This window comes from Argentina anserina, chromosome 6 (genome assembly GCF_933775445.1).
Source record: "Argentina anserina chromosome 6, drPotAnse1.1, whole genome shotgun sequence".
In the NCBI taxonomy this organism is placed as follows: domain Eukaryota; kingdom Viridiplantae; phylum Streptophyta; class Magnoliopsida; order Rosales; family Rosaceae; genus Argentina; species Argentina anserina.
Window position 1 is genome coordinate 23,577,037 of NC_065877.1, and position 71,173 is coordinate 23,648,209.

General features: G+C 37.5%; 6 protein-coding genes across 7 annotated transcripts; 1 reads left to right on the plus strand and 5 right to left on the minus strand.

The window, feature by feature from the left end:
- Positions 1–16,730: 16,730 nt before the first annotated feature.
- LOC126799091 (chaperone protein dnaJ A6, chloroplastic-like) lies at positions 16,731–22,624 on the plus strand. 2 transcript variants are annotated; one of them, XM_050526209.1, is made up of 9 exons: positions 16,731–16,855; positions 16,965–17,008; positions 18,172–18,298; positions 18,551–18,692; positions 18,804–18,861; positions 19,879–19,921; positions 21,177–21,225; positions 21,319–21,399; positions 21,484–22,624. In XM_050526209.1, the coding sequence occupies exons 3-9, from the start codon at positions 18,192–18,194 to the stop codon at positions 22,324–22,326; spliced, it is 1,323 nt and encodes a 440-aa protein (XP_050382166.1). In that variant the 5' UTR covers positions 16,731–16,855; positions 16,965–17,008; positions 18,172–18,191; the 3' UTR covers positions 22,327–22,624. The 2 variants fall into 2 exon arrangements, with proteins under 2 accessions (XP_050382166.1, XP_050382167.1); XM_050526210.1 differs by having other exon boundaries at positions 18,179–18,298.
- A 440-nt stretch (positions 22,625–23,064) lies between these two features.
- Positions 23,065–26,594, minus strand: LOC126799095 (translocase of chloroplast 34). Its single transcript, XM_050526214.1, has 8 exons — positions 26,522–26,594; positions 25,888–26,009; positions 25,688–25,795; positions 25,459–25,583; positions 25,091–25,355; positions 23,749–23,817; positions 23,505–23,666; positions 23,065–23,422 (listed from the first exon to the last, which is right to left on the minus strand). The coding sequence occupies exons 2-8, from the start codon at positions 25,984–25,986 to the stop codon at positions 23,318–23,320; spliced, it is 933 nt and encodes a 310-aa protein (XP_050382171.1). The 5' UTR covers positions 25,987–26,009; positions 26,522–26,594; the 3' UTR covers positions 23,065–23,317.
- A 1,261-nt stretch (positions 26,595–27,855) lies between these two features.
- LOC126799088 (boron transporter 4-like) lies at positions 27,856–31,641 on the minus strand. Its single transcript, XM_050526204.1, has 13 exons — positions 31,538–31,641; positions 31,355–31,437; positions 30,976–31,168; positions 30,729–30,867; positions 30,469–30,634; positions 30,208–30,377; positions 29,895–30,068; positions 29,704–29,799; positions 29,492–29,608; positions 29,010–29,332; positions 28,453–28,732; positions 28,215–28,340; positions 27,856–28,070 (listed from the first exon to the last, which is right to left on the minus strand). Exons 1-13 carry the CDS (start codon positions 31,639–31,641, stop codon positions 28,038–28,040), a joined length of 2,004 nt encoding a protein of 667 aa, XP_050382161.1. The 3' UTR covers positions 27,856–28,037.
- Positions 31,642–34,381: 2,740 nt separating this feature from the next.
- LOC126800214 (protein ANTI-SILENCING 1-like) lies at positions 34,382–37,234 on the minus strand. Its single transcript, XM_050527529.1, has 7 exons — positions 37,102–37,234; positions 36,850–36,928; positions 36,650–36,740; positions 36,108–36,222; positions 34,965–35,090; positions 34,541–34,624; positions 34,382–34,433 (listed from the first exon to the last, which is right to left on the minus strand). The coding sequence occupies exons 2-6, from the start codon at positions 36,884–36,886 to the stop codon at positions 34,550–34,552; spliced, it is 444 nt and encodes a 147-aa protein (XP_050383486.1). The 5' UTR covers positions 36,887–36,928; positions 37,102–37,234; the 3' UTR covers positions 34,382–34,433; positions 34,541–34,549.
- An 8,680-nt stretch (positions 37,235–45,914) lies between these two features.
- On the minus strand, positions 45,915–50,548 carry LOC126798608 (potassium transporter 5-like). The gene is made up of 8 exons (XM_050525618.1): positions 50,334–50,548; positions 49,612–49,837; positions 49,019–49,267; positions 48,421–48,471; positions 47,819–48,079; positions 47,527–47,694; positions 47,151–47,405; positions 45,915–47,040 (listed from the first exon to the last, which is right to left on the minus strand). The coding sequence occupies exons 1-8, from the start codon at positions 50,496–50,498 to the stop codon at positions 46,091–46,093; spliced, it is 2,325 nt and encodes a 774-aa protein (XP_050381575.1). The 5' UTR covers positions 50,499–50,548; the 3' UTR covers positions 45,915–46,090.
- A 3,165-nt stretch (positions 50,549–53,713) lies between these two features.
- On the minus strand, positions 53,714–58,821 carry LOC126796812 (uncharacterized). Its single transcript, XM_050523536.1, has 7 exons — positions 58,305–58,821; positions 57,240–57,547; positions 56,115–56,849; positions 55,627–55,755; positions 54,835–55,038; positions 54,396–54,596; positions 53,714–54,201 (listed from the first exon to the last, which is right to left on the minus strand). The coding sequence occupies exons 1-7, from the start codon at positions 58,567–58,569 to the stop codon at positions 54,079–54,081; spliced, it is 1,965 nt and encodes a 654-aa protein (XP_050379493.1). The 5' UTR covers positions 58,570–58,821; the 3' UTR covers positions 53,714–54,078.
- Positions 58,822–71,173: the final 12,352 nt, after the last annotated feature.

Genomic DNA, 71,173 nt, shown 5'->3' on the forward strand with positions numbered 1-71,173 from the left:
TACCTGAACAAGATTCTTCTCCGCCTCCTAGAAATTCTCTAACGGATCCTCACTGTGTTGAAGAGCGGGCCCATGTCACCTATGAACCATATACTCCACCATTCGGTGTAAATGGGGTGTCAACCCCAGCCAGCTCAGCCATAACATTAGACAGGATTCCCTACTGGAGGACTTTGACTTTTTAGCCCTCTTGGACCCTTGCGTTGACACCTCACCCCGACTCCTCAGGTAATCTCCTAATCACATTGACTCAAGAATTAACTGACGATAAATTATTAGTCCTTGTAAACGATACCATAACCATGACACACCAAGCGACACAACCCTCGACACTAAGCCTATGCTTACAAAACAAATAAAAAATAACTAAAAAACCAAAATTAGCCCAGGCCCAAAAAGAGCCGAAGCCCCTCCAAAATAAATGAAGCCTAAAAAGAGCCCAAGCCCCCTCCACTAGATCTCGAGAAACTGAGCAACCGAATATGACCAATAACGCCTTCGACCTACAATCATAGGTGCCACACACCATCAGCGACGCCGACCGCCGCCAGGGAGTCACCGCCTGTGGTCGTAGCAGAGATGCAACCCAACACCTTTTGATAATCGATCCCTCCAGAGAGCCACGACTTAGTGACACCATTTACAACATTTTTGGAGTCACCACGTCACCAACAAAAAGTGACTACATGTTCATTTTTCGGACATCAATCCTTACAGACATAGTTGCAACATGTATCTCTAATCTCGTCACTTCCATTTGTAGGACTATTAGGAACATGATGAGGCACAATGAGACAAACCATGACAAAACCAAGTCGTTTAACTTGAACAAACTTGTTCTTCTCTCCCCCTAACGACGGGGAGACTAGCTCATCAAAAGTGACTAAATGAGATCGTTTGTTAAGGTCTTTATAAGTGGACATAGATGGAAGTTCATGTCTTATTCAAAGACAAAATTCACCATCAAATAACCCATCATTATGCGCTTATAGAGACACAATTTGACACATAAAATATGTGGAAGATAAACCGTTAACATAATCCGTTAACAAACATACATATTGTTAGACATGAAACACTAACATGCGAATCGTTACAACCGTAACGTCAATGATGGTGGTATAGATGGATACCGTAAAACAAGACATGCTACAAGCGGTAGCTTGTGGTTCGAATTGTTGGTTCGTTGGAAGCCTAGGCACATCAATAACCAATATTGAACCTCTGTTTTACACTTCCTTGAATGGTTCATTGACTTTCTAGAATCTTGAATGCTACGAAATTTTAGGAGCAAGTAAACATGGGTGTTAGGACTCCAATGCCACCAGCCTCACTATTGGAGCTAGTCGGAAAGGCACCGAACCATCCAGAAATCTCACCGGCGGTCAGTGACCAATTGTGTCGAGCGGTTCACCATATTCTAGGTCTTCAAATGGGCTCAAATTTTGTAAGTAGGTAGCCTTGGATGTTAGGAGTCAGTGGCCACAAGTAGCACCTCAATACCCACCGAACGATAGGTGAACCGGTCCTCACAATGACAAGTCTGCAATCTGTAAATCCTGAAACTTGAGGCTTTTCAACTTTGTCATTGTTTTGGGTGCTCCATAACATCTAAGTGTTATGGTTTGAGTTTAACCGTGATATATGTATCACCACAATATATTTTATCCTCAAAATTAATCATGATAAGCCAATTGCAGCTTCCATCTTATGACTCATTCTCTTTAGCGTAGGATGGTGTATGTCACTCCTAAATTTTGCTAAAGAATAGGCTTGGAGATTGATCATAGTCAATGAAGGATCATAGAGAGGGCTTATGCATGATAATGCATAGATTACATCTCCATTACTTTGGAGGAATTTTATTGATCCATTTAACTATTTGCTCAAAACAATAGCCTAAACGAGTCATCGATTCATTATTTTGAATCATAGTATCGTGAAATAATACAATTCACATTATTTCAACTCATGAGATGCGCTACGTGATAGGAGCACAAAGTGTGACGTTCTTAATGTTTATACGCCTTATTCTTATGCTTTGTTACTTCTTATTTAGTTGTTTTAGGTTCATAATTGTCATTTGTATGTTTTAAGGAGAGCTATTTCGAATTTTGAATGAATTGATGATGAAATTGTGCTAAATGTTAGAACTCCTTATTGAGCTAGGATTCCTTACTCGACTATAATTCTACTTTCCTATTTTCATCATTTCCTATTCCTTAATCGACGATTTCTTTTCAGGAAAGACAAATCATATTTGGAAAGGAAGTAGAGTTGCCGAGATGCATTCCTAGTTGAACAAGGAAATCATGTTCAAGTTGAAGAAGGAGAAGAGGAGGCCGGCATAGCTACTCCTAGTTGGACCAAGAATGTTGTCGTGCAGCCCTTAAGTGATCTCCCTATTGGACTTGGTTTCCTACATCAAGTTGGATATGGAGTACATGAATCAAAATCCATAACAAAGAGGATTTTAGTTTCCCAATTGGTTTCTATCTCCTAAATGAGACGGCAAGAGGCTTCCTAGACTCCTATATATAGAGGCTCGGCCTCTCCATTCAGATCATCATCAACCTTACACACAAACACAAGCCATAGCTCTGCCGAATTCATCCCTCACCCTTCCAAGAAATCCTAAAACCGATTCTATCATTCTCCACCAATCAATAGCCTTCAAGCACGCTTGTGAAGAAGGTTTCATCTCATAGAAGTCACGGCTATACACTTGTGGATTGCGTGATTTATAAAGTGTAACCATGATTCACTCTTTATTTCAATTCGGTTTTGGTTTTATTCTTGTTCTTGGATGAGCTTGCGATTTGTGTAGTGTAATCTTGTTTCAATTTTGTCTATGAAATAGCTACTTGATTCAATTCATATAAAGGATTCGAAAGTATATTTTGGTTTTATGAAGTTTCTGTTTTGGTTTCTGCCGAGTATTGTTCTTGATTAATTTCGATTTCGAAGTGTTATGACTATGCTTGTAGCATGATATTTAGGTTGTTGGATTAAAGACTTATGCTAAGAACATGTTTATCCTTTATATGTGATTTTCGAATTGCATGGTTGTTGGTTAAGTAAGTGACATACTTGATGAATTCAATGTGCATGGCTTTGGAATTACATGATGAAGATGAACATGTTAGATTTCGATTATGGCTGTTTGGTAGTAATCGAATGTGTTAAGTGTCTATGTGTTTAGGTTACTGCTTAGAACCCTAAATGCATGATCCATCCTTAGTTGTTCAATATATGGTCTCGGCATGATTCAAAAGGAAGTCATGAAGCTTGTTCGATTTCTTTTATATGAGTTGTTGTGGTGATTGCTTATGTGTTGGTTGGTTGATCACATGTATATATTAGCTTAGGTTTTATCTACTGTTTTTATGTCTCAATCCGAAATTTATATCTCAACCCTTTTTATATCTTTATGAATTCGTGTTAAGTACTTGTGATCCTAAGCCCTAGCTGGATCCCCGGTTTGTGAACGATACCCTCTTGCTTTATACTACTAATGATGTGTTCAGGGTTAAATATTGATGTCGAGTAATCGAGCATTCATCACTACGTCATTAGAAGCGATACATAAGAACTTGTTCACAATGAGTTTGTAAGTGATAAATAATGTTGGCACAAGGATTCTCTTCAAGTATCTTATCGTCTCACCAATTTTTTATATATGGTATCGTTGTGAATTCATCAATGTAGACAACTATTATGACAAAAATCATGTCATAGGTTCAATTGCTTTCTTAACGCATAAAAGCATGTGACTTGAATCATAATGCCGTAAAACATTTAAACTTGAGCACCTAAACGGCTCTTGATTCTATGTGTGATTATCTCGTCATCATAGTCACAACGGATTAAAACTAAATCCATTTATAGCTTTCATTTAGCTATGCACTCAACGTCTCTTTAACATATTCTAAACAAGAATATATAGACAAGTAGTCTTATGTTAAGACATAAACATCACAAAATAAAGCTCGGCAAATGTACTGATATAGTCCTGAATGGCCTCTTAACGTTACTTAAGGGTTTAAAACCCTCAAGCGTCATTCATGAGTGATTTTGACATTAAAATATCATGCATATAGATCATAGATCCAAATACAAGGATCAGTGTTGCCTAGACATACCAAAAAGGATTTTCGGCGTAAAAAAATAGAGCCAAAAAGACTAGGAGTTCGTGAGGAGGCCATGCGGGGATGCTGTGGAGGCCGTGCGGGGGTTGTGCAGGGTTTATGGGGGGCCTGCAGTGGGGTTGCAGGGGGCCTTGCATGGCAGATGTAGGGGGCTGCCAATGGCCCTTGGCTCCGCCAATTTTGATTCCATTAGCGGTAAAACCGAGCGATGGACGAAGTATCTTGGCGATACTGCCAAGGTCGTAGCTCGCGAACCTGTTATAATTTGCCACTCCCCTAATCTTGTACGAGCATTAGTTCAATTCAAGATTTGTGAAAACATCACCATATTTTGAAACGGTGGAATATAGAGTGTATTACATGGCGTGTAACACTACAAAACATCACCAAAACAAGGTGGAAACATGTCATAACAAGACATCAATCAAGGCTTCATCATGCCAATGAGGCATAAATATGATACAACAAGCATTGTTGGTTCGAAATAAAGCCGAGAGAAAATGCTCATGGCTCATAGACCTTCGGCGTTTTGCAATGCTAGTTTGCAAAATATTGGTCAAAATCAATAGAGGATGACCTAATCTGCCAAAGACTATGGAGAACCGAAATAGATATATAATAAAAACATCAAAGATCATATAAGTGTGCATTGCGCCACTCAAAGATCGTGTAAGCCTGACTTATGTCACAATTAAAACCGTGGGTTTATGTAGGTAGTGTCATGTAGTATGTAATGTGTTATATTGGATTAACATATTGCTTTTGGTTATGAAACCATAAATGCATCGAGACATTCTCGTATGTTCGTTTACTTGAACTACATGAGAATTTTATAGCCAACAATTAAATTGAGGTCTTGACCATGAACCAATTTAAAAATGCATCGACTGAGTAACATTAGTCACAAAAATTTGGGAATAAACGGATATGTAGTCATTCAAACTATTAATTGAAGTTTTATACTTCATTCTTTTCATTTTATAGCCGCAATGTATAATTGCTTTATAATCCGTAATAGTGAGAAGATATTCTCATGTTCTTCCATATAATGAGTGTCTTGTTTCAACAACTTCTCATATCTAGCTCTTGTATATTTTGACCATTATGTTTATGTCTTTCAATGAAACGATGTTGCACCAAAGGAAATTATTCCTTACTAGGTGCATAAACACATCCAACATGAAAATGTCAAATTTAAGGCGCATGTTGCGGTCAACAAAAGAGAAGATTAATTATGTATCAATATACGACACAACTTCCAAATACTGAATTGGAGGTCAAGTCCCAAATTATGGTAACTCAGATCAATAAACCGTAAAAAATTCCGTCACAATGGTATAAGTGACAATTTCAATCACAAACTGGTAGTATAAACGACAATTTCCGTCGCAAACCAATGTTCGTCCCATTTTTTTTCAAACTTATAGCTACACACAACGGCTACAGATGGTAACATCGGCACTCACAACCGCTCTTAAAACTTGGTACCAGGGGAATCATATCCCTGTATACCACCCGAGAAGTGAAAGAATCGGTTTGCAAAGGAAAGGGATGTTGAAAGTCCCTGATGAAAGACACAATTCATAAGAATTTAAATTGCATGAAAGCAACAACGCTAATTAAAACATACTTGGTTGTCTGCCAAATAAACAGCGTAATAGTTACTCTTGCTTAATTTTCACGATCATGCTTGATTCCATGAATGCGTCGCGAAGTGACTCTCGCCATTTGATTTTGTATTGTCATGTGATAAATTTCACCAAAATGAAAACACATGGTTAGTTTAAATTCATCACATAAAAAAAACAGTAATATGAAAATAAAATTACTGGAACTGTTGTGGTAAAAACAGTTTTTACCTAGGGAAAAATTACCATGTCTCTATTTACCATTTTACCCGAGGGGTAAGAAATACCCCAAAACCAGTATGGTCAAACCCTTCAGATCCGGGTCGAGGCTACAAACCGGGTCGACGAATCCGGACTTGAGGCTGAGATGACAAGCGACGACGGCACTAGAGAGCACTGGTTTGGTGTCGTAGAAGTTCGACGCAAGGCGTCGTCGACGCGCTAGCTGGAAGAGAGGGACGTCATAATTACGTCGATGCCACAAATCGCCGGGTTCTTGTCGGGTTTGCAAGGAGTAGCGGCGGTGCTGATTCGGTGAAGCCGGTGGGATGGGGTTAATGAGGCCGAGTCAGGACTAGGGTTGTCTTCGCAAGGACGGGCGCCGGCGTGCATAGCGACAAAGGGTTGCCGAAGCCGGGTCGTAGAAGAAAGTGGGGGTGTCCAAAAAAGATTTATGGATGCCCTCGGTGAAACCCAATTTCTGTTTTTTCTTTCTTTTCAGCATAAGAAATTTCTCAGAGTTTTTTATCTTCTTCTGTCGAATATTTCGTGACAGAAGGAATTTACAACTTCTTTTGTCGAATTATTTGCATGACAGAAGGAATTTGTTTTCCTTAAATTAGGGTTCTAGACCTAGGAACTCATGGTTAGAACTACGTGCTAATAATGTGTTACAAAAGAATGTAATACGCATCAAATAGGGAGAAACATCATCTTTATTCATTGATAAAAAGACCTTATATATATGCATTACATTGAGTATTTCGTTAAATAAGGGATTATGTATCTTTCATTATCTATACTAACCTATACTAATTAGGACAAGATACACCGGAAGATTACAAAGAGTAATTCTCATACAACAATTGTAATATATTTGAATGACATATAACAAGGTTATTTTAGGAATTTTAAAGGAGGTCTAGTGAGCAAATGTTTCAAGTTTGAAAAACAATGTGGACGTGTAGAGAGATTGGAATTCAATTGAGCAAATTTAGAGGTTCCAGTAACAACTCAAAAAAAAAAACAAAAACAAAAAACAAAGAGCGTGCGATCTTCAAATACAAATAACGGGGTGTATGTAGGATGATGAGGATCAAGTGGATCTCGGACGTGTCCGGTTTAGTGATATCAATAATTAGCATCGTCCTGTTTGTAATTTTTTTTTTCCAAAAACCTATTGCTCTGCCTATTACATTTTCCGTTTGTTTCACTATCTGTCTGTTGTGTGAGAAATGTTTGGTTGTACAGTTGTACAGTTGAGATCTGAGACCTATGCCGCAGTTAGATCTCAAATCAGATTGGTCAAACAAAAGAAGAGTTCTTGTCTTCTTGATGTTTGAATCCTCCAGAAGAAGACAAACTAAAAAAAGAAAGAAAAGAAAACGAATTTCGCATCCATTAAACGAAATTCGAATTAGAGAAAGATGGAGCAAACAAAAGAAAGGTCAAACCGCAGAACATCATGAACTGAATGTTTCAGTCCAGATGAAGAAAACCAAAAAAAAAAAAAACCAAATCAAAATTGTTCAAATTTGGAATTCAATTGAAACCATAGAGCAAACTTAAAATACAAAATCTAACAACAAAGGAAGACTAGTAAAGGATAATGATATGTCTTTTTTTTTTGAACTATGAATTGTTAGATTTTCTTCAGCCACAAGTCAATGTTGGGTGGACAAGCTTTTGTGTCATGTAACTAAACAAAGTTTTGAAATTTTTGGTTGATTAGCTAGTTTGTACTCGAAATTAATATGTTACGAAAACGTTGCATTTATCTTCTTTTATCATCAGTTGCATTGGTACAATTGTATCATAAAAAAAATGTAGTCTGATGATTTTATTTTCTATTATCAAATGATAATTCTATATATGAAGTGCTTTGACTCCTATTTTCTTTCACTCTTTGGTCAGTTTTATATTGCCATGATTGTTTCACACTTGATCGACTTCATACACAATAAAATAAAATTGTGATGTTTAAAGTAGTTGTTATTGGACTTCTTAAACTGCAATTCAACGATTTATATATTGGTTGCAAAATGATTACAAATAGACTGATCATGTCTTTCATGAAAATTTATGCGTTTTTTAAGCATGTTGATTGATGCAGGGACATCAACCTAAAGGTCAAAGAGAAAGACTCAAGCTCCTTTTTACCTTAAGGACCATGTAAGAAAGTGAGAAGAAGCTATCATATCTTGCCATGATTGCTTCCATCAATGGAAGGTTAATCGTTTCAAGTCCCCTGCTATATCAGTTCCCTATTTTAATGTAGTCTTTGTTTTTATTTATTTATTTATTTCTTAAAGTCTTAGTGGATTTTAGAGGCTATTTAAGCCTGACTTTATATTTTTTTCGGTAGTTTCTTTCTTTTTGAGGATCATGAATGTATCCAGAAAACGTAGCAAACTTTGCTGCACAAAGTGAGTTTTGAGTTCTTTGATTTCTGGTGTGGTGTTGTAAGTGCAGGAAGACCTCTGTCTAAATTGATTCCCCATCATTGAATTGAGAAAAATAAAATTTGTAACCGGCTAAACAAGGTTTTATTATTAATTGTACGTGCGTTGAGACGAACACCCTTTCTTTTCTCTAGCTTCGCCGAGACGAACACCCCTTGACTGTCTCAGATCTGGTGGTTATGGAAAGCCTTAAGAAGATGGCTCAATCATTAGAACCAAAAAAATGCGACTGCAATTATCGGCATCGTGGTAGGATATAGGGTGGGGTGTAACAACTCGGCTAATAAGAAGTCGAGGATTGAACGAGAGAGAGAGAGAGAGAGAGAGAGAGAGAGAGAGAGAGAGAGAGAGAGAGAGAGAGAGAGAGAGAGAGAGAGAGAGATTGGAAAAGCCCAAGTTTGAACATGAACAAAAGTTGGTGGATGCGGAAAAATCAAGGGACGCGGAAAAGTGTTCATGGGAGAAAGCCAAATTTAGGGGGCCCAAAGACTACTTGAGCTTATAGAAATGGGAAGTGTGGAACTATAGAGTTGAAATTTGCTATTTGGAGTTTATGTAACCTTAATAATAATTATTAACTCTATTTGAACTTTGAAGTTGCTATTGGAACTTTGCAATTGTTACTTGAACTTTGCATTCTAGAACTTTAATTTGCAATGTTGCTATATATACTTATATAATGGATTATTGTTAATTTGTAAAAATAAAATAAAAAAGTCACCATTATAGATATCCATTAAATCTGACGATCTTGAATTTTCAAATGCATAAATTCATGCTAGAATTTCTCTTTTACAAAATATGGAAATGTTTGTTGACCTATTTAATAATATAGTGGACTGTATTGCAAAGTTTTTAAATGATATGATGAAGACATCTAATGTGGAAATTGAATTTAGATGCAACAGACTATATTGAAACCATTGTCAAGGAATGGTTGGTAAAATATTTTTACTCGATTTATGTAATGAAATGATCAAACGTACGAATAATGAACTTATATTGCACTATCTTGCTTGAATTACATACAACAATCATCTCTATATATACATGTATAAAGATTGCTCCATTCCTCATGGTGCTCCACTATCATGGTGCTCCAATACCCGTTATTGCTCATACTCTCCCTCAAGTTGGCGCATACATATCAACCATGCCCAACTTGCCAAGTGAGTCATAAAAACGTTTTTTAGATATTCCTTTTGTGAGCATATCGGCAAGTTGTTCTTCTGTAGGAACAAAAGGAAAACTAATAATCTTCGCATCTATTTTTTCCTTTATAAAGTGACGATCAACCTCCACATGTTTTGTACGATCATGTTGCACAGGATTCTGTGAAATATCAATAGCTGCTTTGTTGTCACAGTACAGCTGCATCGCACATTTAGGCTTAATACCTAAATCTTGTAGCAAGTTTCTAAGCCATAACAATTCACATACCCCCTAAGCCATACCTCTGTACTCTGCTTCAGCACTAGATCGAGCTACCACCTTTTGTTTCTTACTCTTCCATGTAACAAGATTACCCCCAACAAAGGTAAAGTACCCTGATGTGGATCTCTGATCTGTAATATTTCCAGCCCAGTCTGCATCTGTGAAGCCATAAACCTCAAAGATATTTTTGTGTTTAGAAAACATTACTCCTCTTCCTGGGGCTGACTTCAAGTACCTCAAAATCCTTACAACAGCATCCATGTGGTCCACGCTGGGATTATTCATGAACTGACTCACTACACTTACTGCATATGTAACATCTGGTATGGTATGTGATAAATAAATCAGACGTCCAACTAGCCTATGGTACCGAGTTTTTTCAGTCGGTACTTGATCTGGATACTCTGCTAACCGATGGTTTTGCTCAATAGGAGTATTAATGGGAGTGCAATCCAGCATACCGGTCTCTGTTAGAAGATCAAGGATGTACTTCCTCTGACACAGATAAATACCATTACTTCCCCGGGCTACCTCAATGCCCAAGAAGTACTTGAGTGTACCTAAGTCTTTCATCTCAAATTCTGTGGCTAGCTGTTTCTGTAATCTATCCACCTCAACAGTATCATTTCCAGTAACTACCATATCATCAACATATATAATTAGGGCTGTTACCTTCCCTTGCTGATGTCTGAGAAATAGTGTGTGGTCTGAATTACTCTGTATGTAGCCAATTCTCCTCATGAATTGTGAGAATCTTCCAAACCAGGCATGAGGTGACTGTTTAAGACCATACAAAGATTTTCTCAATCTGCATACATAGTTACTTGGAGAAGCGGCCGCATATCCCGGCGGAAGATCCATGTACACTTCTTCTGTAAGTTCTCCATGAAGGAACGCATTTTTAACATCAAACTGTCTGAGTGGCCAGTTTAAGTTAGCAGCACAAGAGAGCAATACCCGAATAATGTTCATCTTTGCAACAGGTGCAAATGTCTCATCATAGTCTATGCCATATGTCTAGGTGAACCCTTTTGCTACTAGGCGTGCTTTATACCGGCTCACCGACCCATCTGGATTATGCTTTACTGTAAATACCCAACGACATCCCACAGTCTTCTTGCCATGTGGTGGTGATACAAGCTCCCAAGTATTGTTCTTTTGTAATGCTTCCATCTCTTCTTCCATTGCTTTTCTCCATTTTGGATCTCTCAATACATTCTGCACTTTATTAGGTACTGATACAGTAGATATTTGATTCACAAATAATTCATATGACTTAGACAATCTTTTGGTAGACATAAAGTTTGCCACATGATACTTAGCTTTTGCCTGAAGAGTAGGTTCATATTTTTTTGTTGGCTGACCCCGAGTAGACCTATTTGGCAAGGCATATTGTCTACTATTAGCATCACTAGTATTAGTCCCAATAGAATGACTAACCTCGTATGAGTGATCTTCCGTACCAGGAGAGTTTTGGTCAGTAGTATGAGGGGCAGTTGTGTTGTCATCTTCTAGTGCTTGAATCGCTGGAGTGACTATATCGAAATCACTCGGTGGTGCTTGTATAACGGACATATCGGTAATCTCAATTGGTCTGGTCATCATATCTACTGGCTTATTTGTCTCCCCCTCTCCATGATACAGCTCTTCGAAGTAAGAATTCTCCCCCTGAAGAGTAGTATCGGAAGAGGGAAAATAACTCATATCCTCAAAGAAAGTGACATCCATAGTGACATAGTACTTCTTGGTAGGTGGATGATAGCACCGGTACCCTTTCTGATGTCCTCCATACCCAACAAACACACATTTAACTGCCCGAGCATCTAACTTAGATCTCTGATGTTTTGGAAGATGGACAAAAAACAACACAACCGAAAACACGGGCAGGAAGATTATGAAAATAAGGTAAGGAGACATGAGATGCAAGTACCTCATATGGAACTTTTCCCTGAAGAACACGAGAGGGAAGACGATTAATGAGGTGGGCAGAAGTGAGGACAACATCACCCCAAAGGTATTTGGGCATATGGGCACTAAAAAGAATACACCGAGCCATGTCAAGTAAATGACGATTTTTCCTTTCAGAAACTCCATTCTGCTCAGGTGTATAAGGACACGCTGTTTGATGAACAATCCCATGTGTGTTAAGGAACTCCCGAAAAACATGATTCACATATTCCCCCCCCCCATTTCAGAACGAAGAATTCGAACTGTGGCATTATATTGTGTTTTAACAGTGGCATAGAAAGTTTGGAAAGCGGAAAAAACTTCATTTTTTGTTTTGAGGAGAACAATCCATGAAAGACGGGTTCAATCATCAATAAATGACACATAATATCGCATCCCGGACACAGTAGATTCTTGGGAGGGTCCCCAAACATCAGAATGAATTAATTCGAAAGGAAGAAGATGTTTATTAGAAGTACTACGGGAATAAGTAGATCGATGACTCTTACCCAAAACACATGTCTCACAATGTAAAAGGGACTCATCCACACTAAGAAACAAAGTAGGCATAGCTGATTTCATAACACTAAAGGATGGATGCCCTAAGCGACGATGCCATAACCAAACTTCACTTAGCTTGTCAGAAGTGGAGATTAAAGCAGTCCGAGATGGTGCCCCTGGTTTCGCCCCCGCATATGTCTGATCCAGATGAAACAACCGGCCCCTCAAATACCTCCGACCAATTAACTCTCCGGTGAGAAGATCCTGAAAAATCACATACATAGGAAAAAATGTCACAGAGCACTTAGCGTCAGAGTTTAATTGGGGGACATAGATCAAATGATGAGATAAGGCAGGAACATATAGCACATTTTGAAGCTCTATTGTGGGAGTAATACGAACCGACCCTTTTTCTAATACGAGAAATGCCTCACCATTAGCATTAGTAACATAGGGTACTGGTGGAGGAGACAATACGGTAAAATAAGATTTGTCATAAGTCATATGATCAGACGCACCCGAATCAATAATCCAAGTATCAAAACCAACAAAGTGAGAAATATTTAAAGCCATACCAATTTTTCCACGACCAGCTATGGAGGCATTAGGGTTTGCTCCGCCTGCGGTATAATGATCGTGTCCAACCACACCATAGATATCGGGTTCCTGGACTAGTTGAATAGCTGCTTTCGCCTTGGGATGATGATGGGGCCTCTTAGGCCGAAGATGTGGATACAGCTTCCAACAGGTTGCGCGAGCATAGTTAGTATCATGACAATAAGAACAAGAAGGGCGTGGCTGATTCCCGAAACCTGGTGGTGGTCCTCGTTGAAGTGGAGATGAAGTGGCCTGCTGTAGAGGTGGTGCGGAAGATCTAGCACGGATAGTAAGGCTGGAAACGTCAACTTGTGCCTGAAGAAGGCTTTCCTGGTGAGATTCATCCTTACAGATATATGTGAAAGCTGTAATTAAGCTAGGAGGTTCGGTTTGGCGGAGCAATTCCCCTTTCGCACTGTTATGTTTAGTATCAAGACCTTTCAGGAAATGGTGCACTCGCTCAAGCTCCTTCTCACGTTAGTACCAAACAATATCCTCCTGATGTTTGATCAGGCAAGGACGTTTCATATCAATCTCAGCCCAAATATTTCTTAGTTTGGTGAAATATTGCGCCACCGGTTGCCCATCCTGTTGTATCGCCAAGGCGGTGCACATTAACTCATGAACTTGTATGAAATCAGATCAGAGTCATTAGTATATAAGCCTTCAAGTGTCAGCCATATTGCCTGTGCAGTGTCACATGCCTCCACCATATAAATTATCTCGTCATTCATAGCTTTCCACAAGACGGACATCACAAGACCATCATCATCGTCCCACTTAGTGTAGGCAATAATATCATCTTTGCTAGGAGCATGAGTGGCTCCGGTTACATGCTCCATCTTGTGCATACCTCGAAGATGAGCCGCCATAGTCTCTTCCATTTACGGAAATTAGTTCCATTAAGTTTAGTACCCCCAAAGGACCCACTGTCATAACTCTTGACAGATACTTCAAATTTCGGAACATCAGCTTCGTCTCCAGAACCCATTGAAAGAAAGGAATTCAAAAAATCAGGAATTATACAGTAGAAGTACAAAAAAAAAAGTATAAATCTGTCTTAGGTGCACGTGCACTGTCAGCGAACCTACACTGACACAAGACAACCAATTCTGGGCTGGGTCTGATCCGGGTCGGGTTTGATGCGGGCCGGGTCTGATGCGAGCCGGGTCGAATGCATGCCGGGTCAGATGCGGGCCGGTTTGGATGCGGGCCGGGTCAAAAAAGCGGTTTCGGAGATGACGTTTTTCAGCGGCGGAGCGTGGGAGCTTGCGGCGTCGCTGTTCTACTCGCAGTGGTGTGACGTGCTTGAGGCGATCGTCTAGCTCTGGGAGGCGAAGTCGGAAGCGAATACAGGTGGATGAAAAACCCGACGGATGAGAGTACCGGATCGGCGAGGAGAGGTTGAAGGTACTGTTCGCCGGGTGAATCAAGAAGTGGATTCGACGGCGGCAAGGTGCAGGGGATAGCGAGTCCGCCGGAACGTGGTGTCGCGATTCCGGGTATAGGTGAAGGCTATGAAGCACGGACACGCGGACAAGGGTCCGTATTGCGTGTCCGTGTCGGACACGCTCAGACACGCTTTGACACGCGAACTCAATTTGGACACGGCCCAGACACGCGAGTGTCGGAATCGGACACGCGGACACGCACCAACTCATAATAAAAGTGAAAGTGCTTATGGTGAGAATCGAACCTTGGTCATCCAAGGCACCCAACAACTCCTCAACCATTCCAACAGATTCCGTTTTTGTTATATTTATGCACACTTTAATACATATATATATATATATATATATATATATAAGGATAGAAACTCATGATAAAAATAAGAATGTTTGTGGTGGGATTCGAACCTTGGTCATCCAAAAGACCCAACAAATCCTCAACCATTCCAACAGATTCAGTTTTTGTTATATTTATGCACACTTTAATATATATACATCTAAATACTTTCAAATTTTTAAATTAATTTTTTAATAAATAAATAAATATATATTAAAATAATTTTAATTGACGTGTCCACCACGTGTCCGTGTCCAAAACAATTTCTATATGCCGTGTCTACGTATCGAATCGTGTCCAATACGGACACTCGTGTCCGTGTCCGTGCTACATAGGGTGAAGGAGAAGCTTGCCGGGTCGGGTATGGCACGGCCCGGGTAAGTTCCGAGCTGGTGAAAGGAGGTCCGTCTTCTTGGCCGAGTCCTTGCGTATCACCCTGGACGTGGATCTCAAGGAGGTCGTCAGCTCCGGTGGATGATTTTTCAGTCGTGACAGTGCCCCACACTCTTGAGGAGCTGAAAAAACAGAAGCTCCGAGCTAGCTGCCGGAGAAAGGAAAAAAGGAAAAAATTCGCAGAAAAACAGAGCAAGATGCTCTGATACCAAATGAACTTATATTGCACTATCTTGCTTGAATTACATACAACAATCATCTCTATATATACATGTGTAAAAATTGCTCCATTCCTCATGGTGCTCCAATACCCGTTAGTACTCATACGAATATAATACATTGCGGAATTTGAAGAACATGTGAATGTTTATAAACTTAATTATTGTAGGAAAACTAAAAGATTATGTGGAGTAGGGAATTTAGGTTGATTTAGTATGCCAGCGGGAAGAGGAAAATGAGAATATTTGTTGGGATGTAATGTGAGAGAAAATAAAACAATTTCTTTTCACTATAGTGTTATTATAGAATGTCGATTTTTAGGATGATGATATAGGGTCGTCGGACACAATAAAAAACATCTCACACTCCTGTAGTTGGTGCCACATGTATGCGTTACAGAAGACCTAAAAAAAGAGACGACTTTGTAATTTCATATTTGCGAATACATTACTGCTATGTTACGGTTCGTCTACAACAACCCTGACAAAAACACAGACGAGAGAAGTCTAGGCAAAGCATAGAGAAGCAAGTGGGCCAAGATACAAGCCCAATCAATTTCCCATCCGTATCTTCTCAAAACCCAAACTTGAATGGCAGCAAAATAAGTTAATAAACTATATGGACGACCAAAACACGTATCCGTATCCCGGAAAAGACTCGCACGCCCCCACTGCACCTCCAAGAGATCTGCAACCAGAACCTTCCACTGCCCTGCCTCAAAACTTAGGGTTTTGGGATCCTCAACTTCAACTCACGCAAAGGGAATATTTTGAGCAAGCATCTTAATCTTCTGATTTTCTTGCAAGTTATGCTAGCAAGGCCTTATGGGAGTAATGGGACAACTAATCAGGTAAAAAAAAAAAGCACTACTTTCAGGTTCTTATTGTTTTACATTTTATAAGAAATTAATCTTTGATAAAGTCATTTGGTCCTAGTTAATGTAGTCGTTTTACGTTTTTTGCGGGTTCTAACTTCTAATAGGTTTTTTTTGAAAAAAAAAATTTACGGGTTTAACGGGTTCCAATAGATAGCACAAAACCCATCGGATTAAACTCGTTTAGGTTAACAGGTTCTTAGTGTGCCGGCCCATTAAGAGCACAACTCGCCAAGAGCCCACACGAACCCGCATATGCACGCCCAACTGCCAGGCCTATGCCACATCCGTCTCTTCTATGTAAGTAGAAAGTTGTGAGTTTGACGTTATTTTTAGTTGTCAGATTACTTCCCGGAAAAAGAAAATAGTTAAACAATTTACACCTGATTATTTTCACAGTGGGGCTCCAACTCCTAAAAAGAGAATAGAAACCGGGTCGGGTTGTGTGTAGTAGAGTCTAGAGTGGTCTTTGTACACAGCTAAAACGCAGCGTTTTAGCACCGAGAGAGTAGTATAGGAGCCACGCAATCTCATCCACACCAAACGCCTTCCCTCATTTTGGAGAGCCCTCACTTCCGCGCCATCCTCAGCTGCCCCCCTCCACCACTCCGTCAGCTAATCCGCCGCCTACCTCTCTCTCTCTTCGCCGTAATCTCTCTCTCTCTCTCCTCCACTTAGGCTCTATCAAATTCACTTGCAAAACCTCGGCTTCAATTTCCTTATCGTGTAATTTATATTAGTGTTTCTTAATTTCTAGGGTTCCTGAGAACCAGCTTCCCTGATTTCCATCGAAATTATCAGGTAATTTTACTCCCGCCTACAATTCATAGTCTCTTTATTAATTGGAATTTCTCATCAGAAATGTAATTTCCCGGCGGAGATTTTAACCTAGTGACTGTGACTCATTTTCCTGCTAGTTTTTCTCATCAGAAATGTACAATATGAATTTGTTTGTTGATTTCTATGCATCTTGCATTGTAATGAGCTATTTAAGTGGTAAAAGCGGAATGCTTGTTTTACCTACATTGGAAAAGAGAGTTTCGGACAATGTAATGGAGTTAATTAGAATGGTATATGATAGAAGTTTCGTGCTTGTGTGTTCGTGTTAGACAGTGAAGTGTATTACTTGTATTGCAATTGAGTCCTTGACATTGGCTGATTGATGATTAATGTAAAAAGTGTGGGATATATAGTTGGGATACGTGGACTTCGGTTACTAAGAACAATGCTTCAGTGTTTTAAGAAAAACAAAAAAAAAATGACTGTAAAGACTGCCCCACATCGGAAATGTGTATTTTGCCGAGGATCACAGGGAATTTGCATAACTGGAAATTCAATCAACTAGTTTAAACACGGTATCCGGAAGTAAGCCTCACCCTCGAGGATTGTAATTTTTCTATTTTAAAGAAAGATAGGAAATTGCTGTTATCAGAGTTTTATGTAAACTTTATTCCAATTTAGATAGGTTCTAGTGACCATGTGTCGCAGTCACAATTCAGCACCGAGTGAAATGGTCTGTGGTGCTCAACAAGCACAATACTTTGAGGCTGTCGAGTGGCAGTGATAGGCAAAGTTGCTTTGTTATCTATCGTGGATCACAATGTCGTTCCATTCTATTTAGGCAACTTCACAAATGTCAACAACTAAAGAAGGTTGGGTGAAAAAAGTAATGCAATAGTAACGGAAACTTTTACTTTCTGTAAATACGCAATAGTGATTGATAAGGCATTAAATTAGCTACTATAAGTACCTGGAAATTCAATCAATGACATGTGTACTGTCTTAGTTCTTTTCTTTCTCCAATAACTGCGTGATTGCTTTTCTCAATATGGTTGTGTACAGTTTCTATAGAGTTGAACTGAACTGTTTCTTATATTTGGGTATGTTTTGAACATGCTATGATGAGTATGATCAAAGCTCTTGGATCCATTTTTGACATCTATGTGCATATGTTCTGCTCAAAACTCACAGAGAAGCTCACCGAATGGCAATTATACCTTGTGGAAGTACATCAGTTGCTCAATGGGGCATTCGTCCCCAGCCTATGCTAAGATCCTATGCCATGAACAAGATACGCACATCCCAGTGTTGGTAAGTTTTGGGTTATTACATTTAAATGGTAATCTGGAATGGAATTCCATCTTTACAAAGTTCTGTTCTTTTGCTCTATTTTATCAGTAGATTTTAGTATTACAAATGAAAAAATTGTACCTGTTGATGTTAGTCTACCTATGCCATTGGAACTCTTAATTAATTTTGTTGCGACTATCAAGTTAAAATACTTATCTGCTTAAAATTCTACCATCCACATTTAATATTAGTTAACGATCATCTTTTATGCAGTGTTTCAAGCCAAGTAGGCTCTTTTCGGGCACCAAGCTCAAGCTTCATCTCTCGAGATTCCTTGAATGCTTTATTCTGTGCAGGCCCATCTCACACTTCACACCGCAGTAGAGGAGCAAGATTCATAGTTAGAGCAGAGTCTGTGAGTATAATAACCTCTGTTTACTTTTCTTCCATGGATAAAGACCTTAATTGAAGGATTACTCAGTTTTCCACGATTAATATTGTAAGGCTAACTTATTCTCACACCCAGGACTATTATGCTGTTCTTGGAGTGTCAAGGAATGCGACTAAATCAGAAATTAAAAGCGGTATGTACTCTGTTTCTCTTCATATGATTATGTATTTTTCCTAAATGATTGTTTCTTTGTCGCTTCTAGATGCTTTTCTTATCGTTTGTCCATTTTTATTATGCAATTGCTTGAAAAAATGCCATCATTTTCATGGACCTTTGATTTAGAAGGTTGGACATTCACGTGTTTATAGATCAGCCTTCTTTCACATTATGGCATTTAATTTCTCAATCTTTACTTAGATATCAAGATGGATGGGCAGAAATAAAAAGGCTCTGCTGTAAATTGCAAGTATGCAGTCTATCTATTTCTGTGTGATACTACTTGGTATATATATAAGTGTCAAAACTAACATGTTATCCTTGGTCCATGTATTGCTTTTGGAAACTTGGATGACATTTAAAATGAATTTATAGACTTCATTGCACTGTGCTTATTAATAAACAGCCATAGTCAGTTATAAAGTATGTCATAATTTTTGCTAACTTCAATAGCAGCAAAGCTTTTAATTTGTCTTTTGTAAGAATGTTAGATAATAGAAAGAACCGATAGCTACCTGTTGTTTATAGTTGCCTTTCAAGTTTTCTTGTTGGTACGCAATTGGGTACCTTCTTTATATTGAACTAATTCAAGTTGGCTGTGCACTTTTATCATAACAAGCAACTTGTTTTTCAATGTGAACTTTCTATAACCTCTGTTATGTGACTCATGTCACTAGTTGGGATGCCTAGCAAGCTTTAAGAATAATAATGGGTTCTTTAATCTCCGGCACATAAAGTTCCCGTAGGCTTTCATATTTATCTATAGAATGGGTTGCTATATAAGGACACTATGAAGTCATCATTGGGTTGAAAATTTAAGGGGTTGAATGATAATTTGCTGTAAAACTGAAATCATAATTAAGCTTCTATGCTGTATGGATCAAAATATCATCCAGTATGATGCTTGTATGAATATGGTTTGTATTTCCTGCCAAATACTTATGTTCCTTGTAGAGATTTTCCGTTTAATCTCTCTGTACATTTTATCTTTCAGCTTACCGAAAGCTTGCAAGAAGTTATCATCCTGATGTGAACAAGTGAGTGTATTTCTTTACCCTAGTGTTATAAGCACTTGGCACTTTCTTTTCCTCTTCTCCCTTGAACTTTCGTCTCTTGTCTGTCTCACTCTTTTTTGTATGCCTCAGTGTATAGTTTTTGACATTACATGCTCAGTATCCATTATAGTTTGTTCATGTATTTTTGATATTGGAGATGCTTGTTAGTTTGGTACCACCATGGCAAAACAATTGAAAAATGTATATGCGGCTTCTTTTATGCACACACAAAAGAGTATTCCCCCATGGCTCTGGTTTTTGTTTTTTTTTCTGTGGCATGTCCTAGAATTCTTTAGTTTTCAAGATTTTTTTACCCTTTCTTCTTTTTGTAAGAATTTTTTTTAGTTGTGATTTAGATTCTAGAATAGGATTTAAAATGAGAAAAGGCCTATTTTAGAGCGATGCAGGTCTCTTCATATTTGAAAAATGGGTTGAGTTTTTAGGAACAGGTAAATTCATGCCTAGAGAGATTCATTTTTTCTGTCTCTTGAGGTTGTAAAGATAGATGTCTAGGGATCCTACCCATTAGAAAAGATACAATAGGAATTTATAGTTACTTACAACTATTAATATGCCAAATAGGAATGAAAGTGGCAGAAAATTGATTTTAAAGAGCAGCTTAGGAATGAAAGTGGCAGAAAATTGATTTTAAAGAGCAGCTTGCTGGAAGTAACAAGCTGTAGATGAACATGATGGACATGAATGTAAATTCATTCCAATCCCCATCGAACCAGTTAGTATAAACCAGGTTGTACTAATTAGGGAACTTTAGGTAGAATGAGACCTGAAAAAGGTATAAGGAATGATTGAAGCTTTGAGGCTCAGTTTGTGTTGATTTGGACAACTTCAGATCCTATGTCCATGTAAGAAATATTTAACTACAGTACTGCAGTTGCCATGTGGAATTTTATAGTTCAATTGAGATTGAAATATTTATTTACCGAAGTTAAAAAATTTATATTAAATCTCAAATTTCCTTTGTTTTCCTTGTGGAATTTTAATAGTTCAATTGAGATTGAAATATTTATTTAACGAAGTTAAAAAAATTATACTAAATCTCAAATTTCCTTTGTTTTCCTTGTGGAATTTTAATAGTTCAATTGAGATTGAAATATTTATTTAACGAAGTTAAAAAAATTATATTAAATCTCAAATTTCCTTTGTTTTCCTTGTGGAATTTTAATAGTTCACTTATTCTATTCTCATTTTGATGGAACTCTAATTATATCTGCTGCAGAGAAGCAGGGGCAGAAACAAAATTCAAGGAAATTAGTAATGCATATGAGGTAAAAGAATGGTTTATATTTGCATATAATTCCTGAATCTCTTCATTTTTACATGGTGAAAGTTAGAGAGAATTTATCTTTTCTTGTGTGCAGGTCCTGTCTGATGATGAAAAACGATCCTTATATGACAAGTATGGAGAGGCTGGAGTCAAAGGTGCTGGTATGGGTCCAGGGGTAAGTGCAGCTCAATTAATAATCGGAGAAAGCTGGTTTCTTCATCTTATCTCTACTTATGCTGGAATCCATACATTATTTCAGGATTTCAGCAATCCATTTGACCTGTTTGAGTCACTGTTCGAGGGCATGGGTGGAATGGGGTCCAGAGGTGGTGGTGGTTCTAGGAATAGAGCGGTTGATGGCCAGGACGAGTATTATAGCCTTGTCCTGAACTTCAAAGAAGCAGTTTTTGGGGTTGAAAAAGAGATTGAAATAAGTCGATTGGAAAGCTGTGGAACTTGCAATGGTTCAGGTGCTAAAGCAGGAACCAAGCCATCCACATGCAGCACATGTGGTGGGCAAGGTCAGGTTGTTCAATCAGCAAGGACTCCTTTGGGTGTTTTTCAGCAAGTAATGACATGTTCTTCCTGTGGGGGCACTGGGGAAATATCCACCCCTTGCAACACTTGCTCTGGGGATGGTCGCGTGAGGAGGACAAAACGAATCAGTCTGAAAGTTCCAGCTGGTGTGGACGTAGGCAGTCGTTTAAGAGTTCGAAATGAAGGCAATGCTGGAAAGCGAGGCGGATCTCCGGGTGATCTATTTGTTATTATAGAAGTTATCCCAGATCCTGTCCTCAAACGTGATGATACCAACATTATGTACTCGTGCAAGGTGTCCTACATTGATGCAATTTTGGGGACTACAATTAAGGTTCCAACAGTTGATGGCATGGTTGATTTGAAGATTCCAGCAGGGACTCAACCAAACACGACCCTTGTGATGGCAAAGAAAGGTGTTCCCCTCTTGAACAAAAGCAACATGAGAGGTGATCAGCTGGTCCGAGTGCAGGTTGAAATCCCAAAGAGATTAAGCAATGATGAAAAGAAGCTCATCGAGGAACTTGCGGATCTGAGCAAGGGAAAGGCTGCAAGCAGGAGATAGTTGTTCCTGGTGTTTGATCCATATAGTGCCGAGGCCGTTTAGTTACATTCTTTTGGTGCATCTTCTGGAATATTGATGCGCATTGTGGAATTCATCAATTTTGAATCAGCTGGACTGGGGAGGGGATTATATCCGTAGTTGTAGGTTAAATTATCTGATAGTTTGCATCTTTTGGTAAAGGGACCTAGAGGAGGTACAGAAATTTAAACAGATCTTTCTCATCAAACTCATGCTTTGTTGTTGCCTTATTCATTTGTAGTAAAACATAAAAGTTAAAATGGCTTCTCTTAACCTCTGTTTAAAATTGCTTGGATTTCTACTTCGATCTGCTCTAATATAACCCAAAAGTATGAAACATTACATGTTTCCAAACCACGAATTGAATAACCCACTAAACAAACATGTAGGGTTACAAAGCACATCAACACTTTTGTTCTTGTTATACTGAAGTTACATTCCATTACGCCGAGGGATGCTGGGTTATTTTGTTCACACAAAAAAAACCAATTGAGCTCTTAAAGTGGCCTAGATCGGGAGACATTTTTGATCAAAGAGTACACTCATCTTCGTTTATTCATAGAATCATATATAGAGTAGAGCTGATTTGAACCGACGTGACTCGACAACAATCAAATCACAAAGTTCCGAGCCTTTTAGCTCTCACTTGAGAACCGTAATGATTTGGTACCTAGTTGGATGTAAAATTTTGGTTTGGTAGATATTTGCTGGGGGAAGGTGTAGAAATCAGAAGTGCTTAAAATGCTTCAAGTAATTAAACAAAGTATTTATCAACACAAGCAAAATTAACTACAAACGCCAACATAAGAATCGCGAGGATAATCTGATTTTCACAACATACTAAAGAGAAACATATGCCGCAGAATATTCATACTGCATTACGATGACTACTCAAACTGTGATCCCGAAACAGAGTGAACAGAGATGATCAGCACAAGAAGCTTTCAAGAATATAGATGGCCCAAAAACCAAGTTAGTACTTGCGACTACTGGTATCCCGCATCTCCCAGGATGGTCTGCTCTCTCTTGCACTGTCAATCCTGATGCGACGCTCTATTGGTTTAACCACAAAGAAGTACTAATAACAGAAAGTAAGATATCAGTCCCTGCATCAACAGAGGAAAACAAAACAAACCAGGTATAAAAGTTCAAAAGTTCACCTGAAGCGCCACAAGTACGGGGATTAAGAATTTCCCTCTAGCATTGGGGTTTGGTCCGTCAATCACCTTCTGGTCAACAAAAATCGACTTGCTTCCACCCAAGAAGACTTCTGTGATTGTTTGGACAACATGAGGTATCCAAGCGGTACCATTTGGAAGAACCTACAATCAAGAACCAGCCAGAAAGCATGTTATAACATGTTTAACATATGGATTAAAGTATGACACTAATGATACAACTAACCTTTTCATCATTCTCGTTCTTGTTGCATCGTCCACTGTTCTCAACCAAAACAACTGGAATAGTAGAGCCCTGCAATTATACAGGAAAACCTTCAGAAACCGAGAGCTAGATACATGGAAGTTCTAGATGCATAACGAAGCTAATAATAATAACGTAACAAAACTAAATATTCAATTACCATTCACTATGTTCAAACACAGAAAAAAGGAACTGTGAACCAAAGATGCAACTAGATTGCATTCCGGTTCCTTCATCTAACTAAATTTATTAAGGTAAGACTCAGCAAATTACAACTAACATAGGAGGCATGTCTAGCTTTCCCCACAATGACAAACAACAAGAGTACATACTAGAGTACATTCAATACACATATGACAGTAAAAGATATGGGATAAACTTCTCTTTGGTCACTTCATAGAACCTATTTTGCTATTACTTTGGCACACATGAAAGAGGCAGTCACATTTTCATCCATTGACTAAGTTTTGATAGAGCACGTTTTCATACAACTAGTACTAAATCAAACCTTATTTTGGCTCACACCACATCAGAACCTAATACTAAAATCACACCCAAACTTTATGTAAAATATTTAGAGTATACCTCCAACATCCCTCAGCCCAATAATTAAATCTTTGAAGCAACTCATAGAGACCTTGCAGTGTGTCTTATCAGTTCTTATATTTTTAATTTCTAATACATTAGGAATATGTATAGAGGTATAAAATTCAAAATATACAAGGAAACAGCGACTTCTCACTTGACCAGGAATCCACCTAACTGAACAACATTTCACCATTGTTGACAAAGGAAAAAAACAAGTGTTCAATTAAAAGATAAAACACAACTGTGACTATTTCATTGTACATTCAGTACAGCATTATACTGATCCCATAAAACATCAATTGTTGAGCCGTAAATAGAACAAGTCCAGGCATTTGACAGTGAACTGAAACCATGCAAGAGAAGCCATGAATACTCTATGGCATGGTGAGATGCAAAAAAACCTTGTACTCATATATACCACCTCTTATAAGATGGGAGAAGACAAAAGTGAATCACAATGACCTAACTATTTCCTTTGCAATTTAGAATGACATAACCGTGTTGATAACTCAGTCTAGATGAATGCTTTAATCATTTTCAGATAGCTCTCTGTAAGCCTAGGAGAGTACCATTTACTTATTTAATTTCAAGACACATGTACAATACATGTAAAAATCTATGTACTTTCCTCCCAAAAGTTCATGCAACCAGTTAAGAGTTAAACAACAGTATTTCACCGGAATAAAAGCAAAATGAAGTTAACAAAACGAAAAAAATGGAAGTTATGGCCGCCCACCTTCACTTCCTGTTTCCTTAACCCAGCACCGAGACGAACAGCTTTCAAAAGAGCTTCTGATCTTTTCGAGACAAACTCATCATAAGGCAAACCGTCTGGTGGTGAGAGTTGTGCATGTGTCAGGACAACCAAAGCCCTATTCCATATTCCTTTTCCAAAAGTATCCGTAATGGTTTTGACCACCTCCCTGTCCAAGTTATCCACTCTATACGCATCCAGTCGATCCACATATAGCAGAACATCTATGGTCTTGTTCAGAAGGAAACTGAACAAAAGAACCCACCACACAGGATAAATTACTAGTCTTGAACAAAGCCAGGAAAAATATTATTGAGATAAAAAAGAATTATAGATAAATGAAAACTAACTTTTTGATATTATTGAGAGCCATGTCATTAATATATCCTCCTTCAATGAGCCCAGGGGTGTCAATGATGTTTAGGGTAAATCCTGCCCTTGAGCGGGAAACCATCACAGCTCTGCTTCCTTCAGACTAGAGATAGAAACTTGTTCAAAAAAACAAAAACAAAACCAAAACGCATTCACAAATGTTAAATCAAAGAAATTATGCAATACAAAATGACAAGAAAAACATACCTGAAAAGGACTAATAGAAACAGCCCTTTCACCAATGAGCGAGTTCACAGTGGATGATTTCCCAACCCCACCTTTCCCCATAACAAGTATTGTCAAACTGTTCACATTCTACATCAACACTCAAATCAATCAACAAAGTTACTCACTCTCAAACTACACAAACAAGAACCGACTATTTGTGTATAGCACAAAAAAGAAACCTCTTGGTTGAGCTTTCCAAGCAATTCAAACAACTTAGTTTGCGTAGCAGGTGCGAAACTGTTTATCCCAAGCCATTCTCTTATTATCTGGGATGCCATACCTCTCTTACACTTGTAGCACTCTGAAAATCAAAAACAACAATAAGAACCATACCAACTAACAATAACACTATTATGCTTTAGGTACATTCACATTCACAGTAGCAAGAATAGAATCACTGAAGCAGAAACCCTAACAAAGAATGGTTGGGAGGTCCTACTAAGTCTTCAACAAAATTAAGCACCCAATGTAATTACCAGAGATTCAATTAAACTTAACAAAAACCCAGAGAACAACCCCAAGAAGCTGCAAGGTTGCAGCTTTAGCTACTCCTAATCCAGATTAGCAAGCAAGTTGTAAACTTTTGAGGGCCAAAATAGTGGGCATCCGAAATTCAATGGTCATATTCGTCAACAAGTTATGGGTCGTTGTTGTTATCTAAATGCATTGGGAATCACAGAAACCCATGAAAGCTAGCACCAAAACCCAGAGGCATACAAGAACCCAGGTAGAGAAATCAAAGGGGTTTGATTAAAGCGTGAAATAAATGGTGGGTTTATGATTGAATAAGAGAAGAGAGTGAGAAAATCTTACTTGGGAGTCTCTGCGTGCTATGAAGATGAGGGAGACGAGACGGATAGTCTGAGAGAGGGTTTAGGCTGGTAAAGGATAAGAAGAAGTCTCTCTCTTTCAAAAACAAAAGGACTAAACGACGTCGTATTACACTCGAGAAATTGTCTTTCTTTCTTGGGCTCTATGAAATAGGAAATTATATATGTTACAATGGCCTTGTTTATTTTTGTTCAGGAGCAGAGCAATTTACTTTACTATATAACATTTGTTGATTATTGGGAAAGTAATTCAGTAAGGGTAAGATTGGAAGAAAATTGTTAGAAGAGGGTAAATGTGAGATGGCAGTTCAATAAATAAAATAAGATTTCACAATCGACCATTCGTTTTTTAAACATAATTGAGAGAGTTTTACTCCGTTTTTATCAAAATAACCACTATTACTGAGAACAAATATATTTGATCATAACCACGCTATGATGCAAACCAAGGAATTGCTTTAATGCAGCACATTTAACAGCAGGAGGAGCTACTGCTTTCATTGTTAAGCACAATTGGAAATTCGGAATTGTTACCGACCTTCAGATAAACTAAAGCAAGTTGCATATCAAGATAAGAGGGATATAAGAATTAGTTTCTATAGACTAACTTTTTTTCTTTGCATCCACTCATCTGTAATTAACTACTAGAAGAAATACATACATTGGACTAATACACTAATGAGTTGCGTATATGTTTCACTTATGCAGCAAGTAACAAAATAAATTTCTTAAATGACAAATTATAATCATATTGGTTAGAATCCTGTGGGTATTATAGCTAGTTGTTATTACAGAAGATGAAAATATATACGTTGTTATTGTATTCGAATGTTTATATCACAAAATTTGATTGTATCAATTTATGAAAACTATAAGGATGGAGAAAATTTGAATAATGGTACATTATTGATGTGCATAGTTATGCAAATCTGCACTACAGCTGAATTATCATTGAACAGTTCACCAGAGAGTTTGGGAAAAAATATTTTTTTTTCTTAACTTCTTTGTTATCAGAATTATTAGACGTATATTTAGAGGAATTTTGAAGTCATTTCAAGACCTTTACCTTCCAAAGAGTACTTGACCAATAGTAAAATGTAGAATTAGGTATGTGAAGCTCTCCAAAGTAAACATGTATATGCTAACTTTAGTAAATAAAAAAACGTGTATATGTTAACCACATTGAATCGGTCAAAATTTGGCACGATCATACACTTTCTTCAGTTGCTTGTTAAGGTCTTTGAGCTATCAGACCAGAAAAAAGAAAAGGTCTTTGAGCTAATTCTACATGCATGTGAAAAAAATATCATATCAACCTCGACTCATGTATTGAATTGGTTGAGATAACAACATCAGAATCTCAACCGTTACTACCAATACTAACTTGGAGTGTTACATCAGCTTACTTCTTTTTTCATCATTTGAATACTTAAAATTCTCATTCCTATCCCTATCTATACTTTCTGTCACCTATATGAATGTCGAATCCAGCTCCTTATTCAATCTGTTTGGCCAAAATTTTGAGGGTGAACCTGCAAAAACACAGATACATGTCAACCATGCTACCTTGTCTAAAATAACAACCATAAACTAAAACTGTTTCAATCCATTTGTCTTAGGTAGTCCTCAAGTAGTCCAGTTTATACATCAAGAAGATGAAAGGTTGACGCTTTTACCAGACCACGTTTGTCTTCGCTGAAGCTAGCTCTTACTTTCAGCTCTCCTCTGCTGGTTGTTAACTCATCTAATATTTCAGCATCACACAGCTCCTCTCCACCTTCTTCGCATGTGGTTTCGAGTTCCTAATAAAGAGCACAAAGTTGAGGTAAGGTAGATCGATCATGGTTAATGGTGTTTTTTGTGACCACAAGAAAGTAATTGAGGCTAATAATGAAAACATTGGAAATTGCATACCCTTGAAGCAAGACTGAGAGAACGTTTGGGGGGGCCGGTGACTTCCTCCCATTCAGCCGAATCCAACTCCTGCAAGTGGTATGGATGAAAGAATTTGGGGAGGAAATGCTGTCTTATTATTATGAGAAGGAAGAACGGCAAGGGGAATAAGATGCCGGCTACGGGGATCCATGTCACACCAAAGCAGAACAGGAAGTATACAAGCTGAAAGAGTGTAAAGATGGCAATGAATCTGAATGGCACTGACTCCATAAAGGAAGCATGACTCTCCTCCAAGACCCTGCCAACATGTTCAATATGAATTAGTATTATGTCTAGTAACTAAAATTCACAAGTGTAGACTCACTAGACTGACACGGAGGGGACTTCGAAAATCCTGAAATTCTCGAGTGTGCTAAATTTCTTATACATGTGCCTCATCAGTGTATTCAATCCGCTCACTTTTGCAGAACCTTGAATTCAGTGATTCGATTATCATTTTGGAAAAGAAATTAAATGAATTTTTCTAAGACAATGTGCTGATGCATCTGCTGCTTATTGGAAAATTATATACTTACTTGTAACGTCGGCTAGGTGCAATGAAGAGAAATAGAAATCTTTCCCAGAATTGATTCCCTGGAAGACTGTCGATGGCCATGTAAGCAAAATATCCCCACAGAACTGATGTTGGTATCTTCTTGATGGCTGGCATAGCAAAAACTGATGCTGCAACAAGAAGTGACTGCAACAGGTTGCTTACTCTTTGCTCATTAACTCGGACAGGCAGGAAAGCGTCTATGTGCTTCTCAGGATCAAATGCATCTTTTGCATTCTCCCCCTCATGTTCAGTTTTCATAACTGCCTTCTTCAAGTCTTCAAGCTCTTTAACTACTGATGTATCCTACAATGGAAACCATTCACAACTCATGATCTACTTCCGTAGAGATCTTCTTGTTTTATTATACTAGAAATGAATATTCATGCAAATTATAGATACATGTGAATCAAAGTAAGATGCTGCTAATGAAAAAGGAAAAGATGTTCTGATTTAGCAACTTACTGCAGTCCAATTGTCCATCTCTATGAACACAGCTTGCATATTTCCATATATTTCAGAATTGCTAGCATTCTGTTTTATGCTTTCTTTTGCACTCTTCACCATTTTCTTTCGAATCAACTGCATATATAAAAATTAGATCAATTAAGAATCTCATTTGGCCGATTGAAATATCAAGAAACTGATCAATTTCATTGAAAAAATCCTGAACTGACCTGCTTATTAAGAACCGCAAGGCTCTTGGTGTGCATGGGTGCCTGCGGCAAGACTCCATTACAAGGAGGAAGTCCAATCAATCCACAAAGAAGTGTCTGAAAAGTTTCACAAGGGAGCATAAGTTTTTAAGTATCGTTGCTCAAATCTAACGTTACAGAAAGTTCATTTATCATGTGGTTGCAGTTCATACCAAAAATCCCAGCAGCAAAATATCATAATGGTATGCAGAAGGTTTCTTGAGATTAAACTCCTTTTGCTGTGCCATCTGTGAAGCAACACTATGGTCAAAAAAATAGAGGCCTGCTACCATTATAGCAGGTACGATAGCTGCAAAGATGTATCCAGGAGAAACCTTCCCCATATCCTGCAACAAAAACAAAACAGTTGCTTCAAATTGCAGCCATTTCCCAAAACATATGCATAAGCCTTCATTCATAAAATATTAATTCAAAGTTCCAAGTGAAGTGAAAGCTCAATCAAGCAATGATAAAGTATAAAGTTACCTTAAGTACAGACCAATGCTGTAAAGATTCAGAATTCCAAGCTAGAGGGCTATGTAGCCTTCTAGGAACTTGTGAGGGAACGATATTGTGTGGTACACTGAATGATATCACAGTCCACAACACTACCATTAGAGGAACCCCATAATCTGCAATGAAACTTCTGAACCACCCTGGAGAGCAAACATAACAAGTAATTTCATATTCTAGATTTAAAAGCCATCCTAACAAGAAGAACCAAGTTTCTCAAGTGCTTTGACAAACCTGTTGCATACCACCATGATCTTGCTTTCCTGGTCTTCAACGAAGTATAGAGAACGCCGAAAGTAAATATGACTCCCAGCACACCATTTGTGTACATTGACTCACGTTGATATGTCCCCCCATTTGTATCTTCATCTTTCTGTAGCTTGAACTCGCTCACAATTCCCTTCCATGGAAACGTCAACCTTGTGTTAGTTTACCTTCCATCACGTATATCAGGTTTAAAAAATTAATGATCATACTGCCGATGTGAGACTGACCTTGATGGCCTGCTGAATGAACAGAACATTAATCAACATGCCAAAAAGTTCCCCTGCAATCCTCGTAAACTTGTTGATGATATCACAAGCATTGAATATTGCCAACAGAATGAGAAAAAGGGATGTCCAGACGCAAACCCTGTACAGTTCAAGTCAAAAGAGTGAAAATGTATTCCTGGCGTTTACTCTGGGAACATGAATCGACAGAATCGTAATGTTCTCAAACTACAAAGATTTACTGCCATACCATCCAACCCAAGCAAGAAACAGTTCAGGCCCTAGATCTTCCTTCCCTTTTGCAAAGTCATACAAGAACGTGTACATTATAACAGTCGGTTCTGCAACTCCTAAAATTAAGAGAGGTTGTCCACCCAGAATGGAGTGTATTATGCCACAAATAGCTGTAGAAGCCAAGGTTTCAACTGTGCTCAATGTTCCATCTACACAAGAAAGAGTTCAATGAGTCCAAGCTCAGAATGTCTATTGATCAATGGATTCTCATAAAATGAGACCAAAGCATATTGTGACCCAACTCACCCAACTCAGGCTTGTTATTTACTGATTTTTAAGTCTTATGAATAACAATATGCACCTACATGCCAGGATGTGATGTAAAATTGACAAACCTGTATCTCTACTCAGTTGCGCCCCAAACGCTATAACAGGAAGAGCTGAAGCAAAGAAGATGTACGTAGTTGGGGCCAATATCCTAGCAGAATGAACAGGTAGATAACTTTAATTTCTAAAAAAAATAGAGAAGAGAGTAAAGTAACTTCAAGGCCACCATTTCATCTGAAATGTAAACTTACCCGAGACCAGAACGAATGCCTCCAATCCAATCTTGCTTGTAGTATGCTGCTCTTCCTCGAACATCTTTTGCAATACCCCTGAATGGAGCTTTGAAGCTCTCCATTTCTGACAAACAAATCCCACTTTCAGAAAAATTTAAGGAGAGACAGACTATTTGCTTAGTAGTTAATATACTAAGTTTTGTCAGAAACTCGTATCAGCCGGCTTAACCCAAAATCTTGGTTAAGCATGTAACATAATAAAAGAAGGCCGGCATGAAAGAAAATTCCCATCTTCTTTTTCTTGTTTTCATTTGCAGTCAACAAACTCAGCTAGCAAAACCCAAATTCTTGGTTAAGTAAATACGAAAGATAAAGGAAGGCCCCCATGAAAAGAAAAATCCCAATTTTCTCTTGTTTTCATTGGCAATGCGTATAAGATTTTCAACACAGTTTTCTTACGCCTGCAGTTGTCACTCAATAAGTAAGACTAGAATTCTCTTCATTGACATTCACAAAGTCTCTCCGATATCTCCCCAACTCAATCCTAAACAGAATGCTCTCCTGATTCTCACATTCATAAATACAACACAAGAATGCCTTAAAACCCAAGATTGCATAAGCCCTCAACAGTCCAAAAACATCACTAGAATCAGAAAGGACATCCTATAGTACAATCATGCATTCAAGAAACTAAACAAGAACACATAAAACACATACTAATGAAGGGTTTACCTACAAGAATTAGTTTGCTTCGGAATCTTAAACAAGAAACAAGGATGACGCACCGGAGAAATGGTCGGCCGTAGAAGTGACCAGCCGAAGTATTGGCCGGAAAAAATAGTTCCGTGTAATTGTTTCAGTTCTAGACCTGTAACAATAACAATGTGGAGTCATGAAGACGCTTTAATAGTCCCACGTCCTCTTTAAAACACCCGCCAGAGATTACTATGCTGATTGATTTACGAACAAAATCCCACATTTGGATTTTAGTTTCTTTGTTTGTTTCTGCTCCATTAATATTTTTTGATTTTCCCAAGTGTGAAATCAAATCAGGTTTCATGGTGTTAGCTGGAAAAGTCCTTCTGGATCCTACTAATTCCCGTGACTTCGTGAGTCTTTGATTTAAAAACTGTGATTTGATTTACCCAATGGAATAGTAGATCACTAGATCACAGTTGTATAATGGAGAGATTACCAGTGTTTGGAAACATATTTACCAACCACCATTCATTTACATACTTTGTGCTCACCCTTCTAAACTCATGTCATATGTCTTTTCTCAACTCATAGTTAGATAATAATTGAGTAATTTGACACATGACATGAGTTTAGAAGACTGGGCATAAGATTGACAAATAGAGGGTGGTCGGAAAATTTGTTTCCGTGACTAGTGAGAGTGATACTAGGAAATGAACACAATAACGATAGAATCGTCAAATTGATCCACCCGTTTATTGATAAATACTGATTCTCTTACGTGAACCACCTAAATTTTACGTGTGACTATCACAAAAACTCGGTCTAGGGTTTCGAATCACTGCATCATCAATTTTATGGTGGAGAGTTGCCTTAAATCTTACTCTTGGGGTTTAGCTAATTGAATGGGAAGGAAGGGTTGAGCTCACTTGGTACTTTTGTTAGGGTTGTAGTGACCCTACCCTTTAGATGAACATCAATTGCTTACCAAATGGCCAACGAAGGATAATGAAGCCGGCATTACCATTTTTTCTTTAATGGAACATCCAAGTAATCGATCCTCCTTTATGATTAGATTGTGGAGGTTGTTTGGATTCCAAGTTACCCATTAGGGCAGTTGCAGAACTTTTCTTCCATATATTGAAGTTGATTTGCATGGAAAGAGAGGGTTGTGGCATATATGATGTGCACCACTAAAACTTTCCCAAAGAATTGACCCTTGAGGCGCATATAGCATCCTTGACCATGGAAAATTGTTGCTAATTCAAAGAAAAAGGTTGTGTTTATACAATCAATAAGTGACAAAATTTGTTTTTGCTGCATACCTCGACGAGGATATCTGGAAATATCAAATATGTGTTCTACTCGAGTAAAAGACAACAAAGCTAGACTAGTAGTGATAGAGTCAAACAAGCATGTCAATTCCTGAAGAAACAACGTCTGAGCGATGTTAGTGGTTATTATGCCTGCTACTTGCAAATTGGCAACTCAGAAAGGTATTTCATATTTGGAAATTGGGATAGCAATTTCAGACTAGGCTTCTGAACCTCAGAGAACAACGGAGGTGGTGCATCCGAGGCCATCAAAAATGTGAATGAGATGAGCAAAACACGAGACACAAAAACTCCAGCTCTTACACCACCACAACCACATGAATGAGAAGAAAAGAAATGACTTTTCTTGGTGGGCATTGCAGTGATGCATAGTCAAACCCTTCAAACTGCCAAACGAAGCATGACAGCTACATTATGTAATGAATCTGTAAGAAATGAATCTTTTGGGTTGGTGTTTGAATAATGGATACCTAATACATTTTCTTTTAGTGAACTGGAGGCAGAAGATGAAGTTTAATACAGTAGTTGAAAATTTTTGTCACCTATATATACTTCTAGTTCGAAAAGAAACTTGAAGGAAAATCCTGTAAACACCATACGCAATGCAGAATAGAAAATTATAATTAGGATCATGATTCCGGACTTGTATTTCTTCCGCAGTTATCCCTAATTAAAATTCTATTTAATTCTGGGCTTACGAATTTCCCAGAAACATAGTTGCTATCTAATGAACCTTTTTCTGATATATCCTACCAAGGTCACAAAACTAGAGATGAGCAGATGACTGATTTACATCAAAGTGAGGTTTCCGGTCTTTGGAATTTACAAAACACCCATATCTCACTCTACTGTAAATTTGTATTCACCGCAAACAAAAATTTGTCCTGCAATAATAGGAATAGTAGTAATATAGAATTTAAACGCGAAAGGTATTATAGGTAATGGTAAACAGAAATTACAACAACAATTTTGGCCAAGGGTGTAATCTTACCAAATATATCTATGAACTGCCATGCCAGCTAATTAGGTTCTTCAACTTTTGTTCTCCCAAGTTCTTTATTTCCTTCTCTTTTTCCTGCAGAAGGGACTCCAAAAGGGAGAATGTTAACTAGATTTGACAAAAAAATATGGATTTCTTCCCTTATAAAACACAGCATCCATTAAAGAGCCAAAAGCTTTTCTATTGTAGAAATGGTGACTGCAAATTATAGGGGATATAATGTATGAGCTGCTTGAATTGGAATTAGTGTCATGTTGGATCCGTTGCAAGATGTCAACAAAATACCAGAAAAAAACAATGCTAAACCAACATCATTTATCTTAGGCCTGCATGTTACTAAAGGTTGGAGCGCAGTGCATATCGTCTGAAACTATAATGCAATGCTATAAAATTGAAATAGAGTAAATTAAAACACCTCACGGTCCTGATATAAAGCCTTCCACCACAATTCTGACTTTTCCTGCAGTAAACACCAGTCCATTGCCATATTATACTCAACTGTATTGGGCTGAGCAAAGTGCGATGTCGATACTGCCTTTCTCTATGAAAAGAAAAATAAATAAATTACTACATATCTATAAATCATTAGGGCTCTACTCCGGCTCTTCTAGTAAGGAATACCTTGTTATTTTTGCCATTTAAGAGCATCTTTAGCAATATTAGCCATATCAGTCCAATATTACCCAAAGAAGTCAATGTGGCTAGACACTTTTAAAATGCCTCAGCTCCAGTTCACTTTATTTTATCTAAAGTTTAATTTACATCATTGATTAAACGAAGAAAAAAGCAGTGTCAACTCAAAGGAATGTATTACATTAACAGAAATTATAGAGAGCCTCATCTCGCTCTCAGTATCTAGGAGTGAGATCTAAAAGTTAAATGGAGAGCCACTAGGGAGTCTGATGCAGCCGCTAAAATAGAAGGGAAAAAAAATGTTAAACATGATCCAAGATAGTTAAATAATAGAGAGCATCATCTTGCTCTCTACTTCAAAGCGAGATAACTAAAAGTTATAATGGAGACCACTTATAAGTCTGGTGCAGCTGCTATTATATTTTAAAATTTAAACATGCTCTCTAAATTAGCTATGGAGTAAAAAAAGACAGTCTGCTGAAGAAGCTCTTAAGGAATATGTTATTTAACTACTTTATGATCGTATACCAACATCTCTATTGTTCAATATTTAGGTCTATATGAGTAGAGATCACTTCAGCCAATTATCAGCCAAATTGATAACCATTAAAGCTTTTGGAATTGTGACTTAAAATTTTAAATATGGATGGCCAGGTTTAACAATTTGGTTCATCCATTAATTTAATCTAGTTCAATCTCATACCGATCATCAATTTCGGGTAAAATTTCCCGAAATGAACAATCAAGATGGGGAAATGCTATGCAAAACTGGATCCATTAAATTGACCAGATGGGGAATGTCACGCAAAAGTGGATCAATTAAAATTGATCAGAAAAATGGACCCCTTACTGGAAGGGCTCATCATATCGTATATATGTATATCTGTGTTTGTATGAAAGGATAATTATGACCAAGGGGGCTTACCATCTCTTCATGTAGGCTTTTAACTCGGTGTCTATCAATCATCAGATGTCCAAGAAACTTGGATGTTTTATCGGGCTGTTTTAGAGTCCCTCTGCAGATGGTACCAATGACAGGTCTGCAAAAGCAAATCCATAATATATACATGTCTAAGATCATCTGGAGTGGAATTAAACAATGCATAAGTTTCACCAACTTAGTAGCATGCGTTTTAACTCGTTTTAAAAGCTAGAGCTAGAGCTCAGAGTCAAAAGATAGTAACCCAAAACTCTATCACTAATTATTAAATGTCATAATAAAATGACCAAAAATAACAAACTATGAGGCACGATATCGACCAACTTGCATCTGAAACCATAAAAAAATTGGCAGGCATCCAAGTAAAGATGAAGAAACAAAACAAAAAGAAATATTTGAATTGATTCAAAATTAAAGTTTTGGTCATTCCTAGGCTACCAATGCACATTTAAGATTGATAGTTTTTACATAGTAACTGACTAAAATAATCGTGCTCATAATTGTAAATGAAGTGAAAGTAGAACTACCTCCCATCAGCTAGAGTCAGGCATCTCCTATCTAATTGAAATATAGCAGACTCTGCATCATCTGATGACTTGAATATGACAAACGCTTTTCCTGTCGGGCCATGATAGAATAAATGTAACTAGTCCAACAGTAAAATTCAACTAGAATGATTTAATGATCAACACCTATATGATTCATTCATTTAATGAAGCTGCTGTACCATAGCGAGGATCAAAAAAAGGAGTGCATGCTATCATTCTGGCCTCAACCTTCTGCTCAAATGCAGTCCAAACTAGACTCTGAAGATAAATTGTGATGTATTAAGCATGATTTCCCTTTGAATATGATCTCCCAGACTCATACTGGGATAGATACACGGTTGATCACACTTTTTCATCTACATCTGGTTTCAATGAATTTCTTTTACCATCTTGTAAACTTCCAAATTTATATATGCATTAAGGAAAGGTACCTGTACTTCGGAGGATGCAAAGAGTGGATCTAAATTGTGTAGCAGGACCAAGGTGCCTTTACCTTCAGCTGCCCGTAGTTTATCATCCCACGACTGCAAATTTTTGAAATGGAAAACCTGGTTATGATTATAATGATATGTATAGATCTGATAAAATGCAAAGGAAAAGAAGATGGTTCACACCTTGAAACTGAGTATGTAAAGCAAAACTGAAGTCCCTGAATTATTGGATACCCTAGTGTTAATAGTTCCTTACATGGAGTTATCAAATCTGCTATTCTACTATAGGCATCATCATATAACCTTATCTACCTATTGTAACCATGTTGTAACAGCAAATTTATTAAACTTTACTCATTTTAATAGTTATATCTAGGTAACTTTATGCCCAAGGACAGCACAAAGGATTAGTAGGAAAAGTCAAGCCCATGGTATGCTACTTTGTGCCCCTGTTATCAGAGTTTGAATGCCCTGACGAACTTAATCAAAATCCTAGGGTTTTTAGTCTCCTTGAGATTGCATGGTACAGCTGGAGTATAATTCGAGCTTGGTCAGGAAGCCATGGAAAAGGAAACGGTTTGCCGTCAAGGACCATGTGGCTGCCATCATTCCTCCCTCTCTCATCTCTCAATTGAAATACATCCCTAGAACTACAACATTAATCATTGTTCTTTAGCATGAGGTGTTAACAGTGGATCCCACATGGGATAAACTCAATATTTAGTAGCCCTTAAATGACTAATAGTTTTATAACTACATTAACAATATCTTAAGAAGAGTTTACACTAATAAAAGAAATTCTTTCCATATTTCAGTACAAACTCATACTTTGTGGACAAAACAAATACAAAGCTTTTTCAAACAAGCATATCCAACACCAAATTAGTATGAAACTTCAACAGTAAATGGGAATTCAACAAAAAATATGAGGATAAGAAACTCACTCCTGTCTTGAACCAACCACTCTTATCCTGCATTTAACAAAATAATAGAAATTAGCATCTAGCCCAGATTACTATCACAAATCTTTTTAGATTTGTGAGTGCATCTGTCTCCATTAAAGTTTATGCTAATTGAATGTGGTACAAAATTATTATCTCCAAACACTTTCCAAAATTATGAGCCTTTCCACCACTAGAGACAAGAATGTGGACTCAAGTTCTTTTGGGAAGTTGTGATTACATGGATCTGACTTTAAGATCTTCAGATCAGATTCCACACTTAAACAAGAACATGTAGCTAAAACCAATTCACTATAATAGAAGGCCCTGGATTTTAGTAATTTAGTTTATACACTTAGATGCTAACCTATATATCTCAACAAAACAATTATATTCAAGAAACTTCCTTTAAAGGGTGCATTCACATCATAGGCTTAAATTGAATGCAACACTTTTGCACAGTAATTTCTGTAAAAAGTAAAAATCAAGATCAAACTGTAAAAGGAAAACAAATATTTCCAAGATAAGCGGCATGACAAAGAGGAAGTGGAAAATACAACTGCGGATACTATATACTTACAATGTATGGCGGTCTACTATCTGCAATTTTTATCTTCTTAAGAGGACGGATATCCGGTGTGCTCACAGGTGGAAGAAAAGGATCCAATGGATAACTTTTAACTGGAAAAAGCAACAATATTGTTTCCATGTAATCAATAAAATTCAAAACCAACAGGCACAGTTGGCACTTTCAGAAATCACCTTCCACTACTGGGACTGCTTTGCTGCTTGGCTCACCATTCAGGACTGGACATGACACTGGCTTCTCCAGTTGTGACTTGGAAGGAATATTTAATTGTCCAGCTTGGTCTTTTAATTCTGGACGAGCCCAATTCTCCGATCCTATAAATGTTAGAAACAAAATGATTTCATCCAATTAGTTGAATTCGAAAATGTAACATGCACAGTTGGCATTCTCAGAAATTACCTTTCACAATAGGGATTGGTTTGCTGCTAGGCTTGCCATTCTTAACTGGATGTGTCACCACTTTATCCGATTGTGAATAGGAAGACACTTTTGATGGTCCAGCTTGGTCTTTCAATTCTAGACAAGCCCAATTCTCCAATCCTACAAATGTTAGAAACAAAATGATTTCATCTAATTAGTTGAATTCGAAAATGTAACATGCACAGTTGGCATTCTCAGAAATAACCTTTCACAATAGGGATTGGTTTGCTGCTAGGCTTGCCATTCTTAACTGGATGTGTCACCACTTTATCCGATTGTGAATAGGAAGACACTTTTGATGGTCCAGCTTGGTCTTTCAATTCTGGACGAGTCCGATTCTCCGATCCCACAAATGTTAGAAACAATATGATTTCATCTAATTAGTTGAATTCAAAAATGTAACATGCACAGTTGGCATTCTCAGAAATTACCTTTCACAATAGGGATTGATTTGCTGGTAGGCTTGCCATTCCTAACTGGACGTGTCACCTCTTTATCCGATTGTGAATAGGAAGACACTTTTGATGGTCCAGCTTGGTCTCTCAAGTGTGTGTGGAACGTGTGAACGCTGCGGCTTAGGTGTTTTGGCTTGTTAAAATATTCCTTCACTGCATTGCATTGCATTCAAAATGTTTGAAGACCAAGATAGATATTAATTTTCACCCGAGGTAAAGCACCTCAGCAAAGTTATCGACACCATATATTCAGCTATTTAAATCAAAGAAAAAATAACCTCATTTTCTGTTGAACAAATTATCCCTGATAATTTCATGTTTATTGCTACAGCCAGCTGATAATTTCCCTATATGCATGTAACCCCATTTTCACTTTTGACCAATGATCTATCACATCTGCTTCCTCTAGTGATCGTATATCAATATATAACTGCTTAATAATTGAGGCACTTATCTTCCTAACTTGAGGAGGTTAGAAAACGACCATGAAACAACAAATATTTTCTTTATTTCTTCCACTTTCTTGCCTTCTCTCCCGAGCTTCCTTATACTTCTGTCCAGTTATAAACCAAATGAGGAGAATTTGATTATTGTGGCAGTCCCAAGATTTGAGGCTATCACTTAAATGCTCTACAGTTAAACTAAATGCATTGTGGATTTGTAGCAACCCTCATAGAACTGTCAATCAATTTCTTTGAACTGCTACCTGATTTGTGAAACAAGATACAGACTTCTACTGCTTGTTGCCCTTTTAAAAACATGGCTAATGACCAAAGAAAAATTATAGTGAATGGAAAGTCCTAAACCCACAAGTATATGAGAAAACTCCCAAACCCAATAGTTGATAGAAAATAGACATCCTAGATAACATAACCAAATGCAAGTCAGATTAACTTAAAAAATCCTGCTTCCCAGACATAGAAGACTAACCATCGATATTGTGTATTTGATCCGGAAAATCCCTTAATATTCTGCGTCTGTCAACATTAAACGTACAACGGAAAATGTAGTTGGCCATTCTCAACTCTTCTTCAGAGGGTAGATGATTCCTTTTATCCTTCAATAGGCAGACGACATTACACTTTCCAACAATTGCTTCCTGAAATTAGAGTTTTTAAATTCAATGTTTAATTTTTCTGTATAATTGGATAACTAACTTAAGTATAATAAAAACATAAAAACCATTCAGTACTTAATTGGAGAAAGACAACAGACATATTCATAACTGTCAAGAAAACAAAAAGGAAAGCGGCTAGGAGTAATACTAGATTTATGGACATTTACCATGTTCCTGAAAATATCACACACACACACAAATCTATATGTCAGTATGTCTAGAGGAGTTTCCACCACAAACCTTATAACAAGGACTTTTAAACTCAACCTTTAAATGACATGTGTAAAATATCAACTAACATTTCAATTACTCATCTACAAGTTGAGTTGAATTTAAAAGTCTGTTAAGAGTCCTAATTATAAGGTACTGATTAGAGAGAGATATGTCTGTGAATAGGTATGCGCATCACTTCTTTCAAGCTGTCAAGCTAACCGCACATGAACAGCCCTTTCTCCCTCTGAAATAATCAATAAAATTTGCCTCATCACCTCATTTCCACAATCCCCTGTTTCCGATTGCATGAAAGGATGGCCCATGCTTGCAGGACTACTAGCATATAACACTATTACCATAGCTAATCACTTTCATTGCTAGCTAAAGATAAGTTAAACTACTTCATATCAAATATGCAGTAAGACCATCTTTATAAGTTTATAAACCAAAAAAATTATCAATAAATTAGCCCATATCTCCATAAAACATCCCTAAAAAAAAGCCACCCCAACTCTGAAATTACGAATAACCGAAATAAAAGAATAATTACCATTGAAATTTGACTTACCAGAGGATTCACATTGGAGACCCCTATTTCATTGCCAGAAGCTAAGAATATCTCGTTCCAGTCTGGTTTGTATTCACCCAAAAAGTTGCGTATTTCACCTGGCCGAAAAAACCACACAACCCTAACCTTCTTTTCAGTTGCTGTGGAATATATTCGGATGATTTTACCAATTTCTGTTTCTAAGGCACCAGTCTGGTAAAAGTATACACAATCATACAGGGAATACTCCACACCCTGTAAAGTGAAAGACTGGTAGCACCGGATATCCTTGCTTTTTCCACGAAAATCAATTGGAGCACCCCACTTAAATTCGAAATCTTGTTCCATATCCAATAGTCTTGGAGTACCTATAATTGTAAATATGATTATCATTGTCCACAATTATAAAAGTAAAAATCTGAAACCAGAGAAACAACATATTGTAACGCGTAAGCTCTAGTCAGACAAGAACTGAAAGCTAATTCAGCAAACAACCACTCCAGAAAATATATATTTAGATTATGAAATCTCTAGATAAAAGCAGAATAATAGTAGATACTTGAGTGTATCCTATCAGATCAAACACAAAGCACCTATTCGATCTACACAATAATAAACCAGCATTAACAAACCAAAGATGTACACAATGACGAAGAAAGAAAAAAAACATCGTTCCGAAAAAAAAAAAAAAGGTAGCAGATAGCAATGGGAAATCTTGAACATTTGATCGTGAAGTAAACCTCTTCAAATTATTGAACAGCAGAACTACAGGCAGGTCCTACTTCCCAGTTTATTATGTAAAGGTTTCAAATCCTTATGGATCCCACAATTTGGTAATTGCATCCCCTGTTTTAGAAGAAGCCTCTCTACTCTTGGGAGTTCCCACAGTCATCTTCACACCCTACTACGTTAACAAATACAGTTCAAAACTGTTTAAATAACCAATTAACAAAATGGTTCCTGCGCATTTTATAATCTTGAAGTACCCACATGATATACATCCATATCCCTATGATTCTTTACCAGCTCCAAAACATTTGTATGAAGCTGTTCCTGTGTTTTTAAAAGTTATGTCTGTAGCAAGTAATGAAAGTAAAGCCTCAGCAGTTCAACCCAAGATGCCATAACAGAGTTTTCAAGAACAAAAAATGTATCAAATCCGCAGGGGAACACAAACAACATGCAGCATTGCACAGTAACTGATGAACATACACCAAATTCCTAAACTCTAAACAACATTTACCCGAGATGTACTAGCACTCTAGCAGATATCACCAAAACGAAAATCCTTATAGAACAATGCGGCATAACTACAACAGGCTTAGGACCAAAATCACTAAAACAAAATCAAGTACCTGAACTAGGTCATTGGGTGATCAACCGTCGCAACGTAATTAACTTTAAGACCCACTCATTGTATTGGAAACTTTGAAACTAACAAGACTATACCAAAAAGATACGGAAAGAGATTAGAGCACGCTATTGTCATATTTAGCACAAACCCCCTCATATACCCTAATGTGAACACACTCAATTTCCAGGAAACTCTCTAAATTTCGAAAAAGAAAAAAAAACTAAAAAATAAAAATTCTAATTCCGTACCTGATTTTCGTTCTGTGCAAACACAGCGATGAACTCAACGCCGTAAAAAAATAATTTTTAAAAAACAAAGAGAGACTATTACTCCTCAAGTTGCAGGAAACTCAGTAATTTTGGCCAAAAATTTCAGAGAACAAAAAAAGTAAAAAAAATAATAATTCATACATGATTCGGCTCATTCTGGAAACAAAGCATGATGTGATGAACACAGAAACGCCTAAAAAAACAGAGAGAGAAAATGCAGTAACAAGAAAATGCAGAAATGAATGTTGAGCTTATAAGAGAGAGGTTTAGTCAGAGTCAGGGAGAGAGAGAGAAAAAAACCTCAACTTTGATGATGATCGACGACGAGAGAAGCGAGTTTGGTTTCGGAGTGCCGTCAACGGCGAAATGAGGCAGAGGCGAGTGTGATAAGCGCGTCGCAAGCGAGCGAGTGAGACGACGGAGAGAGAGAGGAGAGGAGGAGGATGATGGTGGTCAAGGTGGTGAGGTGAGGTTTGAACTCTGTTTTACACACACACACACAGAGTGAAGAGAACCGAAAGCGGCAATTTTCGCTGCCACGTTGCTAAAATGCGCCGGGGTGACTCGGTTAATTGGACATTTGATGTGCGTCAGAGCTAATACAAGCAAAGTCACGCGCGTTTTGAAATGCGTGTGGCTCAGTCGCTTGTCTTGTTGAGATGTCGGAAGGGAGGTTGTATGTGCACGCGCCTTGGGTGTAGGGATCGATCTGATAGTCTAGGGAGAGATGGGAAATCAGACGATTGGGAAGAGCCCCAGTACCTTGACATGAAAATGTGCCTGATTTTCTGGTTCCCTGTAAAAGTTTCTGATTTACTTGCTAGTTATATCACTTCATTCACTTGTATGCTCCTACAGACCCATAACCCATACTTTTCATTGGAAAATGTAGGTGCATCATTACATGACTACATGTACAGAAATTGGAAAATATACAAATATTCTCTTTTATTAAAAAAAAAAAAAGAGTTTATTTGGTGTAATTCTCTATCCCTTGCGGCCTTGCATAGCGGCGCCACCGTCCTCATAAATGGAATCGGCGACCTTTGTCGTGTGATTTGGAACCATTCTTATAAAATTGATTTTTCAATATTGAAACTTTTGAACTTGGATCATGTTTAGTTCTCATTATTCTTATCATTACGAGAGAGTGAATAGTAAAATATGGTGTTTTAATAGCACAACCCTTCTTTTTTAGAGTGACGTTGGCTAGCCTGGTGGAGTTCAATAAAATGTACATGATCGGCTTCATGTGGGAGGCAAAACACGCCCAAGTGTAACATACTCCACGTGTTGGGGCTTCAACAAGTTCAATAAGAGCTCTTCTTATGAGATGTGGATTTGTTTTCCTTTTTTTTAATTCTTTGAAAAAATTAAGGAAAAACTTGAGAAACAATAGAAATTATCTACTCCATCTGACTAGTTCCAGGTTCGAGTCCCGGGCAACCCATTCTAATTCATATATCGAAAATCATGTATATATAAATCCTAATTTTTGAATTCAATTCAGTTATTCAAAAATTAGGATAAATCTAGATAGAAAAGAATATAGATATCTATGGATGTTGTTATTGGTTGACATGAGTATATAAGTCATGTTATACTGTTAAATAACAAGCCCTCAATTATCTATTATCTCTATTTATCTATTTATAGAAAATTTATGTGCTTGGGAGTCCTTGATGATTAATGATTAAATAAACCAAAATTTTACCATGACTACAATTTTAGAGAGACACAAAAGCGAAAGCCTATGGGGTTGCTTTTGTAATTGGATAACCAACGCTGAAAATCATCTTTACATTGGATGGTTTGGTGTTTTGACGATCCCTACTTTATTGACTGCAACTCATGTTTTTTGCTGACCACCCCTTATTTTCCCACCCATGCCCACTTTTTAGATTAACGTCATATGTCATTTTACTTATCACATAGTTAAATTATAGTTAACTCTTAAATTTCTATAATTAATTATTAATTTATTTTTATCTTAAGGGAATTCAATAATAATAAATATATTATATACAAATTTTCAAATATATATATAGATATTAAATACAAAGAGTTAAGGAGTTTCGACATAGAGTTTAAGGTTAAAGGTTTAGGGTTTTAGAATTTTTAGAGATGACTAAGACTAAAAACTCTAAACCCTAAAACCACCCTAAACCCTAAACACTAAACTCTAAACCCAAAAGACTGTAAGAATAAAAAAACTCTAAAATTTTGTTAAATGAAATTTAAAAATATATATAATTTATTTGTTATTAATTTATATAGATAACTATGGTTATACCATAGCTAATATAGGATATGTGTCATTAATCTAGGTGAGTGGGCATGAGGGTGGTCAAATAAAGGTGGTTGGCAAATTTACTTTCGAAACAATACCATGAATGTCACGTTTGATTGATAGAAAATTATGTTCTGAAAAATGAATTTATTTCAATTTCCATAACGTGGTGTCATTTGGTTATAATTAGATATTATAAAAGAAATTTAAAAAAAAAGTGATTTGTTTGAAAATTGACTGCATCTTAGAGACTGAAAATGCATTACCTATCTAGGGGTGATATTTCATTTTCATTTCCATCAATAAAGACTTATTTTCTTTTAGTTTATAGATGTGGAAAAGAATAACAAGTCTTTGAAGATGGGAGTGGAAATAAGTAAAGGTCGAAAGAGGAATAGAGACACAAGATTGTTCATGAGTAATTTAAACATAAGAATGCGATTGAGCCACTATGAAGCATACGCTTTTTTTATGATAGGAACCCACTATGATGCGTTGAAAGCTATACGACATGGGATCGATCACCAATATTAATAGCTTGGAGCTCGAATGTAGATGAACCAATCTTAAATAGTTTTAAAAAAATAACCGAGGGAATAATCAAAAAGGTTATAAATGAAAAGAAAATAAAATGCATTTCTATAAACTGTAAATTCTAAACATGTGTTACACACATCCTCGCTCAGCTATGCACCTTCATTTATCAAATAGCTTTTCTTTTCTAGTCGAATTACATCTATCAAATGACTCACTAATTCAATAATACTATCTTAAGCAAGGATCAACTTTCTATTCTAAAGTTCATATGTCATACCCACTTTTAGCATCCGCTTGCGAGGAATATCAAACAGTTCATCTCTCTGCCTCAAATTCTTCTTTAAAAAATTATAAGCATAATCAATCAAAATTCTTTTGGGTATACCAGATCCTTTAGCAGCTATGACTTCACTTTCACCAATGAGATGAGTAATCCCTGAACTTGATGCTGCATCTATGGCTTCAAGCTGAACCTCGGCTTCCATCAGTGCTTCTTGTTGTACCTTAACAAATTCATTTGTTTCGTCAACCAATCCATCATTTGATTCTTCTTGTTTCTCCAAAGCCTCTTCATGACTTGTTTGTCGGGGTATGAAACAACCATCTCTCACAAACTCTTTCAGCTTCTTTACTAGCAATTCTTCGAAGGGTTCTTGTACATTATGAAGATCTGTATAACCATACCTTGCAACACATCGAAATACATTAAGCTCCTTAGGCTCTACACGGCGGAAGAGGAGACGTTCTTCAATCGGGATCTTGCTTATAGGTAAGTGTCTGATGGAGACAAAAACAAGGATCGAGTGTAATGCAGGCACGTTGGCTACATAGTGATTGAATATAGGCGGGATGCCATGAACAAGTTCCGAGTAAAATATGGCGAGGCCAGGCATATGACAAATCTTTCTATCATCGACAATCTGCTTGAACTTGTGAGGAGAAATTTTGTGTTTAACCTCATAGTAGTACTTTCTTCTATAAACATCATTCCAGAAAAACATTATGATCACCATTAGAGTGGCAAAACCGAGTGGAAGATATCCCCCTTGCTCAAACTTGTAAAGAACTGAACTTAAATACATAAGCTCCACACTTCCAATGATAAGAACATATGAGATAATGAGAAGTATGTGGGTTTTCCATATCATTATCATAATTAGAACGAGGAATGATGATGTTAGTGTCATTACAAAAACCACCGCTATACCTGGATATAGAAATAAAATTCATCGTTAGTTTTAGCTTTTGAATTCTAAACCAATTGCAAGGGAAAACAATCCCAAACATAATTGGTTAAAGATATGAATTTTGGCTTACCTAGTGCATTTCCGATCTTTGTAGTGGTCCTAAAAGCCAAGGTAACCCCTACACAAGCCAACATAAGAATGAAGTTTACTTCTGGAATATAAACTTGTCCTTCATACTTGGATGATGTGTGCACGACTTTCACACGAGGGAAACACCCTAATGATAGAGATTGTTGAATTACAGAAAACGTGGCAGAAATCAGCGATTGACTTGCTATTATTGATGCTAATACAGCAACAACAAACATCGGCCAATATAAAGCACCTGCAACATAATTGTACTCAACAACTTCAACCACTTAATGTCAAGGGTTATACAAAAAAAATCAAAATTTACGCAAAGTATGCTTAGATCAATCAAAGCAAAAAAAAATTATAAGGTTTACTCGGTATAGACTTGAAGAAGGTATCAGCAACAAGATTGGCATGCTCACGAAGAAAAGAGGCTTGTCCAATGTAAGCCAATACTACAGATGGATAAACAATTGCGCACGTACTAATTTGTATAGATCGAACAGTGAAGTGGCCAACATCAGCAAATAGAGCTTCAGCTCCTGCATTTTTCTTTATGTTATGGGAAAATAACAATTGATATTTTATTTTTCGCTTTTTAATATCTTCAACAAGCACTGTCACAACTCATAATTATGTTATATGAATTAAAGGAAAATTTTGAACCTGTTATGCATAGAACAACGCCACCAAGGGAAATCCAAGCTTCTTTCTTATTCCTTATGAAGTAACCCACTATGTATTGTGGATTAATGGCTTTGATTACTGTTGGATCATATCTGATGAAATTGTAAATGCCGATGGCACCAATGAGTACAAACCAAATGCAAAGTATTGGAGCAAAACTGTAGCCCACTTTGTCAGTTCCAAATCTTTGGATCATGAACAGGAATATCAAGATGGCTACCGATATCCACACGATCATATCTGCATATATTGAAAAAGATTCAGTAAAAAAAAATTTCAAGAAGAAGGAAATGATGAATTACAATTTGCATATAATCGTGAAGCATCTCCTAGTTAAGCTAAGCAAAAACACAAAGGTACATCATCTGAAACATCAAGATTTACGTACGTAGATGCAATTTTCAACTTGAACTTCCTCCATTATACAGTTTAAGCTAGATTCTCAGTAGCTAGTTAACTTTTTTTTATTAGTTAGAATCAAAATTGATCTTAATCTGTTCTGGAAATTTTTCTTTAATTGTCTGTAGCTAAATTCTTAGAGCTGTAACTTTAGTGGAATTATTATTCCTTCAGGAAAGTACCTTCTGTCATCGCAGATGTAGCTCCTTTGAAGCCAACCACAGCTGACAGAACTGTACATGGAAATCCATTAGCAAACTATATATGTTGTTTAAATTAAAACAGAGATAATTGAACAATTGAGAGTAACTGAGTAAGATAGATAAAATACTCCAATCTGAATTTTATATGAAGAATAACTTCACCTCTTTAGGTACAACTTACAAGAACTGCGCGCGCTCATGTATTATGCTGAGGGCAATTGTTCCAAATAAAGTCAATCCTTGTGCCTAGATTGTACGCACATTTATTTGTACGTACTTGATTACTTGTTGGTTTTTACCAGGTCAAGATTCAAATACGTATCTTTTAAAGTTCTTGATCGAGAAATATATGTTATCTCCTTCAAATTATGCCCTAGCTATAACATAAAACAAAACCTACACAAAGGTTAAGTTCATGCAGGCCTAGGCTACTTACGTATCCTCCGAAACTAAGAGTTTAACCTCCGATCCTTGTTAAACTATGTGTTTACTCAATGTGTACGGTACTCGTGTTTTTCACTTTTTCGTATATAATCAATATCAAGCATATTAATTCGAGGTCATATTATATATGTACCTGAGATGCAAGGAGTGAGGACACCATCGCCGATGACCATGGAAGTGCCTAGCAATGTGGCAAAGAGTAAGAAGACTCTGGCAAATTGACTGCCCTCCAGAGTAGATTTAAGCCTTGATGCCATTTTTAGACGTCTGCTAGGAACTTCAAGTTTAAAATTTGATACATCGGAATCTTCTGCCTGCTGGCTCGGAGTCAAACTAATCTTCGCATGTCGACATAAGAGAGAGTACAGTGCAAACGTCCCACCTACAAGTAGATTGATAATTACGAATGCGTTCTTGATTTGTTAACCAAGATGATTTCCAGTTGAAGAAGAACAAGTATTTACAGAAAAATCATACAAAATACGTACCTTCTTCACAGACAATGGTAAGTATGATTGTATAAAGCAATTGATTAGGAGCTTTCTTTTACGATTCAATCAACTATATATTTTCTGGTAATTCAAATTTAAACACTCATATTGGGTTGACTAAGTTCAGGTCCAAATAAATAGCTAGGTTAATGTTAGAATCTAAAAACCCTAAGTTGCAGTTTAAAAAAATAATCAACAGCTCTGAAATAGATGGAGGAGACTCAGGAGAGCTTACCGTCGCCGTTATCATTCGCTTGCAGGACGATGAGAACATACTTGATCAAGGGGATCAATGTGACTGTATAAAGGATCAGAGATAGAACACCCAAAATATCATCTTTATTTTTTATTCCATTGGGGAAGGTGCTCGAGAACACATACAGTGGTGAAGTACCTAGATCTCCATAGACAACTCCAATACTCTGAAATGCAAGGGTCAGTATTACAGACCACGTCGCTTCCTGTAAAATGCACATCGTACAAGATTTAGCTGAAGATTTGAGAACAATATATACTATGAAAGTATGATTGTGGGATTCACATGAACAAACTGGCACAAGGAGTAATAGTTAATAATCAGCTAATAAACAACATGCAAGTATATACGTATAACATTAGAAAATATAACAAAAATAATGATTTTGATGTGGGACATCTGCACGGTGCGAATTCGCCCGTTCTGACAACCGGTGATACGCAACGACGGCGCATATGGTGTCCGGCATGCTCCCCCTCCTGACACTTCTGTATGTGCCGGCCAGAGCCCCACCACCGGTCCACCAGAATTGGCAAATTTATGAAAATTTCCGCACCGGGAGCACTGGAGCTCCAGCCGGCAAAGATAGAAACCAGCTGTCACCATCTGCGCGTTGCCGGTCGCTAGAATAGCCGGCACTGTGAAACAGCATATATATATATGATCGAGAAAAGCAAGAATATTTATTTGTTCGAAATCACCTTGGAGTGCCTATTATCAGTGATACTGCGGGACTCGATGTCCAAAGAATCAAATCTTTGAAACTTTTGGCTTGAAACTAGTTCCTTTTCTTTGAGCTGTTCGGAGACTTGATCGCCATGCCGGCTTTCCTCCTCTTCTTCCTGCAGTATTACATCCGTGGCCATATCGACCTTTGATCGATCCCGGAAATACAGTTGTACTCTACCTGCTAAGCTTGTCTAGCAACTTGTGAGAGATCAACTTCAAATCAGAGGATATATATGGAAGGATGGCCGTGTTGTTTACGCGTAGATCGATGAACGTACACGTGAGGAAAATTTATGGAATTGGAATGGAAGAAGTAACTAATGGCAATTGGTCAGCACAATGAGCAACGTAGGCATTCATTGATTTACCATTGTAATTTTCTTGGGAGGTTTTCTCCCTCGTGAAGGAAAAGTAGCCGTGAGACTCTTTCTGATGGAGATAAGTACTTAGATCCAACCAATCCAATTAAATAGGCCTTCTGGTAGTTGTACGTAGCTAATACATATCCGTACGTAATTACTGATGATCATTATCTGATGGAGGTCACAATTTCTTTTCTTTTTAATTCCTAGTTCTATGAATTCTCAAGTTTTTCATAAAAATAGAACCAGGAGGCTATGTCAAACTTTGGCCAAGAGTAGAAGATTTTTTATGGGAAAATTGACAACCACATGAATTGAGCTAGCTACAGAGCTACTGGCTATAAACTTGTATTGAGTATGCGAAAAAGGAAGCAAGCCAAGGTCCAAGGTCCGCCAGTAGTGAAAGTGATACTGATAAATAGGAAGCAATTTCAAATGTGATATTATGTCATTTAATTATAGATTCGTAATTAGGATTGTCAATGTGTCGTGTTGAGTTGGATTCATGTCGGTTTTGCGTATCATAAAATATAAACTCAAACCCAACTCATTTAATAATCGTGTCAAAAATTTAAACATAAACTACTTATTAAACGAGTTATCTATTTCTAACTTGTTTAACCCATTTAATTAATATATATATATATAGTCCATATCCAGAGTGAAGCTTCACTCTGAAATTACAAAGTGAAGTTCCAATTTTGACACACTTTTCGGTCAAAAATTTTCACTATAAGCGATTCAATATTTAAGTATGGTATTCAAGATCATCTTTACAAAGTTTCATCTAATTTGACAATGGTTTGAGCTTTCAAAATTGAGATTTACATGAACGGTTCACGTTGAACAGTTTTAATTCATTCATTGATTTAATCTAATTTCAATACCTTAACGATGTCCAAATTAGATGAAATTTTGTAGAGATAATCTTGAATAGCATACCTCAATATTGAATCGCTTATGGTGAAAAATTTTGACCGAAAAGTGTGTCAAAATTGGAACTTCACTCTGTAATTTCAGAGTGAAGCTTCACTCTGGATAGGGACTGTATATATATATATATATCGTGCAATTTTGCATATTATAACCAACTAAATCAAGATTTAAAGAAAAATAATTTATCATATTACTTACATTTTGATTCAAAATGATTGAAAACATATTAAATCCTTATTACACTTAATGCTACTTTCTTAAATGAGTCTTGCATATGTTTATTTAAAATAGATATTTGCTGGATTTTATATTAATCGTGTCATGCGGGTTCATTTTGTGTTACTAGGTTGACTCATTTATTAAATGGGTCATGGCGGGTTAACCCGCCGTTGACCAGCTTTTTTTAATGATGTGGATTCAACCCGCTTTATTTCGTGCGTGTTTCGAGTCGTGTTATCAGGTCGTGTCGGAATTGAAAGCTCTATTCCTAATCTTTTTATTTCATTAATTATATATTCTTAGGATATTATTTTATTTCTAGGCTAAGATTTAATTTACAATTAATTATATTTCTATATTAGTTTAGGGAAAAACTTGCGTACAAACTAGTATGTACGCGTGCGTCCGAACTTTTATTTATTTGCACACTTTGGGAATATAAATACATGATTTCAACCGTTCAAAAGTTTAGTTTATTACTAAAAATCATTTCTATAAAAGATCAACATAAACAAAAATCGTTTGCTTTGTCGATTGCATCAAACAAATGAACGGTTATGGTGAAAGTTAGTAGTCTCATGATCAACCGTCAATTTGTTTGATGCAATCGACTATGAAGACGATTTTTGTTTATATCAATTTTTTGTAAACATGATCTTTAGTAATAAACTAAACTTTTGAACGGTTGAAATCATGTATTTATATTCTCAAAGTGTGCAAATAAATGAAAGTTCGGACGCACGCGTACATACTAGTTTGTACGCAAGTTTTTCCCATTAGTTTAAGATTTTAAGCCTACCTGATACGGATAAATATGAGGCAATTTTATATGTAATATTCTGTTATTTAATTATAGATTTGTAATCTTTTTTATTTTATTAATTATATATTCTTAGGATATTATTTTACTTCTAGGCTAAGATTTACAATTAATTATCTTTCTATATTAGTTTAAGCCTACTTATTCTCCAAGTACCGTAAACCCTATATATATGGTATTGTAATGTTTTATGATAAAAATCAGTTTATTTGTGGCACGGATTTCCCATGTCATGTGAGTTTACTACTCCTTATTTATAGTGTCTTTTGAATGATCGTTAGAGACCCGTGTTCGATACCCCATTAGAAAGTTTCCTTCTCAGTTTTCAAGTGTTGCTGATCAACTTATCTGTTGCCATTGGAGCTATACTGTACTTGGTGTTACCGTTCTTGGTTGTGGCTTTAGCTATGAGGGGACTATGTATTGTGGTACGAGAAGAACGGGGCGATCAAGGTACATCAGAATTCGAAGAGATGTTGACAAACGGGAAGATCTTCGTGGTATGGCTCTGGAACCCTCTTACCCAACTGCCTAGTGTTCCATTAAACGAAACCAATGCCTATAGGTTTATGTACGTTAAGCTTGTAATAGCAAAACCCACATTTGTAAGAAACTTGGCAATGTAAAATGCTAAAAGCTTCCATTTCAATTGGGAGTGCTAGCAAGCAAACATGATAAAGAGGCTTTTTCTCCAACTAATGTGAATTGCGTTGTCTACGAACAAGAGGAATTTTAGACCTAAATATGCACACTACTAAATGGCTTCTCTGCTCAAGTTCCACTCGAATTTGATATCCCGTTTCATTGCACAGTTGAATGAGGAACTTGTTGTCTTGGAGAAGATGGGACATGAAATTCATTACATAATTAGAACCAGTTTAGATTCGCATAAACAATTTAATGGTGTTTCTTCTTCTCAGACAAGATATCAGCACTAACAATTCGGCGAAAACTCAAAGCTGGGGGTTCATCTCTTAATGTCGTGACAGAAATGCAGGTACCAAATAATGAATGGTGGAGCAAAACCATGTTTAATTACTGCATTCAGGATTTGATAAAATGTACAGATATATGTCACCTTTAGTGGTAAATGACAAGTACTGCTTTAAGCAACAATAGTAAACATTGCGAAGGGCGGATATGAAATTACAATGGAACGAGCTCTAAAACCCCAAACGGATGGTGTAACCTAGGCTCCAAACTAAGGCATCAAAAATACCAAAAAGAAGAGATGACTTTAGTCTCTTCCCTTTGGCTAAACTGCTTGACAAGAAAACAAGAGGAAAAGAAATGAGAAGAATATAAAATGAGGCCTACAACAGATGAAACCCTAATTTCTATGACGATAAATACCCTAACTAGACTTTAAAAATAGGTACACTATTGGCTTTGCAAGTCCTGTTTAACTAATAGTCTAGTTAGGAACGGTGAGACTGCAGCCAGTAGTGCCTTGGGACACTCTTCATGTGGAAGATGACCGCATCCCGAAATCGCAACCAGTCTCTGCATGACAATGTACCAATGTCAGACGGAATAATTTCTGGAAAGTTACATTCACTAGGTTCTATGCAGTAGACAAATTTAGACAGATAGGTTTAAATATATATCTAAGCCAGCACACAGCAGCCATCGATTATAGTACCTAGATCCCCACACACTCGTGGCAAAATTATAAAAGAGTAAGGGCAGAAACTTACAGAATTTACAAGTTTGGAAGCCATAGCTTGAGACGATTTTAGAGAGACAAGGGCGTCTTCAGCACCTGCGATGACCATCACTGGCATCCCTTCAACTGCCTTCAGCAACGATTCAGCATATTTTGGTGAAAGAAATGTCTCATGTGACAATCTACCTATCTCGTGTAGTGCTTCATCCCATCCTTCGACACATAGAGGGGCCTGATAGAAGATTTAGTGAATAAGTCAGTTTGAAAGACAAAGCAATAATCTTTCGATAGTGTGTTTCATCTCTTAAGTTTGCTCTTTGAACTGCTTTCCTCTTTTACTCCTTTACAGTAACGAAGTGAATAATATTTCAATAATGTGATTTCATCTTCTTAAGTGTGCTATCCGACCTGATTTCCTTTTATAACTCCTTTAAAGTAACAAATTCTACATGTGATTTTCCAAAGCATACCTTATAAAGGCTCAAAACATCCGTTGTTAACTTCGTAGCATCATACCATGCACGCCTATTCACTACTTGAGTAATTTCTGTTCGTAGCAAAGGACGAACCAAATGCTTTTTCCCAAGTGCAGTTCTTAAGAGTATCCTTGCAAAAGTAGGGACCACTTCCCTCGACAAGCTTACGTTTAGCAACACTACCCCTTTAATTGTAACCTGCATCACAGAAAAGAAGAAACTTTAATAACATTTTACATCACCTAAAATTATTTGCGTAATGAAAAAGATTATCACTTTCCCCGTTCTAGTAAAGGGTAACTTAACACTTCTATCACTTCATATGTAAGATTTTCATTCATGGAGAACAACCCAAGTATTGTGTGTCACATTAGGCTATCGCCCCTTAGTTATCCAATGGGATGGAAACCTTAGATTACTATATACCCCAAAATTATATAACCTTTTAGTGCTGGACTAACAATTGCCAACCAACTTTATCAATATGAATGAATAATAAAGAAATTGAAGAAACATATTGATAATACAAAATCTTCCAGTTCATATGTGACCATTATCCTTTCACATTGAAAGTAATATTAATCAAACAAAGGACACTAGCTCATTCATCGTGATGAGCATATGTAACAAGGCCATGATCCTGAAAAATTCTGTCTTTTTCTTTGAAAGGAAATATCACAAGCTCGGTTACTAATTAAGTAAAGGGAAAGTTTCATATGTTGGAGCATATACTCGTTCAACTAGTTCAAAGAATATCTGGTTAGAAAACCAAAAAGGCAAACTCACATTAAAAGAATTTGATGATGCTTGCACTTTTTGAGCCGCCATCAAAGCCAGAAGGCCTCCATCATCATGACCAATAAGCACCACCGAAGAAAACCCCATTTCAGAGCAGAAAGAAAGAAGCAGATCAACCTGAAAGATGATTTCAACAAAGTATAAGACCAACAAGAAAAACATGCCCCATTCCACTACCAATATCATACACAAACAGATCTCTCAATACAGGCTAGACAGTATTAATGTTTGCCTCCCACACTTATACAGCAATGCACATGTCTACTCGTAGAAATAAAATTCAAGCACTGACTTCTGGTATTTGTGGTAAACTAGTGTCTGCTCCAGTTCCCATATCCCCTTATATATCTCTTCCCATTTCTGGACAAGATGAGATAAGACTCTACCCCACTACAACGGTGTGTGTGATACTCTTCTGGACAAGTGCCCAATACACAGAAGTTATGCAAGAGTAACTAAAACTGATAGCCAGTTACCTGAGATTCAAGTTTATAAGGATTAGGCATATCTTTATCCTCCCAATCTTCCCTTTGCAGCCTTGAGGTGAGGCCCCAACCAGGCCGATCAAAAGCAGCAACTGTGCAACCCACCTGCCGAGCCAATGTCCCCATCACATGCCTCCATGAGAAAACTCCTCCACCAAACCCATGGACTAACACAGTACCAAACTGACCACTCCCTTCCAGGTCTAGGTTTGGATTCCCAAAATTTAAATTATTACCCTCATCCTGTTCACCAGCATCAGCTAGTCTTAACACAGGAATTTCTTCGGAAAGCGCAGGAGAAGTTGAAGAACCATCCAATAGTGGTATGTATAGAGAAGATCCATGAAATAGATTGCTGTAGCTCCTGTGGAGATGGTTTTGGCCTTTAGATAACAAACTTATTGGATGCTTATCTAGTTTTGGCCTTCCCATAGCTGATTTAGGGGAGCTGCAACTTAGATTTGACTCGAGAAATGCAACAGATGATAAGGAATGAGGTGGTGAACCAGGCAAGCTAATCTTGTAATGAAGAGTCAGCCCCTGGCAAGTGATGAATAAGCTGTCAATATCAGCTACCACTCTGACTGGGAGTTCCCCTTCTTCTCTAGCTGTGGCAAAAGGCTTACGCCTCATTTCACTGTCACTTTTTGGTGTCTTTCCTCCCGATGGAGTGGGAGATCTTGGAACCTTCTGATAGCCAGAGAAAACATGTTTGCATGAAAGGACCTGTCAATTTCATAAACACAGTTTTATTACAAGCTGCTAAAAACTAAAGTGATAGTTGGAAAACTATTACTGTAAAAGCAATGACAATCAAAAGCAGAAGAAGCCTATGAAGACAACCTTGATGTAGGAAAGACTGTTCATTCATATAGAGAAATAATTTGGGGAAATAGAGTATTGTTCAAGCAACTGCAACAAGATGTAGAAGAGGCTTGTTACCCAGGAAAATAAGACGTCGTTTTGAGAAACTAGATTAGTGGATTCCCCATTAAGATCTTTTTTTTTAATGATGCTAAACACAAATCACAGAAAGGGTAACTCTTCTGCATTTGGAAATTGGCATATTTAAGTTCAAAACGAGCAAAAGCACAAAGAAACTTTATACAAACTTACAGCTTCTGGATCAACTCTGTGAAACAGGAGCTTCCTCCTTGCTCTGCAACTTGTTCTATATGCAACCACAGTATGTCCAAGTGCAAAAACTACTGATGACAGAAACAGAACAGGCATTCCCCATGACTTCTTCAAATGGAGCTTCTGCCTTGAGAGGGAAGTCGAAGCTTCAGCCTCAATTTGAGAATTTACAGTGAAAACACAAACTTTGACAGAAAGAACAAGAATTGAGGCAAAGGAACAAATAGTCACAGTTCCAAGGTATGGACCGTGCGATAGAGAAGGGCCATCGCACATGGAATACACACCTGCAATCATGAAGTCATTCACTAGTGATTAAGATTGACATAATAGAAGTAAGTGGATCAACCAAGGAGCCGAACTCTAACGAAAAATCATTATTGATGGTCCAAGACCATATATATTGATAAGAACATCTTCAACCCAGCTCAAATATAAATTAAACAACTGAATGATCCCCCCGGGCAAGAAAGATTCATAAGTAGCCTCACTAGGCTCATCAAACACTAGCCTGACAAAAATTATGTCATCAAAAAACAACAGTTATGCGATCACCGGAAAACTTTTAAATGTAAAACAAGCAGCATCCACCAAACAAATGACTCGAAAACAGCTCAACTAAGTTAGAATCATGAGTGTTCCTCACAATCCCAACGAAACTAATATTTTAGGAACTTCTCCTCAGCTAGCTCTTATAAGCTCAAATTTTGCGAACCTCTCCTCGGCCTTCTTCAATCAGTAATTTCGCAGAATAAACAACAATCAAACTGTTTTAATCTTATTTTAGCTTCAGTATCAGTTTGTTTTCTCTCCCAAATACTTAAAATCCAACTTCTCTGTCATCAACTATTTCACCACAGACAAAAAAAATTAAGAAAAAATTAGCTGGCAATCATTTCCCACACGAAAAATTAATGATTGTTTTTTAGGGACACGACTATCACAATCCAATTAGGCAGATGAAACAAGATGGAACAAAATCAAAAATATATATAATTAAAAAGTAGAAGAACAAGAAAATGAGAGAGAGAGAGAGGGAGTTACAGGTAATGATGAGAGATCTGATGAAGGAAACAAGAGGAACATCGACGAGGGAGCTCTTGAAGGCGTAGCGATGCAAATGCTCCTTGAAGCCGTAGCACGTGACGCACGTGAAGCTCGATATCAACACGCACGTCACCATTACATCCCCTATCGCCACCAGCACCGGCAGCGACGACACCAGCAAAGACGCCACCATCGCCACCATGAAGAACACCGTCCTCACGCATCTCCTCATCTTCTCCACAAACATCCCTCCCTTCGCCATCACCGCCGCCGTTGATTACGTAATCCGACGACGACGAAGAAGAAGAAGAAACCTCAAGCTTGATCGCCCGGTGCTGACTTCACTGAAACCCTAGCAGCTCGCGGCCGCCGAGGCGAGGCATTGTCCGCCATTTCCGAGGGCAAAACGGTCAAATTCAGAGCCGGCCAGCACTATAGTGAGGGTGAGATTCCCAATCAGGTCTGCAGCTCTCTCTCTCTCTCTCTCTCTGGCTCTGGCTCTGGCTCTGGCTTTGGCTTTGGCTGTGGATGAGGCTGGGTTAGGGCTTCCTGAAGAGTAAGAAAGAGAGAAAAGAAGAGGAGAGGTTTTGAAATGGAGAAGAAGAAGCTTTTTTTATTTCAGGTGGTTTTTTTGAAACGCCCCTCTCTCTCTGTCGCTTCTCTTCTCCTCACCTCCTTTCTTCTTCTTCTCCGTTTTTTTTTTTTTCAAATTAAAATTATAATGACTTGTACTCTCATGTATTTAATAGTTTAATTTTTTTTTTTACTGGTGGTGGGGTTCTTCGTTTACATCGTAAATCAGCCTGTATTTTTTTCTCCGAATTGTTCTTGACTAATTGGGAATAATTCAGCCTGTTGCGTGTCTGGCAGGTCCCTCCCCCTATGGCCTGAAATTGATTTTCAGATTAGACCAAATTGCCCATCCTATTTTCATTCTAACTAAAAATAGCTGAGGGACGACCTCAGTCTCAAAAAGAGAGCAGTAAATGAGAATATGAGAATACGCGGAGAGAACAAAGACCGGGGTAATGTGGCGATTTACTATAATTTACCGTTTTCTTGCATCTAAAAATGAAATATGATGACTTAGTTGTACTCTCTAATTATTACATACGTGTTACTCACTCTCAATTTAATGTGTAAATATCGCGTTTCGATCAATACATACCTTGAAGGCCGATTTGCACAAATAATCCCGGCAAGATTTTCGTCCAAACTTGAAGAATAGGGTAGAGAGCAAAGGAGGGAAGGAGAGAGCTTTCAGAATTCAAAACGCTTGGAACTGTCGATAATGACAATTATTCTCTCCCTTTCATCCTTTTATATTAACCCCACACTTCATCACGGCTGTTGATCTTTCAAAAACACGTCACAGCCGTCGATACAAAAAGACGTTACTCGCATCTCAGCCGTTGACCCAAAAGGCGTCGTCCCAGATTTCGCCACGTGGCATGAGTTACCGAGACGACGCTTCGGGAACGTACGCAATAACTGCTTTAGCCACTAACGTCACCCTCTCCCGAAATTGAATCGTCCGCGGCACATTCATCCAATGCATGTACGACACGTACTGCCCACAACGCGAATTGCGCCTCTCTCGGTCCACGTCACAACGCTCAAAGATAGCGTTCAAAGACGTCATACGCGTAAAGATTTACTACGCAACGACAGACGCACTAGTAAAAAAATGATGAATTTTTAAATAAATGAAAAAAATAAGATGTTACTGCATTCAACTTCCTATTTTTGTTTGCATCTTGGGTTGGTTTTGGTGATTTTTGGGTTATGAGGTGATGCAACGGTTTTAGGCTTGGGTTTTCCATCAAAATTGATGGGTTTTAGGTTTGTTTGATCTTTGGGTAAGTGTTTTCCGGCTAAGTAGGGTGTTTGTGTATGCGGTTATCGATGAGTTTAGCCTGAAACTGGGTTTGGTGTTTTTCGTGTTCTTCATGTTCTTCATGTTCTTCCTTGCGATATTTTTAGGCTAGATCTGATTAACTCTCTAACTTCTAGATTTAGGTTGTTCGTCTTTGACTGCGGTGTTGCTTACTGTGGTGTAATGCCTAGGATATATATACTAACTGACAGTGATTCCGCGCATGCAGAGAGAAGTTGGTTCGCATCAACATCGTCTGAATCGTGGACGAGTGAGTTGGAAGCTAACTACCTGAACTTGGTATGGCGAAGCAGGGGTAGTCATTCGCGTTGTGAGGATCGTGCCACGGTTTTTGCGTGAGTACTAGCGAATTGTGAGAGTAGTGAGTCGACTAGTACGATGGAGTCATGACACGAGGAGATCGGGGAGAGTGAGGTGTGCCCTATTCCGGGTCAAGACCGGGGTGTGCGCGACCGAATTACGAGCACTTCTGGGACAAGTACATCGAGTCCAGCGTTGAGTCCAGCACATGTGAGGCGTTGGTTAGATGGCGGAGTGCAAAGATCAGAAGTGGAGGAGCCGCAAGGGGCAGACCCTGCCGCAGTACTTGGCTACGTGGAGGAGTTCAAGCTGCTGACTGCGATCGTGGCATGAGCCATTGAGGTGGACGAGTACGGCTCGATACTGCCCGAGGTATACGCGCTGGTCAGTCCCTCAGTATTTCAGCTAGGGGTTGAATTGTCGTTAGATCCGCGGATGCAATGTTTGGTGGCGGAGTTCGGCTTGGCCTTTAGGCAGGTTGGCTATAACATGTGGCGGGTTATTCTTGGCCTCTGCTCACTCTTCCACCTGTCGGGATGCTGGTTTCCCACAACGGCGGAGGTACTTCATTTTTTTAAGATATACTACATCCAGCGTAACAGAAATGGAGGTACGGCGCAATTTGTTAGACGGGACGAGCATAGCGAGTTCCAAGTCTTGGAGAATTGGCCCTCCTCGGAAGCTAACTGGCGAAAGAATAGCTTCGTAGTAGAAAGTGGGTGTGAATATGGGAGTATTGATGGGAAAGAGTATCTCTCGGAGAAGCGCATGCCTTCACACTTTTCAAGCAATTAATTTTAGGTGTTAATTTTATTGATTAAGTTATGCATCATATTTGTGTACTGACGTATGGTTGTTCTTATGTTGCGCAGCAGGAAGAATGCTGATTTCATGCTGGTACTGCGAGACTGGGCTATTTATGAGTCTTAATGTGTTGATAGTTGCGCTGATTATGGCGGGCATAAACTTATGCCCACAGAGGTATATTTCTCACGGCTTCTTGTGTCACTTCTAATTGATTCTTCGGAAAGCAGACCTGAGAGCAGTGGAGGCATAAACAATTGCATGAGGAGTGGCTAGAGCATAATGGAAAATGAAAGGTGGTGTGTTGGTGTAGTTTCCGCTTACAAGTTCACTCCTCATTTTCACTTGTTATAGATCTTCCAAATTCAAATGATATATGTGTAAATATCACCGTTAGTCTAACTTTGATATTAGTGAAATGAAACTTTAGAATTTTAGTCATTTGTTAGAAGGGAGATATGCAAAATTCAAAGGGCAAGTATTTGACCTAAATTTGAAGTACGTTTTGAAAATGGGTATTGGTTTACCACTAGTAACTAGTAATGGAAGAGTTGTACGTAATTTTGCCAATTAATATATATATTTATTTTTTTCCAACGAACTTCATTCACATGCCTTCAAGACTTTCAAACAACATGCAGTACTCTAACATCATGCTTAATATTGTATACCAACATGTTATAATCTACGTAAACGAAACCCTCCCTTCTGGGTTTTCTCTCTACCTCCACCACCAACAGCCCAAGACCAAGCTCACTCACCTCTTCTCTCCCGGCCGAGTGCAGTCGGCTCCGCCATTGCGCTTTCTGGGTTTTCTCTCTACCTCCACCACCAACAGTCTAAGACCAAGCTCACTCACCTCTTCTCTCCCGGTCGAGTGCAGTCGGCTCCGCCATTGCGTCTCAATTTGGGAGATGTTGTTTTCCTTTTTGTTTCGGTTTCACACGCAGTTTTCCTCATGTCCAATTTCATATCTCGAGTTCACCATCCGAGTTCTCAGTGTTTGGGTGTTTGTCGGCGGCTTCCATCTCCTTGCTCCAGATTTCCTAGATATGGGTTCGACCTTAGTCGTTCTATTGCTCTCGGGGTGTGATCCTGTTTCTTTGAGTTTTTTATCGATTTGTAGGGCTGTGTGTGTTTTCCTTTTGGTTTGCTGAATAAAATCGGCGATCGGTTCTTGTTGGGCGACTTGACTCGACGGCGGCCGACTCCAGCCCTTCGTGGGTGATGTCCTCTCTTGGGGTTCATCCCCCTTTCCTACTCTACTGTTATCTAGTGTTCTCGGGTTTTCTTGAAGCATAGGTATCAGCATGGGCCTCCTCTTCTGCGCGTCCGGTTTCACCACTGAAGGTTGCAGCTTGTCTTTTGTCTCTCCTGCACTTGCGCCTTTTAGCTGTGGAGGGTGCCTGGTTGCCTTGGTGGCTGAGTAGTGCCACTGCTTATCTTTCTGCGACTACAGCCTGGTCGGAGTGGTGGTTGTCTCTCGTTTTCTGCACTTGGGCCTTGGGCCCTGTCTCTCGTTTGTTGTTGCGTGTCTGTTCTGGGCCTCCTTGGATGGGCTAGCTTCATCGATTTGAGTTATCATAGGTTATGGCGGAAAAAGGGGTATGTGCTTTGCCTTCCCCTTCATAATCAACCATGCTCATATTCAATATGTTGCTGCTAGTTTAGTTTTATTGTCATTGTCATGACTGTTCTGTTTCTGTTTCAGAGTTTAGGCCTACTATATGCTTTACTGCTTTCTGGACATATTTTCTGAAATCTGGTGGACTAATCTCATCTTTGATGGATTAAGATCTCAAACTCGTTGTAATTCTTCATAAGTGAATGAATTAATGTTTAATTAAAAAACATGCTATAATCTACTATCTTTTTGGATATTAAACACAAAAAGTTAGAATTGGTTTCGTATAAAAAAAGTCACAATTGACAATCAGAAATTATGCCATATACTATAATTAACTACTATCTCTTTGGATATTAAACTCAAAAAGTTAGAATTGGTTTCGTATAAAAAAAAGTCACAATTGGCAATCAGAAATTATGTCATATAACTATAATTAACTATCATGTACACAATCACCTGACCTCACATATAAGAATTTGATGAGCTTGCCAAACTTGTCCGATGTAATTTGCCCGAGTATTTATTCATGTTGTAAATTACAAAAATTTAATTTATTGAAAAGGCCCCAAGAAAAGTTGAATTTGGTGTAGTTGGATCATGTAGGGGCAAAATGGGGATAGATTGAAGAGCTCCTTCACAAATGGAGCAGCAGTAATAGTAGTTGAGGTTTAAGGCGTGAAGCTCAAGAACGTGACCGCCTAAAAACGGCCACTCGCCTACGCGTCACGTCGCTTTCACTTGCCCAATCGACGACGTCATTGTTTGGGCCCCCGCTTTGTCCCTCTGCTTCCCTCCGCCACGCGGCATTCCAGGAAAAAGCCTCCAGTCTCTCCAGCCGGTCCAGTTTGCTCCGGCCGGTTTAGCATCGGATTCCCGGACAAGGGGGAAGAGGTCAACCGGGGGCTGTGTGATATTTGCAGGGGTAAACTGAAATGTCCTTGAATTTTTTGACCCCCACATACCATGGAAACAGTAAAAACATCTGTAGCTTGTGTACTATTCTTTTCATCTGTGCAATTTGCTTATGTGCTTTTACATTTGATGAATTGGGTACTTTTTACCCGGCTTCTTTTCAAGATGGAATGAAGGAGAACAATTATTGACGGTCGAGAGGGTGTGAATGAAGGCGATCGTACAATGAAGACAACTGATCATTTATTTTGTTCCCAATAGTGTTGAGACAAAGGAAAAAAAATCATTCGTTAGGAGGTTTCAGATCGGCAGAGAGCGATCAAAGTGTTTGAAAAATATAGGACAAGTCCACAAAGTGTCTTTAACAGGCAGGAAGAGGATCCGTGGTGCTACGAAAAATGTACTCATTTGTAACTAGAACATAAATCTTTCCCGGGTTCGTACTTTGTTTTTGTTCGATTATGATACAAGACATTTCAAAACTCTAATTTCCGAACACTTAAAAGTCTATCAAACAATAATGGCCGCATCTGGTCTTACCGGTGCTTTTTTCTCTATTAGTTTGAAAGTCGTAATGAACCTTGATTAAAAACAAAAGGCTATCAAAATCAATGTATAGTTATGAGAAGGGTTGAAATGTAGTTGCATTACAAGGGATTCTTTATACTACACTTGCAATTAAATCATATGTCCAAGTAGAAATCTTCAAAGTACCAAAGTAAGAATTTTCAATGGGAGGACAAAAGACTCTGGGAGCTAATAAAACAGAGGACTGACAATATTAGATCTCAAAAGTCAAATCTGACAAAGAAATTGTAGAATTTTGGATTCATTAGTAAATGATAAGATGTGAAAACAAAAAAGTGAAATCGAATACAAGGATTCAATATTGACCTGAGCCACCACCACAAAACTTGTTTATATAATCTCTTCTTTGACTTTGCAAAATCTCACAGTTGCAATGCCGGTCAAGCTCGATTCCATAAGCTGTGGAATGTGCTCGTAACGAACCAGTTAAGCTATCAGCATCTTTGCTAATTCATTACCTAGTCCTAATCAATTTTATTAATCATAATTTTTGTGTATAATATAAGCTGGAATCTCGTATCAGACATAATAGAGACAGCGCATCCAAGAAAATAGCTTTCAAGAGATCGTGACAAGAAATAAACTTAGCTGGTATCTATGCACAATTTCAATATGTTATATAAATTTTAAAATTTAATGTATGTGGTTTGAGATGCAAGTCATGTAATTCTCGTTCAAAGTCTCATATAACTGTGTTTTTTAAAAGGACCCGACGACAACGTAATGTATACATTTTCTTGCTCCATGGACTTTATAATGAGATAGCAACTTAGCAAGTAGTTCTACAAAGCTATCATTCGTTGGAAAAAAAATTAAAAATAAGACTGCTCAATTTATCTGAGGTAGAAAGGAAAAGATTCAAGTTTATAGTATTGTTGTAGATAGTTAAATGGTCCGAGTGTTCCAAGTTGGAATGCACGAAAAACACCCAGATTATCATGGAAAAAGCACTATCTATACATTGAAAAAACCCCAAAATTTTAAAGTGAGAATGAAACCTGATACTCATATATATTTCTATATGAACATTTGGATTCTAAGTGCATGATTGAAGGAATCTATGTTTTACTAGTCTTTCTGAGAACAAGAGAGGACAAAGGATGAGAGGAACCTTATAAAACTATCAAGAATACAAAATCACGAAGGAATTTAATATCTAATTACTCGACTCCAAGATTAGGATGTATTAAGAACAAACATTTTTCCCTCCACATTCGTAAATGAGTTTAGTTCATCAATAAGTTTGATTTTAATCAGAAAAAAGAGACAATATATTGTCTAAAATTAATCATTGTGTACGATGTATTGATACGAGTATGTATATGTTTTATACCACACAACATGACTCCCACTAAAATTTGTGATATTTAGATGACTTGTATATATGTTTATTAAAAGAGAAAATTAGAAATAAACTCAATATTTCTTATATGATGTTTGGTTCCTTACGAAAGAAAAGAAGTATGTACATGTGGATATCCTCCTTTTGGGATAGAATGTTCATAAAGAGTCAAAGAAATGAATCTTTCCTCACTAGCTTTGGACATAAAATGGGTATGCAAAATGGGATACAAGACAGACTTGGAGATGATAATGGGACATAGAGGCAGATGCAAAAGCAATGAAACTTGAGTGATCACCTTGTCACTCAAATGAAGGGTGATTCATGTCATGTATGGACCCTCTCTATCACTTTCCAACCAGATAAACAGATTCCTAAAATGTAAGAGAAAATGGAGGACTCACTTTCTCACTTCCTCATTCTATTCTTCACACAGTAGAATAAGAAGAGGGACATTTTGACATATTCATTCATTTACATCAATTACATGCCTCTCTTGTTCCCAACCAGCCTAGTTACTAAGTATTATTCATGTGGACCAGCATATATATGCATCTAGCCAACTATCATCATATTCATCTAACTATCATCATGTTCATTTTTCACCAATATATCGAATGGAAGTACTGTTCAGTCTAAAGAAGCATATGAAACCTGCCTATAATATACGGTGGCTAGTACTGTTAAGATTGAGGTCTTGGCAGAATCTTACTATACTTTGATATCCTGAGTTATCAATATTTTTTAGGTACTGTAGTATCATTCAAGAATTAACCTCTATAATTTGTAACTATATATGTCCCTAGGTTTGAAAAAATGATCACCAGCAAGAACATTCATCGGCGTGTTGAATTATCTTTCGATATAAGAAATGCTACGCATTCGTTATTCATACCCACCCGTATTTATAACCTATGCCAAATTTTGGTTAATCCTTATACAGACTAGTCACTTTGGTGTTAGTGCAATCAATTCAAGCAAGTTCAAGAAATGAATCATGAATGGTTTGAATTGCATGAAATTTCTCTATCAACTCGATTGAAATGCGCTAATAATGGTGTCCGAACTCCTACTTGATTTGATTTGATGAAGTTTGTAATTTTGTTTACCCACTCTTATCGACATGTTAATGATGGCCAATTAGATTCTTTAAGATGTAGTTGTTTTACTGTTTGACTAATAGACCATTTTAGTGTCATAATCTCTGAGTTCTTTTCAATGTTGAAGCATCCTAGTGGACACACTAAACGGCTAAGAACAAAGGATGGTCGATAAACATATCCGCATGGATATGAGTTCATTGAATATCGATGACTTATTGAGCTACCGAAATAGTAGACGACATAGGTGGGTTCTAATCAAAAGATCGGTGCACTTTCTTGATTATTTTCGTGTTGCAAGTCGATAAGAAAAATACGCTTATTTTGTATGGATTTTTAATTTAATATAATCATAACCTAAAGTTTTTTTTTGAAAGGTAACCTAAAGTTTTATGTTCACTTATAAGTTTTTTTTTTTCTAGTTCGAGTTAATTTCTGTAACAATAAGACCAGAAACTTGATGCGCCAACATGCGCATAGCGATTTGCCGCTACCAATATTTGTGACATAGGTTAGAAATTACGAATTATAAAAGGAGGAAGATAGCTAACATCTCTTGCATCATCATATGCCTCTATATATTAATTTGGTTTTTGGTTAACCACTATATATCAATTCATTAGATAAGTTTGATGATATAAAGTTGCCCGAGATCAATCGATGTATCTCTTCTATGAAACTATGACAGTAGACAGTGGCCCACGTACATTTGTAGCAATCAACCGACTCTTTGAATAAGAGATACTACAAAACATGAAAATAATTGAGAGAATCTTTACCCTTTGGATTGATCATTCTCAACAACTAACACTATATTTCTAACTAAGAAATTGCTCACTGTTCAAGTATCGAATTATATCAAATTTCTACAGTTGGTCTGGGAGTTGGAACTTGGAAGTTGGTAGTTGGAACAATTGCATGGTACATTTTCAAAAACCAACATTCTGATTTAACCTTACTAAAAATTTGGTCCGCTAAAATCAACTCTTTCAAGTGGTAATACTATATGGTTTCGGCACTTCGTTTTTTTAATAGAACCAAATTTTTAATTCAAAGAACTTATTGTATGATGATGAACTATTTGTCTATTTGGATTGATTCATACACTGCCTTTTTAGCCAAGAGGTTTGAACAGAGGAAAAGTTTGTCAATGTTGTCACGTTGAGGACTCAGCAATCAGCATTATTTGTCACAATGTAGCCGTTACATTTGAATTCAACAAGATTGATTGATGGCAGTTAACGGAAAAATAATATTTTTTACTCCTAATTTATTTATTTGTTGAAAACTTGTAAGATACAAATTTATGGAAAAAAGAATTCTTAAATACACATTCAAGATCATAGATTAGCGATCATAAGAGAGATCATAAGAGAAATGCAAGTATAATTCTTCTTAGGGTGCGTTTACAAAACTTGATTGAGATTAAGAGGGAATGAGAGAGGAAAATAATAGAAAAGAGCGGGAATTTGAGAGAGAAGTAGTGATTCTCATTTACGTGTTTACTTAATATTAGGAATCAGAAAAAAAAATGAATGACTCCTATTTATATGTTTACTTAAGTCTGGGAATGTGAATCAGTGCTAGTTTAATTACTAAAATGCTCACGCATTACATGGAAGTATACTCACATATATGAAAAGACATGAATATTTTTGGAATTACACATTTATTCACCCCTTAATTAGAATCACTACCTACCTCCCACTTAGGAATGAATCCAAATTCAAATGGGCCAGGATTATTTTTGTTTCCCATTGGATTCAAGTAAACAACCAAAATACAAGGAATGTGAATAAACCACCATTAATGATTCCCATTAGGTGCAAGTAAACACAACTTTAGTTTCTTCCGGCCCAAATTGTTAGATTTTGAAAAATTTCAAGATTTTACTGTGCCATTTATGTAAATTTTGAAACTTGACCTTACTGCTGTCCAAGTCGAACAAGCTGTGATCTCCTCCACTGAAATGTACCTTCGGCTTTAGTGTTGTCATTTTCTTTCTTTATTTCCTCGTTTCTTTTTCTCATACCTCAAAATGGTGACTGTTGGAATGACACAAAGTGAAAGCTAGCATATGGAATTCCCTTGAAGAAACCGAAAAATACAGAGAATTCGAAAGCAATGACATGGTGTGATTGGTGTCTCTGTATGATCAAGAAGTTGTTGAAGGGTTTGTGTTTGCTTGCTTCGCTGGAACGCTGGAATTGAGACACTGATGGCGTCTTTGGTATAATTCAACCTCAAAAACCAGAAAGGAATCCCAAAAGATCGAGAATATTTTCGAGGAAGTGCTAGTGCGTGAAGTGGATCAAGGATCCTGAGATGAATTTCAAGGCCAAACAACGTACGTTCACTTTTATTTACACTACCATAAAGCTAGCATCTAATCAACAACCAAAGTCATTGATTCTGAACAAAAAGTGATCAAATTTGGCACTTCAGCCACTTCTCATATATATGCAAAAAAGAGGAAACTTGAGAAGAATAATTTGCATACAAGGAAATCAATAAACCGTTAATATGGAAAGTAGATTCAGCTATCTATTTCAAACAAGTGTGATTCACCCTCCATGATTCTTGATCAACTTTTCTCATAGTATGCCCAGTAGGCAAGCAGCTAAATGTAAAATCTAATTATATAAGAACGTGTGTATCGGAAGTAAATTTGTCGTCCACCATTGGTATGCTTAATTTGTGCCCACCTCATATCTTGATATCACATGTCTATTTTTTTTCTATTTACTAACCATGGTCAGTTGTTTTTTAATTTCTTGGCAATATTTTATTTCCTTTTTTGTTTCCGATTGAATAATTCCTTTGAGGATTGAGATGAATGTTGTTTCCAAACCAAAAGTTTCATATTGACGAGGTACCATGAAGCTTAAACAATAAACAATAGATGACAATGATCATTCACATGTAAAGATATCAATATATGCAACTAGAATATTATCGAATCCAAACATACACAATTAGAATTTAGACCATGTAATTAAAATAAATACATCAAACGAAACTTAAAGGAACCATATATACTATGATTTGATTTATTTTTTATTGAGATACTTGTTTAATCTATAAGAAAAAAACAGAAAATTGCAAAGGTAAGATATAAAAAAGTTAACCATAGTTAGTAAATAAAAACATGTGGCATCAAGATAAAAGATGAGTACAAGGTGGGTATACTAAGGGTAAACGACAAATTGGTATCCGTGTATATCGGTCTAGATAGAAGAGGCAATGAAGCTAAATTGATGTTTGGTATTGAAATTCACTAAACGTGAACGTTGGGAAAGTGTAGAATCTGACATGGAAAATGAATCCGGCCGGCCGATACGTTAATAGGCATCTCCAAGTGTCCGTCCAACTCCCGGAAATGAAATTTATATCAGGTAGCCGGAGAAAATCTGGAAAGGAAAAACACTTTGAGAGGTTTATGATAACTCAAACAATGATGGCTAGACATGCAATACGAGTTATATCCCATGCACGTAGTGTATATGATTGATATGAACACCATGTTCAGGATAGCAGTTCATTCTTTTTCTTGGGGGCATGTATCATGATGCATATAAGTTATTACTGAATCTAAGGTTGAGACTTTTTGTTCTTTAGCTTTCGTATGATCGTATCTGATACTTCTGTTTACAACCGGCTTATATCCCATGCACGCAGTGTATATGATTGATATGAACACCATGTTCAGGATAGCAGTTCATTCTTTTTCTTGGGGGCATGTATCATGATGCATATAAGTTATTACTGAATCTAAGGTTGAGACTTTTTGCTCTTTAGCTTTCGTATGATCGTATCTGATACTTCTATTTACAACCGGCCGTATCGCCTTCTAGAGAACAAGCTAGACTTCAAGATTAGCTTCTAAATAATTAAGTGTAGGAAAAGCATGACCATAATCATATTTTATACCACTAGACATGCAACTTCCGCATACCTGTCCCTCTGATTCCGGCGACCGGCGGGGAGGGTGACGCAACTACAGGTAGGTGGTGTTCTGCTTGGTTGCTCAGGAGTTTGTTTCGGTGCTTAACTGAGCCTGGGCTATGGGCCTTCTACGTATACAATTGGTTGGTCCTGGGTGGGCTGTGCTTTTCAGACCCACATAATTTTAGGCTTTTGTTTTTCATTTTCATTTTCATCTCTACCGAAAATTCTTCTATATATGCACGGCACGCTTAGTAAACACGTGGCTAAATCACAGCCTTTAATACAAGTCTGAGAAAGTATTGATTGGAGCCATAGATTTATGCTAACTTTTTCAACCGTCAACGTGAT

Coding starts and splice junctions, on each gene's coding strand:
- LOC126796812 (XM_050523536.1), bottom strand. CDS start 58,569: ATGGCGAAGGGAGGGATGTTTGTGGAGAAGATGAGGAGATGCGTGAGG. Junction 56,850..57,239: donor ACAGAGTTGATCCAGAAGCT/GTAAGTTTGTAT, acceptor TGAAATTGACAG/GTCCTTTCATGCAAACATGT. Junction 55,756..56,114: donor CTTATAAACTTGAATCTCAG/GTAACTGGCTAT, acceptor ATCATCTTTCAG/GTTGATCTGCTTCTTTCTTT.
- LOC126800214 (XM_050527529.1), bottom strand. CDS start 36,886: ATGATAGCATGCACTCCTTTTTTTGATCCTCGCTATG. Junction 36,223..36,649: donor CTGACTCTAGCTGATGGGAG/GTAGTTCTACTT, acceptor TTGCTTTTGCAG/ACCTGTCATTGGTACCATCT. Junction 34,625..34,964: donor CTTTATATCAGGACCGTGAG/GTGTTTTAATTT, acceptor TCCCTTCTGCAG/GAAAAAGAGAAGGAAATAAA.
- LOC126799091 (XM_050526209.1), top strand. CDS start 18,192: ATGGCAATTATACCTTGTGGAAGTACATCAGTTGCTCAATGGGGCATT. Junction 18,299..18,550: donor ATACGCACATCCCAGTGTTG/GTAAGTTTTGGG, acceptor TCTTTTATGCAG/TGTTTCAAGCCAAGTAGGCT. Junction 19,922..21,176: donor TATCATCCTGATGTGAACAA/GTGAGTGTATTT, acceptor TATCTGCTGCAG/AGAAGCAGGGGCAGAAACAA.
- LOC126799095 (XM_050526214.1), bottom strand. CDS start 25,986: ATGGCATCCCAGATAATAAGAGAATGGCTTGGGATAAACAGTTTCGCA. Junction 25,356..25,458: donor GCTCTCAATAATATCAAAAA/GTTAGTTTTCAT, acceptor TCTTTTGTTCAG/TTTCCTTCTGAACAAGACCA. Junction 23,667..23,748: donor AGAACGAGAATGATGAAAAG/GTTAGTTGTATC, acceptor TCTTGATTGTAG/GTTCTTCCAAATGGTACCGC.
- LOC126798608 (XM_050525618.1), bottom strand. CDS start 50,498: ATGGCCACGGATGTAATACTGCAGGAAGAAGAGGAGGAAAGCCGGCAT. Junction 48,080..48,420: donor TACATCTGCGATGACAGAAG/GTACTTTCCTGA, acceptor CAATATATGCAG/ATATGATCGTGTGGATATCG. Junction 47,406..47,526: donor CTTCTTCAAGTCTATACCGA/GTAAACCTTATA, acceptor ATTATGTTGCAG/GTGCTTTATATTGGCCGATG.
- LOC126799088 (XM_050526204.1), bottom strand. CDS start 31,641: ATGGAGAGCTTCAAAGCTCCATTCAGGGGTATTGCAAAAGATGTTCGA. Junction 31,169..31,354: donor GCAACTGAGTAGAGATACAG/GTTTGTCAATTT, acceptor TTTCTTGTGTAG/ATGGAACATTGAGCACAGTT. Junction 29,609..29,703: donor TTGCGGTTCTTAATAAGCAG/GTCAGTTCAGGA, acceptor TTATATATGCAG/TTGATTCGAAAGAAAATGGT.